The sequence below is a fragment of the Nomascus leucogenys genome, chromosome 8, assembly GCF_006542625.1.
Source record: "Nomascus leucogenys isolate Asia chromosome 8, Asia_NLE_v1, whole genome shotgun sequence".
NCBI classification, from domain to species: domain Eukaryota; kingdom Metazoa; phylum Chordata; class Mammalia; order Primates; family Hylobatidae; genus Nomascus; species Nomascus leucogenys.
In genome coordinates this window covers 47771457-47822255 of record NC_044388.1, presented here as the reverse complement: position 1 = coordinate 47822255, position 50799 = coordinate 47771457, and the positions used below count along the sequence as shown (strand labels likewise).

Below are 50799 nucleotides of genomic sequence, written 5' to 3'. Positions count from 1 at the left end.
AATTGTGTCAGAGACACTGCAGCAAGAGTTGGCACTAATTCATAACTTGAGCTACACTAAACCACATGACAATATTTTGATATTCTTGTATAAATCAGTTTATTTCCTCTATCATTAGTCCGTTAAATGCCAGACCTCATTTCTGTGGTCTGTTGAATGAATCCTACACAGTTCTGTGAGAAAGCAGCAATTGCACAACTATATATATGGTCAGTTAAATTTTAACATTAATGATAATTTAGTTTAAAAAAAAAAATACTGGCCAGGCGCAGTAGCTCACACCTGTAATCCCAGCACTTTGGGAGGCTGAGGCGGGTGGATCACGAGGTCTGAGGCAGGCAGATCACAAGGTCAGGAAATCGAGACCATCCTGGCTAACATGGTGAAACCCCATCTCTACTAAAGATACAAAAAATTAGCCAGGTGTGGTGGCGAGCACCTGTGGTCCCAGCTATTTAGGAGGCTGAGATAGGAGAATGGCATGAACCTGGGAGGCGGAGCTTGCAGTGAGCAGAGGTCGTGCCACTGCATTCCAGCCTGGGTGACAGAGTAAGACTCCATCTCAAAAAAAAAAAAAAAAAAAAAAAAAAAACAGGGAAATCATCACAACTAGATCAGCCCCACAAGAAATGCTTAAAGGAATCCTACATCTGGAAGAGAAAGACAGCCATACTGAGGCAGGAAATTAAAGAAAGAAAAATAAAATTAAAAAGAGTAAAACAAGCTTTCTATATCAGGGTGACTCATCCCAAAGGCAGTAACAGGCAAAGCCTGGACCCAGGCAAAGTCTCAATAACATTATCGAATAAGCAAAGGCTCAAAGGAATGTGCTCTGGAGACTCTCCCTCAACATAGGGAGAAGAAAACAAATTTTCCTTTCCCCTATGAGTAAACTTATGAGTTTATAGATTCCTGTTTTCTGTAGCCAGTAACTTCAAGTACTCTGTTGTATCTAAGCAGCACAGTGAAGGTTGTAAGACATGCCTGAGCAGGCCTGGGCTGCAGCAGTCTAGGAGCCATAGCGAACATTACAAGATAAGCCCATGCAAGGCTCTTTTGAGCAAGCCTAGATAACAGCCATCTGAGCTGCACAGCAAGGGTCACGTGTAATCCTGGGTCATGAACCTGTCAAAGTTTGATTAGCTGCCTTTGTTCTGCCTCTGTATCTTTGCTTCACGCCACTGTAAGCTTGTTTCAAGCTAGCCCACCCCCTTTTAGAAGTGTGTATAAAAGTCAAGTGCTGTCTTTGTCTAGGCCCAGTTTTTGGATGTTAATCAGCTGGGTCTGAGTGCACTCAATAAAAATCCTCTTGTCTCACCCCATGGTCTCTCCAGTCCTCCTTCATTCCCACATTAATACCACCCTGAACACGCCCAATCTCATCTGATCTTCAAATAGACAGGATGGTATCTACCATTATGAAAACACACAAAGGCTTAAAACTCACTAGTAGAGCAGAAACACAAATGAGAAAAAGAAATCAAACATTATGACTATTAAAAAAACCACCAAATTGTAAAGTAAACAATACAAAAGAAGATAGGTGAAACCCCATCTCTACTAAAAATACAAAAATTAGCTGGGCTTGGTGGTGGGCACCTGTAATCCCAGGTACTTGGGAGGTTGAGGCAGGAGAATTGCTTGAACTTGGGAGGCAGAAGTTGCAGTGAGCCGAGATCCTGCCACTGCACTCCAGCCTGGGAGACATAGCAACACTCAAAATAAAAAATAAAAATAAATAAAAAAGATAGGAAAAAAATATATACAAGACAATCAGAAAACAATTAAAAGCACAGGACTAAGTCCTCATCTATCAATAAAAACCCTGAATGTAAATAATTTAAATTCTCCAATTAAAATACATAGACTGGCTGAATGGATTTTAAAAAAACAAGATTCAACTATATGTTACCTATAACAAACTCACTTCACATGTAAAAACACATATAGACTGAAAGCGAACAGATGGAAAAAAATATTCCATGCAAATTGAAACCAAAAATGTGCAGGAGTAGCTATACTTACACATAATAGACTAAGTCAGAAAACATAAAAAGGAACAAAGAAGATCATTACATAATGATAAAGGGATCAATTCAGCAAAAGGATGTAACAATTTTAAATATATATGCACCCAATACCAAAGCACTCACATGTATAAACAAACACTATTAGAGCTAAATAGAGAGGCAGATCCTAATACAAAAAAAAGCAGGGGATTTTAATGCCTCACTTTCAGTACTGGGCAGATCATCTAGACAGAAACATCAGACTTAATCTGCATTACAGACCAAATGGACCTAACAGACATTTACAGACCCTTTCTTCCAACAGCTGCAGAATATACATTCTTCTCATCAGCACATGGAACATTCTCCAGCACAGACCATATGTTAGACCACAAAACAAGTCTCAATAAATTTTTGGAAGTCTAAATCATATCAAATACCTTCTCAGACCACAATGGAAGAAAAGTAGAAATCAATAACGAGAAACTTTGGAAACTACAAATCCATAGAAATCTAACAACTGGCCAGGCGTAGTGGCCCACGCCTGTAATCCCAACACTTTGGGAGGCCGAGGAAGTCAGGAGTTCAGGACCAGCCTGGCCAACATGGTGAAACCCCACCTCCACTAAAAATACAAAAATTAGCCAGGCGTGGTGGTGTGCCTGTAATCCCAGCTACTCAGGAGGCTGAGGTGGGAGAACTGCTTGAACCTGGGAGACAGAGGCTGCAGTGAGCCGAGATCACGTCACTGCACTCCAGCCTCGGCAACAGAGCAAGACCCCAACTCAAAAAAAAAAAAAATCTAACAACCAATGTGGAATACATGCAAACATACATGTGGATGTGGACAACGAACCACATGGCTAAGCCATAAAAAAAAAAAAACAATAAAACACGAAACTGGGGCAAAAAACTCCACCATCAGAGTAGAATGCTGTAACTTCCATTCAGCCCTTCAATCCCACCTTCATTGGCTGGACTGGTTTTCACAGCATCTCTCTTGCCTGAGACATCACGGCATCTCTAAGTGTATCCAAGACCTTCCGGTAGGTCTCCAGAACATCCTGGGCAGTGGGTCTTTCTGAGGGAGTCTGGCTCTTGCATGCTTTGTGAATATCAAACAAATGGAATCGGACCATATCACTCCCTTCAATGTGCCCCAGAAGGAAACTGGAGATGTCTGGGATCTTCCAAATGTCAATCTTCTCGTCATATGAGGGCATGAGATCATCGCAGAATGGCATGTCCTCTCCATAGGGCCACAGTTGCTCTGGAGCCACGAAATCCCCATGCAGCTCCCTGTGGCCGCACTTCACCAGCGTCCCGGAGCTGTGGTTTACCAGGGGTAAGGCGTCCAAGTCATTTGCCAAAATGCTGAAGTTGTTTGTTAGCAGATACTGGGACAGTGTCTTCAGCAGGTCATTGGAGTCACACATGACCCGCGTGCCCACAGGGCTGTGGTGCAGGTAGTTAATGATGCTGACATAGTCCATGGCCAGCTCCAGCCTGTGCTGCCACGTGTTCACATTTTGGTACTTTGAAAGGTTTAGTGTTTCTTCCAGGTTACTCAAGGAACCCAGAGGGTGATATTCAGTAAGAATAGTGTTGTCAACCTCACAATAGCCAAGCAGCGTGACAACATGTGTGCCTTGTAGAGATTTCAGCATCTGCAGTCCATGGAGGAAATCATCTTTCATCTCCAGGCTGGTGAGCCGTGAGAGAGCAACTTTGTGCTCCTTCCACTCAGACAGAAAGACCTGCAACAAAGCCATAGAGAACATCAGGCCTGAACTCTCATCTAATTTAGTGACCAAAGAACAACAAGTATCTTTTAAGTGGCAGGTGTTCTGCAGAAGATACATAAATTAACAAGGTGCAGACCCCATCGCAGAGTTGCTCTCTGTCTAGTTATGAAGACAGACTGATGAGCAAACACAGCATTCAGCAAGGCAAGTGCCACATTAGTGGGTGGAACCTCAGGGCAGGAAGCGATTGCCTCTGGGCAGGACACTGAGAGATGCTGCAGAGGGTGCTGGAAGACTTCGGGAAGCCGGTCTCACAGAATGAGGGGGACCTGCAGATTCGATGTGGGGCAGGGGAGTGCTAGCTCAGGAGGGAAGACTCCATATAACTTCATGGCAGGGAAGAGTGGCAAGTAGACTGCCAGTTCCAATGGACCACCGCACAGTGGGTGGGGAAGAAGAGGAGGCGGGGGAGTGGACTGGAAAAGTGGGTAAGTGTGGAGACCCCAAAAAGCCTACATGAGGGCGTAGAGCCCTGCCCATCACATGTAACAATGTTACTCATTAATTTTAAAAGATGGCATAGTAAATCATAAATAGGAATATTTATATGTAAGGAAAACATTTTTACATGTTCTGTGATTTGGTGTTACTTCAGCTGTAAAGGCAGGAGCTGAAATGCTACATAAACACAAGACCTTCTCATAGAGTCCACAGCTAATAGAAGAGCAAGTGCACATTTCTACCTTGGATTTCTACCTTTCGTTTGCTTGCAGGAAGCACTATAATTAAAGAAAGAACCTCTGATCTTTTGCTTAAATCCCAAGAGAAGGCAGAAGATTACAAAAGAGAAAGCAGGCTCAGGACTCAGGAGATTCCTGCCCCAAGCTCATTCTGCAAGCAGTGTGCCATGTCATCGTTCAAATAAAGGTTATGGTTTCCAAAGCAGTTTTTTGCATTATTTATCAAGAGACTCTAATATCTAAATCTAAGGCAATAATCGGAAATAGGTAAGAAGCTCCAGGAATAAAAATCTGGCATTATTTATAAAAGCATAAACTGAAACTTAGCAAACGATGGGAGCAGTATGATCAACATAGTGAGAACCCATCTCTGCAAAACATTTTTTAGAAACTAGCAGGGTGGGCCAGGCATAGTGGCTCACACCTGTAATCCCAACACTTTGGGAGACCAAGGCGGGTGGATCACCTGAGGTAAAGACTTCAAGACCACCTTGACCAACATGGAAAAACCCTGTCTCTACTAAAAATACAAAATTAGCCAGGCGTGGTGGTGCATGCCTGTAATCCCAGCTACCTGGGAGGCTGAGGCAGGAGAATCACTTGAACCCGGGAGGCAGAGGTTGCCGTAAGCCAAGATCACACCACTGCGCTCCAGCTTGGGCAACAAGAGTGAAACTCTGTCTCAAAAAAAAAAAAAAAAGAAAAGAAATTAAGAAACTAGCAGGGTGTAATGAAGCGTACATGTACCCCCAGCTACTCAGGGGAGGCTGAGGTAGGAGGATCATTCAAGCCAAGGTAATCGAGACTGCAGTGAGCAATAATCACAGCTGGGTGACACAGTGAAAACTTATCTCAAAAAAAAAAAAAAAAAAAAAAAAAAAAAAATAATATATATATATATATATATGTATGTATGTATCATGTGGTCACCAAAATGTATATATTTATAGAGTTATAACAGATAAAAGTAATGGTACGGCTGGGTGCAGTGGCTCACACCTATAATCCCAGCACTTTGGGAGGCCAAGGCAGGCAGATCACCTGAGGTCAGGAGTTGGAGACCAGCCTAGCCAACATGGCAAAACCTAAAACCTAAAACCTCTACTAAAAATACAGAATTAGCCGGGCATGGTGGTGCATGCCTGTAATCCCAGCTACTCAGGAGGCTGAGGCAGAAGAGTAGCTTGAATCCAGAGGTGGAGGTTGTGGAGAGCCAAGATTGTGCCATTGAACTGGAGTTACAAGAGTGGGTAAACAAGAGTGAAACTCCATCTCAAAAAAAAAAAAAAAAAGCAACGTTACAAATGAGAAGTATACAAAACCGTTTGTATAATATTGTTCCAACTGCATAAAACGAGACAAATTTAAATTACAGCACATGGAAATCAAAGGAAATATGCTAATGCCTTAGTTGTCTTTATGTGGTAAGATGATGGGTGATTTTTTTTTTCCTTCATATCTTTTGGTATTTTCCAAGATGAACATACATTACAACTTAAATTTTTTAACTCAAAAATACATAAAATTTCAGAAAAACTGGCATTGGGAATTTAAAAAACAAAAATAAAAAGAAATATATAAAATGGAGGTGGACCCAAGGACCATGAAGATCTTTTCTGGATCTAAGAAGGGAGGTTCATTACGGAAAAACCCAGATAACTTTGACTGGCTCCTAACAGTCAAATGAAAACTCTTTCAAGACTCTCTAATCCTCATATTTGAGAAATTTCACTAAGGATAATAATTTCTATTAAAAAGCCATTTTTTGGCCAGACGCAGTGGCTCACGCCTGTAATCCCAGCACTTTGGGAGGCCGAGGCAAGCGGATCACAACGTCAGGAGATCGAGACCAGCCTGGCCACATGGTGAGACCCCATCTCACTAAAAATACAAAAAAATTAGCTGGGCGTGGTGGCGCGCGCCTGCAGTCCCATCTACTCGGGAGGCTGAGGCAGGAGAATCGCTTGAACCCGGGAGGCAGAGGCTGCAGTGAGCCGAGACTGCACCACTGCACTCCGGCCTGGTTACAGAGTGAGACTTCGTCTCAAAAAAAAAAAAAAAAAAGCCGTTTTTCACTCTGGCTGCTACATGCACTAGAAATTTCCTAAATTTCAAGGACTAGATAAGGCCACATTCTAAAAGTTCACAATTTTTTTAAATTTTCATATTGAACACACACTCTCCATAGATTTGCATCCCACTGAATCTGATAATTGGCTCTAATACAAACAATTGAGGTTTTGTTCAGATCCATGGCTTCCTTACACCTACCTCTGCATGGTCACCACCAGCACTGGCAATGGCTTTGGTTTTCTAGGCCCATTTTTCACCTAAAAACGATGCTGGCTTTTGGGAAGCTGCTGCCACACATTCAACAATAAGAGGGGGGCCGGGCACAGTGGCTCACGCCTGTAATCCCAGCACTTCGGGAGGCCGAGGCAGGCAGATCACGAGGTCAGGAAATCAAGACCATCCTGGCTAACAAGGTGAAATCCCGTCTCTACTAAAAATACAAAAAATTAGCCAGGTGTGGTGGCAGGTGCCTGTACTCCCAGCTACTCGGGAGGCTGAGGCAGGAGAATGGCAGAATGGCATGAACCCTGGAGGTGGAGCTTGCAGTGAGCCGAGATCACACCGTTGCACTCCAGCCTGGGCAACAGAGCGAGACTCCGTTAACAAAAAAAAAAAAAAAAAAAAAAAAACACAGTAAGTTCGGGAGGCTCAGCCACAAGCCCCAGGGCTCCTGAGCCCTCATTTATGTCTAATTCATTTTTGTTTCAGATGAATGAAGATTATTAAATATTATTATGAAATACTATTAGTCTTTGAGGTCACACACAAATATTTGAATCCTCCAATATAAAAAATTTGCTAGTCATGGACTGTTTAAGAATCATTTCTCGTGGAGCCAAGATGGCCGAATAGGAACAGCTCCGGTCTCCAGCTCCCAGCCCCAGCGACACAGAAGACGGGTGATTTCTGCATTTCTGCTTGAGGTACTGGTTTCATCTCACTAGGGAGTGCCTAACAGTGGGTGCAGGACAGTCGGTGAAGCGCACTGTGCGCGAGCCGAAGCAGGGCGAGGCACTGACTCACTCGGGAAGCGCAAGGGGTCAGGGAGTTCCCTTTCCTAGTCAAAGAAAGGGGAAGCAGACGGCACCTGGAATATCGGGTCAGTCCCACCCTAACTGCGCTTTTCCAACGGGCCTGGAAAACGGCACACTAGGAGATTGTGTCCCGCACCTGGCTCGGAGGGTCCTATGCCCACGGAGTCTCGCTAATTGCTAGCACAGCAGTCTGAGATCAAGCTGCGAGGCGGCAGCGAGGCTGGGGGAGGGGCGCCCGCCATTGCCCAGGCTTGCTTAGGTAAACAAAGCAGCCAGGAAGCTCGAACTGGGTGGAGCCCACCACAGCTCAAGGAGGCCTGCCTGCCTCTGTAGGCTCCACCTCTGGGGGCAGGGCACAGACAAACAAAAACTCTGCAAGAACTTCCACAGACTTAAATGTCCCTGTCTGACTGACAGCTTTGAAGAGAGTAGTGGTTCTCCCAGCACGCAGCTGGAGATCTGAGAACGGTCAGACTGCCTCCTAAAGTGGGTCCCTCACCCCTGAGCAGCCTAACTGGGAGGCACCCCCCCAGTAGGGACAGACTGACACCTCATTCAACCCGGTACTTCTCTGAGACAAAACTTTCAGAGGAACTATCAGACAGCTGAATTTGTGGTCTCACGAAAATCCGCTGTTCTGCAGCCACCGCTGCTGACACCCAGCCAAACAGGGTCTGGAGTGCAGCTCTAGTAAACTCCAACAGACCTGCAGCTGAGGGTCCTGTCTGGTAGAAGGAAAACTAACAAACAGAAAGGACATCCACACCAAAAACCCATCTGTACATCACCATCATCAAAGACAAAAAGTAGATAAAACCACAAAGATGGGGAAAAAACAGACCAAAAAAACTGGAAACTCTAAAAAACAGAGCACCTCTCCTCCTCCAAAGGAACGCAGTTCCTCACCAGCAACGGAACAAAGCTGGATGGAGGATGACTTTGATGAGTTGAGAGAAGAAGGCTTCAGACGATCAAACTACTCTGAGCTACGAGAGGAAATTCAAAACAACAGCAAAGAAGTTAAAAACTTTGAAAAAAAATTAGAAGAATGGATAACTAGAATAACCAATGGAGAGAAGGGCTTCAAGGAGCCGATGGAGCTGAAAGCCAAGTTTCGAGAACTACGCGAAGATTGCAGAAGCCTCAGTAGCAGATGCGATCAACTGGAAGAAAGGGTATCGCTGATGGAAGATGAAATGAATGGAATGAAAAGAGAAGGGAAGTTTAGAGAAAAAAGGATAAAAAGAAATGAACAAAGCCTCCAAGAAATTTGGGACTATGTGAAAAGACCAAACCTACGTCTGATTGGTGTACCTGAAAATGATGGGGAGAATGGAACCAAGTTGGAAAACACTCTGCAAGATATTATCCAGGAGAACTTCCCCAATCTAGCAAGGCAGGCCAGCATTCAGATTCAGGAAATACAGAGAACGCCACAAAGATACTCCTCGAGAAGGGCAACTCCAAGACACATTACTGTCAGATTCACCAAAGTTGAAATGAAAGAAAAAATGTTAAGGGCAGCCAGAGAGAAAGGTGGGGTTACCCACAAAGGGAAGCCCATCAGACTAACAGCTGATCTCTCAGCAGAAACTCTACAAGCCAGAAGAGAGTGGGGGCCGATATTCAACATTCTTAAAGAAAAGAATTTTCAACCCAGAATCTCCTATCGCGCCAAACTAAGCTTCATAAGTGAAGGAGAAATAAAACACTTTACAGACAAGCAAACGCTGAGTGATTTTGTCACCACCAGGCCTGCCCTAAAAGAGCTCCTGAAGGAAGCACTAAACATGGAAAGGAACAACCGGTACCAGCCACTGCAAAAACATGCCAAATTGTAAAGACCATCGAGACTAGGAAGAAACTATAGCAACTAACGAGCAAAATAACCAACTAACATCATAATGACAGGATCAGATTCACACATAACAATATTAACGTTAAATGTAAATGGGCTAAATGCTCCGATCAAAAGACACAGACTGGCAAACTGGATAAGGAGTCAGGACCCATCAGTGTGCTGTATTCAGGAAACCCATCTCACGTGCAGAGACACACATAGACTCAAAATAAAGGGATGGAGGAAGATCTATCAAGCAACTGGAAATCAAAAAAAGGCAGGGGTTGCAATCCTAGTCTCTGATAAAATAGACTTTAAACCAACAAAGATCAAAAGAGACAAAGAAGGCCATTACATAATGGTAAAGGGATCAATTCATCAAGAAGAGCTAACTATCCTAAATATATATGCACCCAACACAGGAGCACCCAGATTCATAAAGCAAGTCCTGAGTGACCTACTAAGGGACTTAAACTCCCACACAATAATAATGGGAGATTTTAACACCCCACTGTCAGCATTAGACAGATCAACGAGACAGAAAGTTAACAAGGATATCCAGGAATTGAACTCAGCTCTACATAAAGTGGACCTAATAGACATCTACAGAACTCTCCACCCCAACTCAACAGAATATACATTTTTTTCAGCACCACACCACACCTATTCCAAAATTGACCACATAGTTGGAAGTAAAGCTCTCCTCAGCAAATGTAAAAGAACAGAAATTATAACAAACTGTCTCTCAGACCACAGTGCAATCAAACTAGAACTCAGGATTAAGAAACTCACTCAAAACCGCTCTACTACATGGAAACTGAACAACCTGCTCCTGAATGACTATTGGGTACATAATGAAATGAAGGCAGAAATAAAGATGTTCTTTGAAACCAACGAGAACAAAGACACAACATACCACAATCTCTGGGACACATTCAAAGCAGTGTGTAGAGGGAAATTTATAGCACTAAATGCCCACAAGAGAAAGCAGGAAAGATCCAAAATTGACTCCCTAACATCACAATTAAAAGAACTAGAAAAGCAAGAGCAAACACATTCAAAAGCTAGCAGAAGGCTAGAAATAACTAAAATCAGAGCAGAACTGAAGGAAATAGAGACACAAAAAACCCTTCAAAAAATTAATGACTTCCAGGAGCTGGTTTTTTGAAAAGATCAACAAAATTGATGGACCGCTAGCAAGACTAATAAAGAAGAAAAGAGAGAAGAATCAAATAGATGCAATAAAAAACGAAAAAGGGGATATCACCACCGATCCCACAGAAATACAATCTACCATCAGAGAATACTACAAACACCTCTATGCAAATAAACTAGAAAATCTAGAAGAAATGGATAAATTCCTCGACAAATACACCCTCCCAAGACTAAACCAGGAAGAAGTTGAATCTCTGAATAGACCAATAACAGGTTCTGAAATTGTGGCAATAATCAATAGCTTACCAACCAAAAAGAGTCCAGGACCTGATGGATTCACAGCCGAATTCTACCAGAGGTACAAGGAGGAACTGGTACCATTCCTTCTGAAACTATTCCAATCGATAGAAAAAGAGGGAATCCTCCCTAACACATTTTATGAAGCCAGCATCGTCCTGATACCAAAACCTGGCAGAGACATAACCAAAAAAGAGAATTTCAGACCAATATCCTTGATGAACATTGATGCAAAAATCCTCAATAAAATACTGGCAAACCGAATCCAGCAGCACATCAAAAAGCTTATCCACCATGATCAACTGGGCTTCATCCCTGGGATGCAAGGCTGGTTCAACATACGCAAATCAATAAATGTAATCCAACATATAAACAGAACCAAAGACAAAAACCACATGATTATCTCAATAGATGCAGAAAAGGCCTTTGACAAAATTCAACAACCTTCATGCTAAAAACTCTCAATAAATTAGGTATTGATGGGACATATCTCAAAATAATAAGAGCTATCTACGACAAACCCACAGCCAATATCATACTGAATGGGCAAAAACTGGAAGCATTCCCTCTGAAAACTGGCACAAGACAGGGATGCCCTCTCTCACCGCTCCTGTTCAACATAGTGCTGGAAGTTCTGGCCAGAGCAATCAGGCAGGAGAAGGAAATAAAAGGTATTCAATTAGGAAAAGAGGAAGTCAAATTGTCCCTGTTTGCAGATGACATGATTGTATATCTAGAAAACTCCATTGTCTCAGCCCAAAATCTCCTTAAGCTGATTAGCAACTTCAGCAAGTCTCAGGATACAAAATCAATGTATAAAAATCACAAGCATTCTTGTACACCAATACAGACAAACAGAGAGCCAAATCATGAGTGAACTCCCATTCACAATTGCTTCAAAGAGAATAAAATACCTAGGAATCCAACTTACAAGGGATGTGAAGGACCTCTTCAAGGAGAACTACAAACCACTGCTCAATGAAATAAAAGAGGATACAAACAAATGGAAGAACATTCCATGCTCATGGGTTGGAAGAATCAATATCATGAAAATGGCCATACTGCCCAAGGTAATTTATAGATTCAATGCCATCCCCATCAAGCTACCAATGACTTTCTTCACAGAATTGGAAAAAACTACTTTAAAGTTCATATGGAACCAAAAAAGAGCCCGCATCGCCAAGTCAATCCTAAGCCAAAAGAACAAAGCTGGAGGCATCACGCTACCTGACTTTAAACTATACTACAAGGCTACAGTAACCAAAACAGCATGGTACTGGTACCACAACAGAGACATAGATCAATGGAACAGAACAGAGCCCTCAGAAATGATGCCGCATAGCTACAACTATCTGATCTTTGACAAACCTGACAAAAACAAGAAATGGGGAAAGGATTCCCTATTTAATAAATGGTGCTGGGAAAACTGGCTAGCCATATGTAGAAAGCTGCAACTGGATCCCTTCCTTACACCTTATACAAAAATTAATTCAAGATGGATTAAAGACTTATATGTTAGACCTAAAACCATTAAAATCCTACAAGAAAACCTAGGCAATACCATTCAGGACATAGGCGTGGGCAAGGACTTCATGTCTAAAACACCAAAAGCAATGGCAACAAAAGCCAAAATCGACAAATGGGATCTCATTAAACTAAAGAGCTTCTGCACAGCAAAAGAAACTATCATCAGAATTAACAGGCAACCTACAGAATGGGAGAAAATTTTGCAACCTACTCATCTGACAAAGGGCTAATATCCAGAATCTATAATGAACTCAAACAAATTTACAAGAAAAAAACAAACAACCCCATCAAAAAGTGGGCAGAGGACATGAACAGACACTTCTCAAAAGAAGACATTTATGCAGCCAGAAAACACATAAGAAATGCTCATCATCACTGGCCATCAGAGAAATGCAAATCAAAACCACAGTGAGATACCATCTCACACCAGTTAGAATGGCCATCATTAAAAAATCAGGAAACAACAGGTGCTGGAGAGGATGTGGAGAAATAGGAACACTTTTACACTGTTGGTGGGACTGTAAACTAGTTCAACCATTGTGGAAGTCAGTGTGGCGATTCCTCAGGGATCTGAACTAGAAATACCATTTGACCCAGCCATCCCATTACTGGGTATATACCCAAAGGACTATAAATCATGCTGCTATAAAGACACATGCACACGTATGTTTATTGCGGCACTATTCACAATAGCAAAGAGTTGGAACCAACCCAAATGTCCAACAACGATAGACTGGATTAAGAAAATGTGGCACATATACACCATGGAATACTATGCAGCCATAAAAAATGATGAGTTCGTGTCCTTTGTAGGGACATGGATGAAACTGGAAAACATCATTCTCAGTAAACTATCGCAAGGACAAAAAACCAAACACGCATGTTCTCACTCATAGGTGGGAATTGAACAATGAGAACTCATGGACACAGGAAGGGGAACATCACACTCCGGGGACTGTTGTGGGGTGGGGGGAGGGGGGAGGGACAGCATTAGGAGATACACCTAATGCTAAATGACGAGTTAATGGGTGCAGGAAATCAACATGGCACATGGATACATATGTAACAAACCTGCACATTGTGCACATGTACCCTAAAACCCTAAAGTATAATTAAAAAAAAAAAAAAAAAAAAAAAAAAAAAAAAAAAAATCATTTCTCACAACCTCTAATTTAGTTGCTTTTAATCATTTTCTAAAAGACTTTTATTTGGAAAGAACAGTTAATATACTTTACCTTTTTTATTATAAAATTAATCATGAACACTTTTCTTGGTAAAAACTCAAATACAGAGGATAGGCAGGATGTCTCCCTGCCCCCAGTTTTACTTCCCAACCCAAAGGAAACCTGGTAACTGGCTGTTATCCTCCCAGAAGTTTTTCTATGCCTTTATGTATTAATGTACACTTGTAAAACAGCATTTGGGTTTGCTGTTATAGTAATGGCGTTATAACAAACATACATTGCAGCTTTTTTTTCATTTAACTGAGCCTCAGAAATCCTTTCCATGTATACATGTAGATCTAGGCCATTCTTTTTAAAGCTGAGTAATGTTTCATAGTGTGGGCATAATACCTACGCTTGTGTATTTCCAGTAAGGTTTTACAGATAATACTACCCTTTTTCTTTAAAGTATAATATAATAAAAATAGAAGGAATTTGGAATGGATGCTGTCAAAATAGATTGGATTCTTTCTTAGATTATTATGTAGCTATAATTTTGTAAAGACCTTTAATAAGATCTTATATGATCTATTTCTAAAGACCTGGACATTTTAGTCCCTTTTCTAATGACAAGGCTACAGTGTATAGCCTTATATTTACATGTCTATGCACATGCACAAATATTTTATAAGCTAGGTAAGTAGATAGATTTACCGAATGAGAATATCTATTGCCATCATTACCTTCCAAAGCCTGTGCTAGCATGCACTTTCACCAGCAGCACATGAGAGAATCTTAGGAATACACCCTTAGTCATTAGATTATTACCACTGTTTGTAATTTGTGCCAATCAATGGATGAAAATACCTTACTCTTCTAATTTGTATTTCCCTGATTACTAATGAGGTTAGGCATTTGTCATCTTTTTAGGCATTTCTGTATTTCTGCTGTCAAAAGTCTGTTCACTGTCCTTTATCCAATTTTCTATAGGGTTGTCTGCCTTGTGCTTATTAATTACTGGGAGCTCTTTATATATACTTGACCCTTGAACAACACAGGTTTGAACTGTGCAGTTCCACTTACACACAAATTTTCTTCTGCCTTTACCACCCCTTGGATACCAAGACCAACCTCTCCCTTTCCTCCTCCTCCTCAGCCCACTCACTGTGAAAAAAAAAATCAAGGATAAAGACCTTTGTGATGGATGATGGATCCACTTCCACTTAATGAACAGTAAATGTATTTAATTAACAGTATATGTATTTTTTCTTGTGATTTTTCTTAATAACATTTCTCTATCTTACTTTAAGAATACAGTATATAATACTTATATAAAGTACAGTTAACCAACTATGATATCAGTAGTAGGCTTTTAGTTGTTAAGTTTTTAAGGAAGCAAACAGTATAAGCAGATTTCTTATTATGTAGGGGGTCAGTGCCCCTAATCTCCACATTGTTCAAGGGTCAACGTATTACTTGTGAGATCCTTTATTACAAATGTAAAAGACGAGATCCAGAAAATAATTATGCCAGACACAGTGGCTCACACCTGTAATTCTAGCACTTTGGGAGGCCGAGGCAGGAGGACTACTTGAGCCCAGAGTTTGAGACCAGCCTGGGCAAAATAACAAGATCGCAACTCTTTAAAAAAAAAATTGTTTTAATTAGCCAGGCAGGGTGGCACACGCCTGTGGTCCCAGTTACTCAAGAGGCTGAGGTGGGAGGATCACTTGAGTTTGAGGTTGCAATAAGCTATGATCGCACCACTGCACTCCAGACTGGGCAAAAGAGAGAGACTCTGTCTCTAAAAAAGAAAAAGAAAATAATTAACTTAGTTAATGTGGTCTTACAATAATTTAACTGCTATGTAGTCAAATGTGTCTTCATTATGTCAATAAACATAAATCCCTACCACCATGAAATTTACATACTAGTGCAGGAGGCAAACAATGAATAAATAGGAAATGTATAAAGTATATTGGAAAGAGAAATGCGCTTTAGAGAAAAATTAAGCAGGGATGGTTTGCAATTTTAAACGGGGTTGAAGGACTTCTCACCGGGGTGGCCTTTGAGCAAGACCGTGAAGGAGGTAAGGGAAGGAGCCATTTGTTATTTGTGGAGCTACAGCCCAGACAGAAAACAGCAAGGGCCAAGGGCCCTGGAGTGGAAGCATGCCCACAGGCTTCCAGAACAGCATGGCTCTGACACTGGAGTAGACCGGACAGGGACCATGGAGCAGGCGAGAGCTGGAGGGAGGGTGTTAAGTCTCGCAGGGCCTTGTCGTTGCAGGGGCTCTTTTACTCAGAATGAGACAGAGAGCACCAAAGGATTTTGAGCAGAGGAGTGACACTATTTGACTAATAATTTAGAAGAGGCATTCTGAGTGCTGTGTTGAGAATAGACTGAAGAGGTAGGGAGCAAGTGTAGAAGCAGAAAGACCATTTTTGGAGGCTGGTGAAACAATGTAAGTCCAGGGTGAGGGTGGTTTGCGGGGCTGGGCTGGGTCCTGGTGCAAGCCTGAGGAGTGGTCAAATTCCAGGTCTCTTCTGAAAGTAGAAACAATGTAACTTGCTGATGAACTGAATGTGGATGAGACAGAGGTCAGGATGTTGACCAGATAGGTGGCCTGAACAGCAGGACTGATGGAGTTAGGAAATAATAAAAGGTGAGTAGGCTCTGAGGAAGATCTGGGACGTGGTGAGTTTGAGAAGCCTCTCAGAAACCCCAGGTACATGTCAGGTGGGCAGCTGGATAGAAAAGTTCAGGGAAGCAGTCTCTGCACAGATAAAGCCAGAAGGCTGGATGAGGTCACCCGGGGTGCAAGCACGGAAGACGAGAGGTCCAGGGTTAGAAGGGATGGAAGGGATGAGGAGGCAGAGCTGGCAAGAGGCTGAGAAGTGGACATTATTCCTCCATGCTTTAAACAGACTGTTCATGTAACATCTTTCCAGATGGTAAGCATTAAATACAGCCTCAAACATTAAGACATCACCAGTGATCCTCCCAAAGGTTACACAAAATGAGAGCTACAAAATAATGTAAGAGAAAGAATCGAATCCACTCTTCTGACAGAATCCAACCCATACTGTATGGATTTTTAATGTACTATACAACAGGTCCTTCAATAAGTCATTTCATTATAATGATAAGAAAAAAAAAACTGACTCCTGGCTGTGCTATAATCTTTCTTCTTACTATTCCTGTTGCCCCAAATCTACATTCCAGACTTTGAGCAGCTCCCCTGACACAGGGTACTGTGTCCTTGAGATGACTGGGAGAGTGCATAACCGGTTCTTTTAATGTAATCTTGGGTTTAAAAATCTCAAAGCGATCAATCTCCAACTGTATTCCCAGGGAATAAATTGGGGAGAGAAAAAGCAGCAAGAGAAGGGAACTTCTGCTTTGTACTTCACCTCCTACTGAATATTTGAATTGAATGTACTGCTTTTATAATTTAAAAAAAAAAAAAAGAATAAAGAAAAAGCAAGGAATCAATGTCTTTCACAAACCAATTAGTGTAACCATGGGGCAAAGCTACCTATTGTTCTCGGTAGAGGACACAATGCTCCTGACAATTCCAAAGATGACTGTGCATTTAAAAGATGACTGTGCATGGGCTGGGCTGGGTGGCTCACACCTGTAATCCCAGCACTTTGTGAGGGAGAGGTGGGCGGATCACGAGGTCAGGAGATCAAGACCATCCTGTCCAACATGGTGAAACCCCGTCTCTACTAAAAACACAAAAATTAGCTGGGCATGGTGGTGCAGGTGCCTGTAATCCCAGCTACTCAGGAGGCTGAGGCAGGAGAATCACTTGAACCAGGGAGTCGGAAGTTGCAGTGAGCCGAGATCATGCCACTACACTCCAGCCTGGCGACAGACCAAGGCTCCATCTCAAAAAAAAAAAAAGATAACTGTGCATGGTGAACAGCAAAAGAAGCAGAGAGACCTGTGCAAGGCAAGACATGAGGACTTACTGAAGATGGGCCAGTGGGCAGAGATTATCAAACACATGTGGGATGCATTGCGAAAAAAGAATGGATGGAACTGCTCTTGGCCTAACTGAAGGGGGAATGGAAGGACTCAAGGTGACTCCCAGGTTTCTGGCTTCAGCAACTGGGTGGGAAGCGATGCCATTTGCTGAGCCAGAGAAGGCTGGGAGAACAGGTTTCAGAGGGGAAAATATCACGAGTTCCACGCTGGATATGCGGAGACACTGAAGATACCTCCAAGTAGAGATGCCCAATAAGTAGTGAGACATACAAATCTGTGGCTCGGGTACAGGCTGGGGACAGAAACTTGGGAGTCACCAACATATGAAATGTATTTACAGCAACGGCACTAGATTCCATCACCTAGGAGCATATCTAAAGAAGACTCAAGAAGACAGTCCAGGAAGGAGCCTCGAGGAAGGTTTCTTGCATCAGCACTGTTCACATTCAGTCCAGATTAACGGCTGAGGGGCCAGGGCCATCCTGTGGGTTACAGGATGTGTAGCAGCATCCCTGGCCTTTAACCACTGGATGCTGGTAGCAACCCCTACTCCCCAGTTGTGACCAACCACAGATGTCTCCACACATTGCTAAATGGCCCCCTGAGGAGCAAGATTGCTTCTGGTTGAGACCCAGTGAGATGAGGGACAGAAGTCAGCAAAGGAGAGTAATTAGGAACTGCCAGGCAGGGAGGAAGAAAACAAAAAGCACGTGGTTCCCCCGAGAGCCAGGACTACAGGGAGAGGAGTCAACTGGATCAAGAGCTGCTGAAAAGATCAAAGAAGAGGAGGACCGAGAAACGTCCAACCAGGAGTTGCTTATGGCCTTGATGAGGCCGATTCACTGGAGGGGTGGTGTCGGGAAGCCACACTGAGACAAAATGAAGGTGCAACTGGGGGAGATGAGGTACAGACAGAGTCAGAGCAGCTCTGCTACAAAGGAGGCAGAGGAAGGGCCTTGCTACAGTGGACAAGGCAAGACAAGGAACAGGATTTTCTTTTTTAAAGAGTATTTGTAACAGCAACAGGGATGGGTACTGAGCGGAAAAGACTGATGATGAGAGAGAGAAGAAAGGAGCTGAATGTGTGAAGTTGTGAGAAATCAGGGATTAGTAAGGCGTGGAGCACATACCTATAGTCCCAGCTACTCAGAAGACTGAGGTGGGAGGATCCCTTGAGCCCAGGAGTTCAAGGCTGCAGTGAGCTATGACAGCACCACTGGACTCCAGCCTGGGCAACAGAGTGAGACCTTGCCTATAAAAAAAAAAAAAAAAAAAGAAATGAAAAAGAAGTCAAGGATGATACCTGAGCTGGCAGGTTTGTAGACCTGGTGGTAGGAAGGTGAGGATGTTCCCTTTGGGTGGCTTCTGTTTTCCTAACTAATGAAACAAGATCATGAGCTAAGACAAGGCAGCATGGGGGTATTTGAGGAAATATCTGTCTCAGAGAAGAGGAACAAAAACTCACTAAGGGAACAGAGTGAGACTACTGGGTGTGTGGGGCGCACATCTGAGGTCTGTGCTGTGCGTTCAAAGCATGTAGCTGTGGGATTTCTCTCCTGCTCCTGTGTAGTGGCTCCAGTGCAGATGCAGAGTCAGGTTCAACCAGGCTTGGGGCTGCTTTGGCCAGGCATGATGGAGAAAAAGGCGCAAGGAAGTTGTTCCAGGTTTTTGCAAAAGAGTGATGAGATCAAAAGCCTGTGGAATCTCCGCTGGGTGAATGTGGGAGTGATGACAAAAGGGACTGTCAGAGATGGGATTGAGTCGCTGGAGGTCGCCATGAGATTGAGCAATTGTTGGAGCAAGAGTGCTAGGAGAAGAGATGGAGATCAGAGTGGGGTGTTGTGAACTTTGGATATAGAAATTCCAGCCGGGCGCGGTGGCTCACGCCTGTAATCCCGGCACTTTGGGAGGCTGAGGCTCCAGGTGGATCACGAGATCAGGAGATCCAGAGCATCCTGGCTAACATGGTGAAACCTCATCTCCACTAAAAATACAAAAAAAAAATTAGCCAGGTATGGTGGCGGGCACCTGTAGTCCCAGCTACTCGGGAGGCTGAGGCAGGACAATGGCGTGAACCCAGGAGGCGGAGCTTGCAGTGAGCCGAGATGGCACCACTGCACTCCAGCATGGGGGACAGAGCAAGGCTCTGTCTCAAAAAAAAGAAAATAAGAAAAAAAGAAATTCCTATTGAAAAACCTATGCCTTCCAGCTTGCCAGAGTGAGGAGGGTGCCCCGATCAGAAATGGGTCACTTACAGGTCGGCTGTTCAAATGAGTGACTACATTCAGGATAATGAGTCTCCCCTGTGCCAGAACCTGCACATGGGGACAAGGCTCCTAACCAACCGTCTCCACTCAAGCACTAAAAATATTTTGCCCCAATGGTAAGTTTCAGTCAAAGAAAAAGCAAAAATCAACATAACTGCACTTTAGTCACATTTCACTTTAATAAAACTACATTAATCTATTACAAACATTATTAAATCCCACAGTTGGATGGACATGATTTGTCAAGGGTCCCTAAAATTAAAAATCTATTCTCAAGTAACAGTGATCTGCAACCACCAAACCTATTCAGAAGCATATCCTTCAAGGTGAAAAGCAATCCTGACAAAGAAATTCCAAACACCTTCTGGGTGACTGCAGCAACCTGGATGCAAGGGAGCGGCCCTCAAGGTGATGTCTTTGAAGGAGACAGAAATTAACTGCAAGTCCTCCTCTTGACTCACATCCCTTCCTTCGTGACTTCTTTCACATCCTCATGCTTTCCACAGCATCTAAACGATACCAAGTCCCAAAGTTCTATTCTCCTTCCAGACCTCGTGTAAACACAGACAAGCACATCCAACGAACGGCCCAGGATCCACACGTGCAACTATGTGTGCACCTTGGACACAGAATCTGCACCTCTCCATCTTCCCCATCTCAGGTAGTGACAACTCGGTTTTTCCTGGTGCCAGGCCAAGAACCTGTAGTCATCCTCTCTTTCTCTTACATTCCACATCCAATCTGTTAGGAAATTGTACTGGAAATACCGTTTTTTTCTTTTTTGAGACAGAGTCTCACTCTGTCACCCAGGCTGGAGTGCAGTGGTACAATCTCAGCTCACTGCAACCTCCGCCCCCCACGTTCAAGCAAATCTCCTGCCTCAGCCTCCCAAGTAGCTGGGATTACAGGCGCAGGCCAACACATCCAGCTTTTTTTTTTTTTTTTTTTTCCAGTAGGGACAGGGTTTCACCTTGTTGGCCAGGCTGGTCTCAAAATCCTGGCCTCAAGTAATGCACCCGCCTCAGCCTCCCAAAGTGCGGGGATTACAGGCATGAACCACCGCACCTGGCCTGCAAATACCTTTAAAAGATACCCAGGATCCATTGACCTCTCACTGCCTCCACTGCAACCACCTGGTTCAGCTGTGACCAACCTTCCACTCTTCACCCTACTTTTCAGCCTACAGACAAGCAGCCAAGATAATCCCTTTAAAATGCGAATTCCTCTACTACAATTTTTCCAGTGGTTCTTTAAGGCCTTCAAGGCCCAGCATGATCTGGCTCCCACTTGAACCTTCTCTGACCTCATGTCATGAGCTCTCTTTTTCTTGTCATGATCTCTGGTGACTCTGGCTTCCTTCCTGGCCCACCAGGCACATTCCATCTTGGGGACTCCATCGTCCTCCTCCTTCTTACTGGAACATATCCCCAAGTACACTCTCATCATGATCTCACATGTTCCTGGCCAGAGGCCTTCTCTGTCCACCTAAAGGCACAAGCCTCACTATCCTTGCCCTGCTTTGTCTTATCAGCACATGTCACTAACATATTGTATCCCATATTTGTTTCTTATTTTCCTTTGTGTTTGACTGCCCAACTAAAAAGCACCTTTCATGAAGACAGCAGGGTCTCTGTTTCATAACTGCTGCCTCCACAGCACCTACAAGGAGTGAAGAAAACTTTAAAAGAAACAGTACCTTGTTTTATGGTTTTACTTTCTATAAACTTCTCTCCCTTCTCCTAAAGGGCTTCTTCCTTTAAGATGTCTCCTTTCCAGCCAGGCACGGTGGCTCATGCCTATAATCCCAGCACTTTGGGAGGCTGAGGCGGGTGGATCACGAGGTCAGGAGTTCGAGACTAGCCTGACCAACATGATGAAAGCGAGTCTCCACTAAAAATACAAAAAATTAGCCAGGCATGGTTGTGCGTGCCTGTAATCCCAGCTACTCAGGAGGCTGAGGCAGGAGAATCACTTGAACCCAGAAGGCGGAGGTTGCAGTGAGCCAAGACTGCACCACTGCACTCCAGCCTGGATGACACAGCGAGACTCTGTCTCAAAAAAGAAAAAAAAAGAAAAAAAAGATTGGCTCCTTTCCACATTCATGGAGGAGGCAGCCATGGTGTCCCAGACTCCGAAAATACAAGCCAGCAATTTATCAAGCTGCAGCCCCATGGACCTATTTCCCATCTCCCATGGACATTATTTCCCCACCTTTTGCCAATTTCCAATACATCCTCACAAGGAACTGTCTCTGTTCAACAATCCTTAAGGGGTTCCTAGAGTCACCCTTTGTTATGTCATGAAGCCTCAGTTACCATAGAAACAGTGACCACACAAAATGTAGCACATGCTGGTTGCCAATGAGACAAAGGCTCCTCGAGCTTCTATTTGAGAACTGAACTCACTCCTCTGGTGTCTTATCTTTTTCAAATAAAAACATTTTTAAAAATTAAACTTTTATAAAAGGAGTCATCATGTAACTGACACCACAGAAATACAAAGGATCATTACAGACTATTATGAACAACTATACATCAACAAACTCAAAATCTCAGAGGAAATGGATAAATTCCTGGACACATACACACTACCCAGAAGAAACAGAAGGCCTGAAAAGACCAATAATGAGTAATGAGATTGAATCAGTAATAAAAGTCTCCTAACAAACAAAACTGCAGGACTAGATGGCTTCACAGCTGAATTCTACTGAACTTTTAAGGAAGAACTCATACCAATTATTCTCAAACTATTCCAAAATATTGAAGGAGAGGGAATTCTTCTAAACTCATTCTACAAGGCCAGCATAACTCTGATACCAAAACCAGATAAAGACACAATAAAAAAAGAAACAACAGACCAATATTCCTAATGAATATATATGCAAAAATCCTCAACAAAATACTAGTGAACTGAATCCAACAGCACATCAAAAAGAACATACACCATAATCAAGTAGGATTCACCTCAGGGATGCAAGGATGGCTCAATACACGCAAATCAGTAAATGTAACACATCAAGAGAATGAAGGACAAAAACCATACAAACATCTCAGTAGATGCAGAAAAAAGCGTTTGATAAAATTCAACATCCCTTCATGATAAGAGAACCCAAACAAATTAGGTACAGAAGGAATGTACCATAACCCAATAAAGGTCACATATGACAAACGTGCAGCTAACATCGTACTGAATAGGGAAAAGCTCCAGCTTTTCCTCTAGCAAATGGAACAAGGATGACAACTCTCACCACTCGTATTCAACATAGCATTGGAAGTTCTAGCCAGAGCAATTAGGCAAGAGAAAGAAATAAAGGGCATCCAAATTGGTAAGGAAGAAATCAAACTATTCCTGTTTGCAGATGATATGATCTGATACAGAAAAAAAAAAAATGACGACTCTACCAAAAAACTCTTAGAATTGAAAAAAGTAAATTCAGTAAGTTGCAGGATACAAAAATCAACATACAAGCTTTAAGGTCATAAACGACTTCTTTGACTTTTGAAAATTGTTCTATTTACCTACCTTGAAGCCACCAGATTCTAGATAAGCCCTGGGGACATGTGGAATTAGCCACAGCCCCTAGCTATGAAAAAAAAAAAAAAAAAAAAAAAAAAAAGGTTATAAAGACTTTCTTTTTTTTAATACTTTAAGTTTTAGGGTACATGTGTACAATGTGCAGGTTTGTTACATATGTATACATGTGCCATGTTGGTGTGCTGCACCCATTAACTCCTCATTTAGCATTCGGTATATCTCCTAATGCTATCCCTCCCCCCTCCACCCACCCCACAACAGGCCCCAGAGTGTGATGTTCCCTTTCCTGTGTCCATGAGTTCTCATTGTTCAATTCCCACCTATGAGTGAGAACATGCGCTGTTTGGTTTTTTGTCCTTGCGATAGTTTGCTGAGAATGATGGTTTCCAGCTTCATCCATGTCCCTACAAAGGACATGAACTCATCCTTTTTTATGGCTGCATAGTATTCCATGGTGTATATGTGCTACATTTTCTTAATCCAGTCTATCATTGTTGGACATTTGGGTTGGTTCCAAGTCTTTGCTATTGTGAATAGTGCTGCAATAAACATACGTGTGCATGTGTCTTTATAGCAGCATGATTTATAATCCTTTGGGTATATACCCAGTAATGGGATGGCTGGGTCAAATAGTATTTCTAGTTCTAGATCCCTGAGGAATCGCCACACCGACTGCCACAATGCTTGAGCTAGTTTACAGTCCCACCAACAGTGTAAAAGTGTTCCTATTTCTCCACATCCTCTCCAGCACCTGTTGTTTCCTGACTTTTTAATGATCACCATTCTAACTGGTGTGAGATGGTTATCTCATTGTGCTTTTGATTTGCATTTCTCTGATGGCCAGTGATGATGAGCATTTTTTCATGTATTTTTAGGCTGCATAAATGTCTTCTTTTGAGAAATGTCTGTTCATATCCTTCGCCCACTTTTTGATGGGGTTGCTTTCTTCTTGTAAATTTGTTTGAGTTCACTGTACATTCTGGATATTAGCCCTTTGTCAGATGGGTAGGTTGTAAAAATTTTCTCCCATTCTGTAGGTTGCCTGTTCACTCTGATGGTAGTTTCTTTTGCTGTGCAGAAGCTCTTTAGTTTAATTGGATCCCATTTGTCAGTTTTGGCTTTTGATGTCATTGCTTTTGGTGTTTTAGACATGAAGTCCTTGCCCATGCCTATGTCCTGAATGGTATTGCCTAGGTTTTCTTCTAGGGTTTTTATGGTTTTAGATCTAGCATGTAAGTCTTTAATCCATCTTGAATTAATTTTTGTATAAGGTGTAAGGAAGGGATCCTGTTTCAGCTTTCTACATATGGCTAGCCAGTTTTCCCAGCACCATTTATTAAATAGGGAATCTTTTCCCCATTGCTTGTTTTTGTCAGGTTTGTCAAAGATCAGAATATGGCATTATTTCTGAAGGCTCTGTTCTGTTCCATTGGTCCATATCTCTCTTTTGGTACCAGTACCATGCTGTTTGGTTACTGTAGCCTTGTAGTATAGTTTGAAGTCAGGTAGCATGATGTCTCCAGCTTTGTTCTTCTGGCTTAGGATGGACTTGGCAATGCGGGCTCTTTTTTGGCTCCATATGAACTTTAAGGTAGTTTTTTCCAATTCTCTGAAGAAAGTCATTGGTAGCTTGATGGGGATGGCATTGAATCTATAAATTCCCTTGGGCAGTATGGCCATTTTCACGATATTGATCCTTCCTACCCGTGAACATGGAATATTCTTCCATTTGTTTGTGTCCTCTTTTATTTCATTGAGCAGTGGTTTCTAGTTCTCCTTGAAGAGGTCCTTCACATCCCTTGTAAGTTGGATTCCTAGGTATTTTATTCTCTTTGAAGCAATTGTGAATGGGAGTTCACTCATGATTTGGCTCTCTGTTTGTTATTGGTGTATAAGAATGCTTGTGATTTTTGCACACTGATTTTATATCCTGAGACTTTGCTTAAGTTGCTTATCAGCTTAAGGAGATTTTGGGCTGGGACGATGGGGTTTTCTAGATATACAATCATGTCATCTGCAAACAGGGACAATTTGACTTCCTCTTTTCCCAATTGAATGCCCTTTATTTCCTTCTCCTGCCTGATTGCCCTGGCCAGAACTTCCAACACTATGTTGAATAGGAGTGGTGAGAGGGCATCCCTGTCTTCTGCCAGTTTTCAAAGGGAATGCTTCCAGTTTTTGTCCATTCAGTATGATACTGGCTGTGGGTTTGTCATAGATAGCTCTTATTATTTTGAGATACGTCCCATCAATACCTAATTTATTGAGAGTTTTTAGCATGAAGGGTTGTTGAATTTTGTCAAAGGCCTTTTCTGCATCTATTGAGATAATCATGTGGTTTTTGTCTCTGGTTCTGTTTATATGCTGGATTACATTTATTGATTTGCGTATGTTGAACCAGCCTTGCATCCCAGGGATGAAGCCCACTTGATCATGGTGGATATGCTTTTTGAAATGTTGCTGGATTCAGTCTGCCGGTATTTTATTGAGGATTTTTGCATCAATGTTCATCAAGGATATTGATCTAAAATTGTCTTTTTTTGTTGTGTCTGTGCCAGGCTTTGGTATCAGGATGATGCTGGCCTCATAAAATGAGTTAGGGAGGATTCCCTCTTTTTCTATTGACTGGAGTAGTTTCAGAAGGAATGGTACCAGCTCCTCCTTGTACCTCTGGTAGAATTCGGCTGAAAATCTATCTGGCCCTGGACTTTTTTTGTTGGTAAGCTGTTATTGCCTCAATTTCAGAGCCTGTTATTGGTCTATTCAGAGATTCAACTTCTTCCTGGTTTAGTCTTGGGAGAGTGTATGTGTTGAGGAATTTATCCATTTCTTCTAGATTTTCTAGTTTATTTGTGTAGAGGTGTTTATAGTATTCTCTGATGGTAGTTTGTATTTCTGTGGGATCAGTGGTGATATCCCCTTTGTCATTTTTTATTGCGTCTATTTGATTCTTCTCTCTTTTCTTCTTTATTAGTCTTGCTAGCGGTCTATCAAATTTATTGATCATTTCAAAAAACCAGCTCCTGGATTCATTGATTTTTTGAAGGGTTTTTTGTGTCTCTATTTCCTTCAATTCTGCTCTGATCTTAGTTATTTCTTGCCTTCTGCTAGCTTTTGAATGTGTTTGCTCTTGCTTTTCTAGTTCTTTTCATTGTGATATTAGGGTGTCAATTTTAGATCTTTCCTGCCTTCTCTTGTGGGCATTTAGTGCTACAAATTTCCCTCTACACACTGCTTTGAATGTGTCCCAGAGATTCTGGTATGTTGTGTCTTTGTTCTCGTTGGTTTCCAAGAACATCTTTATTTCTGCCTTCATTTCGTTACGTACCCAGTAGTCACTCAGGAGCGGGTTGTTCAGTTTCCATGTAGTTGAGCGGTTTTGAGTGAGTTTCTTAATCCCGAGTTCTAGTTTGATTGCACTGTGGTCTGACAGACAGTTTGTTATCATTTCTGTTCTTTTACACTTGCTGAGGAGTACTTTACTTCCAACTATGTGGTCAATTTTGGAATAGGTGTGGTGTGATGCTGACAAGAATGTATATTCTGTTGATTTGGGGTGGAGAGTTCTGTAGATGTCTATTAGGTCTGCTTGGTCCAGAGCTGAGTTCAATTCCTGGATATCCTTGTTAACTTTCTGTCTCGTTGATCTGACTAATGTTGACAGTGGGGTGTTAAAGTCTCCCATTATTATTGTGTGGGAGTCTAAGTCTCTTTGTAGGTCTCTAAGGACTTGCTCTATGAATCTGGGTGCTCCTGTACTGGGTGCATATATATTTAGGATAGTTAGCTCTTCTTGTTGAATTGATCCCTTTACCATTATGTAATGGCCTTGTCTCTTTTGATCTTTGTTGGTTTAAAGTCTGTTTTATCCGAGACTAGGATTGCAACCCCTGCCTTTTTTTGTTTTCCATTTGTTTGGTAGATCTTCCTCCATCCCTTTATTTTGAGCCTATGTGTGTCTCTGCACGTGAGATGGGTGTCCTGAATACAGCACGCTGATGGGTCTTGACTCTTTATCCAATTTGCCAGTCTGTGCCTTTTAATTGGAGCATTTAGCCCATGTACATTTAAGGTTAGTATTGTCATGTGTGAATTTGATCCTGTCACTATGATGTTAGCTGGTTATTTTGCTCATTAGTTGATGCAGTTTCTTCCTAGCCTTGATGGTCTTCACAGTTTGGCATGCTTTGCAGTAGCTGGTACCGGTTGTTCCTTTCCATGTTTAGTGCTTCCTTCAGGAACTCTTGTAGGGCACACCTGGTGGTGACAAAATCTCTCAGCATTTGCTTGTCTGTAAAGGATTTTATTTCTCCCTCACTTATGAAGCTCAGTTTGGCTGGATATGAAATTCTGGGTTGAAAATTCTTTTCCTTAAGAATGTTGAATATTGGCCCCCACTCTCTTCTGGCTTGTAGAGTTTCTGCCGAGAGATCAGCTGTTAGTCTGATGGGCTTCCCTTTGTGGGTAACCCGACCTTTCTCTCTGGCTGCCCTTAACATTGTTTCCTTCATTTCAACTTTGGTGAATCTGACAATTATGTGTCTTGGAGTTGCTCTTCTCGAGGAGTATCTTTGTGGCATTCTCTGTATTTCCTGAATTTGAATGTTCGCCTGCCTTGCTAGATTGGGAACGTTCTCCTGGTTAATATCCCGCAGAGTGTTTTCCAACTTGGTTCCATTCTCCCCATCACTTTCAGGTACACCAGTTAGACGTAGATTTGGTCTTTTCACATAGTCCCATATTTCTTGGAGGCTTTGTTCGTTTCTTTTTATTCTTTTTTCTCTAAACTTCTCTTCACGCTTCATTTCATTCATTTCGTCTTCCATCGCTGATACCCTTTCTTCCAGTTGATCGCATCGGTTACTGAGGCTTGTGCATTCGTCGTGTAGTTCTCGTGCCATGGTTTTCAGCTCCATCAGGTCCTTTAAGGACTTCTCTGCATTGGTTATTCTAGTTATCCATTTGTCTAATTTTTTTTCAAAGTTTTTAACTTCTTTGCCATGGTTTGAACTTCCTCCTTTAGCTCAGAGTAGTTTGATCTTCTGAAGCCTTCCTCTTTCAACTAGTCAAAGTCATTCTCCGTCCAGCTTTGTTCCACTGCTGGTGAGGAGCTGCGTTCCTTTGGAGGAGGAGAGGCACTCTGATTTTTAGAGTTTCCATTTTTTCTGCTCTGTTTTTTCCCCATCTTTGTGGTTTTATCTACCTTTGGTCTTTGATGATGGTGACGTACAGATGGGTTTTTGGTGTGGATGTCCTGTTTGTTAGTTTTCCTTCTAACAGTCAGGACCCTCAGCTGCAGGTCTCTTGGAGTTTACTGGAGGTCCACTCCAGATCCTGTTTGCCTGGGTATCAGCAGCGGTGGCTGCAGAACAGTGGATATTGGTGAACCGCAAATGCTGCTGCCTGATCGTTCCTCTGGAAGTTTTGTCTCAGAGGAGTACCCGGCCATGTGAGGTGTCAGTCTGCCCCTACTGGGGGATGCCTCTCAGGCTACTCGGGGGTCAGGGACCCACTTGAGGAGGTTGTCTGCCCGTTCTCAGATCTCAAGCTGCGTGCTGGGAGAACCACAACTCTCTTCAAAGCTGTCAAACAGGGACATTTAAGTCTGCAGAGGTTATTGCTGTCTTTTGTTTGTCTGTGCCCTGCCCCCAGAGGTGGAGCCTACAGAGACAGGCAGGCCTCCTTGAGCTGTGGTGGCCTCCACCCAGTTCGAGCTTCCCGGCTTTGTTTAGCTACTCAAGCCTGAGCAATGGCGGGCGCCCCTCCCCCAGCCTCGCTGGCACCTTGCAGTTTAATCTCAGACTGCTGTGCTAGCAATGAGCGAGGCTCCATGGGTGTAGGACCCTCCAAGCCAAGTGCGGGATATAATCTCCTGGTGTGCTGTTTGTTAAGCTCGTCGGAAAAGCACAGTATTAGGGTGGGAGTGACCCGATTTTCCAGGTGCCGTCTGTCACCCTTTCTTTGACTAGGAAAGGGAATTCCCTGACCCCTTGCACTTCCCGGGTGAGGCGATGCCTCGCCCTACTTCAGCTCATGCACGGTGCGCTGCACCCACTGTCCTGCACCCACTGTCCGGCACTCCCCAGTGAGATGAACCCGGTACCTCAGTTGGGAATGCAGAAATCACCCATCTTCTGCGTCGTTCACGCTGGGAGCTACAGACTGGAGCTGTTCCTATTTGGCCATCTTGGCTTCACCCCGAGGACTTTTTTTTTTTTTTAGACAGATGCTCACTCTCATACCCCACGCTGGAGTGCAATGGTGCAATGTTGGCTCACTGCAACCTCCACCTCCCGGCTTCAAGCAACTCTCCTGCCTCAGCCTCCCGAGTAGCTGGGAATATATGCATCCAGCAGCATGCCCAGCTAACGTTAGTATTTCTAATAGCAACGGGGTTTTACCATGTTGGCTGGCCTCTTAATTCCTGACCTCGGGTGATCCGTCTGCCTCGGGCTGTGAGCCACCACGCCCAGTCAAGAAATTTTATATAAGAAAAGATACTGTATGGTAAATCTGGTCCTAAAGTAAAATGACTGTTTAAAAAGAGGGATGTTTAGGAAAAGTCAGAAAGTCCAAGCATGTTGCAGATGGTCTCTGTAAGTCGTGAATGTATTCATGAAAAAGCAATTTATGCAAGTAACGTTTACAATTCAAAGGTTGTTAGGCCTCTTAAATGCTTCATAAAATGCCACCATGACTCTTACTGTACAACTTGTCTGCTTTATAGCTAGGTAAGGCCTGAGACATGTGGAGTTAGCCACACTCCCTAGCTACACTGGAAACAGTAAGACCTTCTGGTGTCCTAGGCTCCACTCCTGGTACATAACTGAAATTGCTTACTCACCAGGCTTTTCACCAAAAGTAAAAGTTGCTAAGTTAACAGTGTATCATGAGGCCGGGCGCGGTGGCTCATGCTTGTAATCCCAGCACTTTGGGAGGCCGAGGCAGGCGGATCACGAGGTCAGGAGATCGAGGCCATCCTGGCTAACACAGTGAAACCCCGTCTCTACTAAAAAATACAAAAAATTAGCCAGGTGTGGTGGCGGGCGCCTGTAGTCCCAGCTACTCGGAGAGGCTGAGGCAGGAGAATGGCATGAACCCGGGAGGCAGAGCTTGCAGTGAGCCGAGATTGCGCCACTGCACTCCAGCCTGGGCGACAGAGCGAGACTCCGTCTCAAAAAAAAAAAAAAAAAAAAAACAACAACAGTGTATCATGTATTTGTGACTACTGAAGAAACAGTTCTATACGCAAGGCATGTAAGGGAAGTAAAATGTACTTTTGGTAAAAGATTATGAGAAGGCATGGGAATGTGGATTTCTTGCCTAAGTTTAGAGGGTTAAAGGACTGTTTTAAATGATAAATGAGATAGGAAAAGTCTAAAGGTTTGAACAAGTTGTGAAAGGGTTATAAAAACTTAATTGTAAGAGATTCTGTGTGTGAACTTATTGGCTAAAGTTTAAGTCACATTATTCAGCTTTTCCATAAATTGGACATTGGAATAAAAGCACAAGAGTTTTCTTAAAACAGTTTTGTTCTAAGAAAAAAAATTGTAAAGGGTTATAAAAGATTCATAAAAATCTTACCTTATGGCAGGCCAGGTGCAGTGGCTCACACCTGTAATACCAACACTTTGGGAGGCTGAGGCAGGCAGATCAAGAGGTCAAGAGTTCGAGATCAGCCTAGCCAACATAGTGAAACCCTGTCTCTACTAAAAATACAAAAATTAGCCGGGTGTGGTGGCACATGCCTATAGTCCCAGCTACTCGGGAGACTGAGGCAGGAGAATCGCTTGAACCCAGGAGACGGAGGTTGCAGTGAGCCAAGACCGTGCCATTGAACTCCAGCCTGGGCAACAGAGAGTGACTGCATCTCAGGAAAAAAAAAAAAAATTTTTTACCTTATGGTCAAACTAATTAAAACTGGACAGATTTATAAAATGTAATTAAAACTGGCTTTAACATTAAAAATACACTAATGGAAACATAAAATTTGGTTTTCTCTTTTAAAAAGGATTTTTATGTAATATTAAAAGATAATGAAAGGTTTTTATTTACCTTTTAAGTAAACTACAAAAGAAAAAAGGGGGAGGGGAGAGAGAGGAGGCAATCAGCCTCATGCTATCTTCATTGGGTCTTGTTTGGAAAGCTGAGTCTCCTCTCTATCAGAATAATGGTTTTTCCTTTTTAAAATGTTTGAGTTATTTTGGCTAAATGAAGGACTTATGGAAACCTAAGACTCTATCTTATAATATCCAATGTTTTAAACGTTTGGTATTTAACAAACCTTTCAAAATCAAGCTCTATGTTAAAATAAAATTTTTAAAAAATTAAGTCCCCTAAAGTACAAAAGACATATTCAGCTTATTTAATGTATTAAAATCATGCAGGAAACACTGTCAAATAGAAAATGGTGTTTAACTTTCTTTGGGTTAGATTCATATAAATTTGTGATATAAAGTTATGTGCTGTAAAACTGTATAAAATTCCTATAATTCTGACATGCCTCAGTATATGTCATCAGTAATAACTGTTGTGTTGAATTATTGTGTGCCACAGAGTTAGCAAATTTACTTGTCAACTATGTCTTTGTGGCTTCCCTAAAATGTTTTTCTCATCCACAGACAATTGCTGTTTTAATTTGGTCCTCTTTAGAAGATGGTTTTATAATCAGCTATAAAACTTTGATATGTGCTCTTGAATGCAAGTTTCTGATAACTTTGGAGATTATGACGTTAGAATAAAGGAAAAAAACTTTTAGAACTCTCATGGAAAGCTGAAATGTTCATAAATATCGAACAGAAGTTAAATGCATGGACTAAACTAATAAAAGTCTGAAGTAACCTTTTTGTTTAAAATGCTGCTGATTCTTTGCTTTTCCAGAGTCAAGGAAACTTCTTTTAAGCTATTTACAGCTTGTAGCAACTGAGTGAAGTACACTCCTGTGAATAAAATTTGGCACATATTTGTTTCTACCTGATTTCTCCAGAATTTAAAAACTATTTGTGAGCATTCTTAATTTATGGCAATATAGTTATTTGCATAAATACAATAAGAATCTGTTTTCTTTTGTAACAGGACACTATATTTTACCAAGGGTTTGACTAGAATGGCATGCTTTCCTTTACGGAATCAAACTTGACTTATAAAGCCAGTAAAAGCCCTTGGGAAAACTGGGCTCATACTTTGTCTACACAGTCCCTGTACAGGGTTCCTGACCCATGGTAAGTATAGAATGTCACTTTCTGACAGGCCCAGGAGCCCCAAGTTATCTAGGGACATCAAGAGGAGAGGAACTTACCCAACTCATAAGTATTTGAAGGTACAAACCTATGGCTGGACTCAGCCTTAAAAAGTCTTATTTGAGATTCCTTATGAAACAGAGTTCCAGCAAAGGCAATTTAAAAACCCTATGTAAAAAATAATTATTCTAGCCAGGCGCGGAGGCTCATGCCTGTAATCCTAGCACTTTGAGAGGCCAAGGCAGGCGGACTGCCTGAGCTCAGGAGTTCAAGACCAGCCTGGGCAACACAGTGAAACCCCGTCTTTACTAAAATACAAAAGAAATCAGCCAGGCATGGCAACGTGCGCCTGTAGCCCCAGCTACTCGAGAGGCTGAGGCAGGAGAATTGCTTGAACCCAGGAGGCAGAGGTTGCAGTGAGCCACAATCACACCACTACAATCCAGCCTGGGTGACAGAGCAAGACTCCATCTCTACCAAAAAAAAAAAAAAAGTATTCTTGCCAGGTGATTACAAGTTCATGCCTGTAATCCCAGCACTTTGGGAGACCAAGGCGGGCAGATCACGAGGTCAGGAGTTCGAGACCAGCCTGACCAACATGGTGAAACCCTGTCTCCACTAAAAATACAAAAATTAGCCTGGTGTGCTGGCACACACCTGTAATCCCAGCTACTCAGGAGGCTGAGGCAGGAAAACTGCTTGAACCCGGGAGGCGGAGGTTGCAGTGAGCTGAGATCACGCCACTGCACTCCAGCCTGGGCGACAGAGCAAGGCTCCATCTCAAAAAAAAAAAAAAAAAAAAAAAAAGTATTATTGATGCGCTTTACGCAAATAATCAGGCCCAGTATAATAAAATTAAAGTTTATTTTGCGCGCAAATCAGTCCTATCATGATTTGTTTTAATAAAAATAAGGACTAGAGAAAAATTATGTTCCAAAAACTATGGTACACATGTTGTTAGTTTTTTTTTCTTCAATTTAGACTAAATCCTAATATTTTTGTAGACTGTAAGTTCCCAGACTAATGCTTTCAAACCTTTACTTTTAAAACTGGAAATTGCACTCCTTATCCTAAAACTCATTATTTACCTTATAGTAGACTGTCTGTTTAAATGCAGTACTAAAACCAAACTGCCTTTGTCACGAAAGCCTTGGAACCACAGCCCGGCCTGCATGAATATACTCAGACAGCTGCAAAGCAGTTCTACTCCTCACTTTAGGGTCAACTCCGACCCCAACTATGCCCCCTGTCAGCATGAAGAAGCTAGAGTGATCAATGGCCTTTTCCCATCTTCACAGCCCACACCTTAAGAATAAGATGCTATGAAACCCCAAAGGGAGGGATTGAAACCGCCTTCACAAAATTATAACTGAGTGCTGGGCCCAGTGGCTCATGCCTGTAATCCCAGCATTTTGGGAGGCCAAGGAAGGGGGATCACCTGAGGTCAAGAGTTCAAGACCAGCCTGGCCAACATGGTGAAACCCCATCTTTACTAAAAATACAGGCGTGGTGGTGGGCGCCTGTAATCCCAGCTTCTAAGGAGGCTGAGGCACAAGAATCTCTTGAACCTGGGAGGTGGAGGTTGCGGTGAGCCAAGATCGTGCCACTGCACTCCAGCCTGGGCAATAGAGCAAGACTCGGTCAAAAAAAAAAAAAAAAAAAAAAGCAAAAATAAACCAATGGGATTATAACAAACCAAAAACCTTCTTCCCAGCAAAGGAAACAAACAGAGTTAAGAGACAAACTACAGAATGGGAGAAAATATTTGCAAGCTATTCATCTGACAAGGGATCAGTATCCAAGGAACTCAAACATCTCAACAGAAAAAAATAACAATATGATCAAAAAATGGGCAAATGATCTAAACTGACATTCTCGAAAGAAGACATACAAGTGGCCAATAAATGTGGAAAAAATGCTCAATGTTACTAATCATCAGGAAAATGCAAACCAAAATCACAATGAGATACCATCTCACCCCAGGTAGGATGGCCATTATCAAAAAGACAAAAAATAACAAATGCTGGTGAGGATGCAGAGAAATGGGAACTCACACACTGTTAGTGAGAATGTAAATTAGTACAGCCATTATGGAAAACAGTATGGAGGTTCCTCAAAAAATTACAAACAGAACTACCATATGATCCAGCAATTCCACTACTGGGTATATACCCAAAGGAAAGGAAATCAATATATCAAAGAGATATGTGCGGCCAGGCTAAGTGGCTCACGCCTGTAATCCCAGCACTTTGGGAGGCCGAGGTGGCCGGATCACGAGGTCAGGAGTTCAAGACCAGCCTGGCCAACATGGGGAAACCCCATTTCTACTAAAAATATAAAATTAGCCGGGCATGGTGGCACATGCCTGTAACTCCAGCTACTCAGGAGGCTGAGGCAGGAGAATTGCTTGAACCCAGAAGTAGAGGTTGTAGTGAGTCGAGACTGCGTCATTGCACTCCAGCCTAGGCAACAAGAGGGAAACTCCGTCTCAAAAAACAACAACAAAAAAAGAGATATGTGCATCCCGACGTTTATAGCAGCAGTATTCACAATAGCCAAGATATGGAATCAACCTAAGTGTCCTTCAGCAGATGAATGGATAAAGAAAATGTGGTATATATACAAAATAGAATACTATTCAGCCATAAAAAAGAAGGAAATCTGTCATTTATGGCAACATGAATGGAACTGGAGGACATTATGTTAAGTGAAATAAACTAGGAACAGAAAGTTAAACACTACAAGTTCTCATTCATATGCAGAAGTTTAAAAAAGCTTACTCAAAGTAAAAAGCATAACAGGTTTCTAGAGGCTGGGAAGGGTAGAGCAAAGGCAAGGATAGGGAGAGATTTGTTAAAGGATGCAAAATTACAGCTAAATAGGAGAAGCAAGTTCTAGTGTTTCATAGCACCATAGGATGACTATAGTTAACAATATATTATACACTTTCAAATAGCCAGAAGAGAAGATATTGAATGTTCCCAACCAAAAGAAGTGATACATGTTTGAGATGGCAGATATGCCCTGATCAGGTAACTACACATTTTAAGTAGGTATGGAAACATCACTATGTACCCCATAAATATGGATAATTAATATGTGCCAATTAAAAATAAATTGTTAAAAATCAGTATAATACCATCATAGAGTTTGAAAAACAGGAAAAGAAATTGTCCATAATCCACCTTTCACCCTAGCACAATTTCTATCATTTTCATATTTTTCTTTTTTTCCTTGGGAGACAGGATCTTGCTCTGTCACTCAGGCTGGAATGCAGTGACAAGATCATGGTTCACTGTAGCCTCAAACTCCTCTGGCTCAAGAGATTCTCTCACCTCAGCTTCCCAAGTAGCGCGTGCCATTATGCCAGGCTAATTTTTGTATTTCTGTAGAAACTGGGTTTTGCCATGTTGCCCAGGTTGGTCTGGAACTCCTGCGCTCAAGTGATCCGCCCACCTCTGCCTCCCAAAGTGCTGGGATTACATATATAAGCCACTGCACCTGGCCATTTTTGTATTTATCTACATATATACATAATTTCACAGTTGAAAAGTCAATTATACAACTTTGTATCTTGTTTTCTTCACTTATCATCATAAGTGAAGGTTTTCTTCGTGTTGCCTCTTGGGGTTCCTAATTACACAACAGCTGCAGAATATTCCGTCAAGTGTATGGACCATCATTTCATGAACTATTCTAAAAGTTTTGTTTCCAGTTTTCTATCACTATGGCACTCCTTTATGTATTTGACTTTTTTCCTGCCTTGGATTACTTATTAAGATAAAGTCCGACTGGGAGGCCGAGGCAGGTAGATTACTTAAGGTCAGGAGTTCAAGACCAGCCTGGCCAACATGGTGAAACCCCATCTCTACTAAAAATAAAAAAATTAGCCAGGCGTGGTGGCATATGCCCATAGTCCCAGCTACTCGGGAGGCTGAGTCACGAGAATCGCTTGAACCCAGGAGGTGGAGGTTGCAGTGCACCAAGATGGCGCCACTGCACTCCAGCCTGGGTGACAGAGTGAGACTCTCAAAAAAAAAAAAAAAAGATGAAAGTGCCAGATGTAAGATTATTGAGCTCAACAATAAAAACGTAGAGCCAACAGGGCTCCTAACACTGGATGCCACACTGCTTCCCCAAGGGCTGAAACCTATGCCTACTGCAGCACTATTCACGATTGCCAAGATACAGAATCAACCAAAGCAAATGTGGTGCACATACGCAATGGAGTACACTTTAGCAGTAACAAAGGATGAAATTCCGTAATTCATGCCAGCATGGATGGAGCTGGAGGACACTGTGTTAAGCAAAGTAACATGATGACGGCAATCAGAAATGAACCCGGACTCACTCTCTTCACAGCTCCTTCCCCAACAAGCTTCAGCTGTCTCACTTCTGTTCTCAGCTCCTCGCAGGACAGCCAAGGTGAGCAGTTTTTCATCTGTCCTATCCTGAAGTGACCATAGGGACAGTGTCTGGGGTCCACAATGGATTGTCGAGGAGCGATGAAAAAGCGGTCGAGGCAGAGGTAGAGCAGAGTATTCATCAGGGCCATGATCAGCAGCAGCCCAACAGCTGGCGGCACCTCTCGGGGGACAAGGCCTCTCCTGCTGTTCTGGGGCTGCTTTTCCATGTTGACGGCCTCTGCAATTTCCTAAAATACACAATGAAACAGAAGTTATGACAGTCAGCTTTCATTTCCTTTCATTTCCAAAAATGTGTTTTGATGCCTCTTCTACTCAAGGGTCCTGTAAGCTGCAGCATTACTGTGGGGATTAAAGCAGGTATCGAACACCAGGCTTATCCCAAATGCCCAATGTTAGCTGTTTCCATAATCATTACTTTTTATTACAAACTAAAATGCGGGTTCCTCTAGATTAGGTTAGGTGGGAGGTGTTTGTGTCTGACTCTGTCCGACTCACAGTAGCATGCGTTGAATAGATGCTCATGAATATTCAGTAAAATGAAAGCAAAATGTATTAGTCAACTGGTGGGACAGGGACAGAGGGTGGACAAAGGACAGCAGAAGGAGGCTGCTTAGGGTAGCAGGTGGAGGCTGGGAAGCTGAGGGCCTCTCTCGAACCCAGCTAAGCAGCTGTCCTGTTCCCTGGGAGGTACTCAGAATCCCCTAAACAGTTTTAAGAAATAAAAGCTACTCTTCAGCAGTTATGAAAGGTAGATTTGGGGTGAAAGAGACTGAGGCTGGGAGACCAGTTAAGAAGCCCTGGTTATGACCACGGACAGGAGCTGACAAGTACATGAGCTAGAATAACAACGATGAGATTGGAGAGATGACCACTCAGATGTCATACCAGCGATAAGTAACCACTGATAATGTGTGGGCTCTACCGCTGGAGCCGTGCAAGGCCATGGTGGAGGGGCCTGGCTGCGGAGAGGCCTGAAGTAGGACCCTGGATGGCAGAGGTGATTTACGGAAGCAGAATGGAGCAGAATGGAAGTATATGGAGACTTTAACAGTGGATGTGGCCATGCCAGTGGGAGCCAGCTAAACAGCCCTGGAATGCTGGGGCACTGGAACAGAACTGGGTCAGAAACAGCTGTGACATGCAAGTTTACCTCTCAAGCGCATCTCCTTCTCCAGCTCAGGTCTCCATCCAGGTACCTGGTCAGTCCATACTCTAGTTGGTGCCCAGGGACTGGTCTGGAAACACCCTGCCACAAAGTACCAAACAGGAAGTGTGTAAACAGAAACTGCAGCTATGTACCCAGACAAATCGCCAGTCCGAACGGTCCAACTTTCCCAGGGCCCTCCTCCTGCCTCAAGTCTAGGTTTCCTCAGGTTCTCAAGCCCCAGGACAGAGCAGCACCGTGGGGAAGCCCATCAGAGTCTCTCTGTCCCAGTCTGCTCTCTTCACCTCCATCACTGACTTCCGGCTGCTCGTTCCCGCAACACATCCTGAGCAGCTTCTATGTGCCCAGCCCTGCAGTGGGTGCTGGAGACACACACACAGTGAATTACACCAGCATGGTTTCTATCCTGCTGGAGCTTAGGGGAAAGTCTAGTGGGGAAGACAGACAATAAACAAGTAAACAAATAGGTCTATCATCATCCTGTGATGGGGCTTCAAAGATAGAGAGTAACTGTGTAGGAACTCCCTGGAGGAAGCATCCCAGGAGACCTCTCTGAGGAGGTGACCTTCACACTGTGACCAGAGGCCTGAGAGGAGCCAGCCATGAAAAATCCAGGACAGGAAGCTTGTTCCTACCTCCTCCTTGAGAAAACAAAATCCACTCCCATTTACAGAGCTGGGACAAGATGTCAATGAAACCACAAAGTTAACAGGAAACGGCATTTCTCTTAAGAACACACTGCAGCCATAAAGTGTCAAAAATCCCCTATGGATGAAGACTCCTTTTTTACTATTTAGAAATTCTGTTCTCTACAATCACAGACTACCAGAAATTTTGCAGTTTGAAGTCTTATCAGTTGGAATAAAACACCCCACTCCTTTCTGGAAGATCAAAGTCACTCTGACACAGAGAAGCAACCTCAGTTCCCAAACAGGGCAGACCTTCAGATAAGGAGTTTCTGGAGATAATCATACCATGTGTTAACCTGGTAGTCTCCAAGGAAAGAGGACCACTTTGCAGTCCAGACTAGATCTTGGCCCCTTTACACTCAGTTCTACATGGCTTTGAGCCCATCAAAACACTACTTCATTTAAATTTGCCTAAACTTCACTCATCTCCAAAATTCTATGCTTTTCTTCCTCTTTTTTTTCTTTTTTTTTTTGACATAGGGTCTGACTGTCACTCGGGCTGGAGTGCAGTGGTGTAATCATAGCTCAAATGCAGCCTCAAACTCAAGCAATCCTGCCACCTCTGCCTCCTTAGTAGCTGGGACTACAGGTGCACGTCACCACATCCAGCTAATTTTTGTATTTTTTTTGTAGAGACTGGGTCTCACGATGTTGCCCAGGCTGGCCTTGAACTCCTGGCCTCAAGCAATCCTCCTGCGTCAGTCTCCCAAATTGCTGGGATTACAGGCATGAGCCACTGCACCTGGCCTTTTAAATTTATTTTTATCCCCTCCACAGCCCTATACACCCCCTGCATCAGTATTCCCTGGAACCTCAACACATTCCAGTACTCCACAGACGCAAGCACACAAGCTCACACTGTTCTGGCGCTCTTGAGCGTACTCCAGACCTCACACTGCTGACTCTCCCAGCAATGGCACACACTTCAGTGACTCTATGGCTCTAAACTCACAGCAGCAGCCTCTAGAATGCCTTAAATCATCCGGCTGCCCCTTCCTAGGGTGTCCTCGTGCTCAGGGACACACATGCACCTCACACTACCTTGACCCTTAGCGCACCAGGCCTCTGACAGTACCAAAACCCTTCCCGCACCACCACCCCCTGCCCCACAGAGATCCACAATTCTCATCCCTGCTAGCACAGGCTCAGGTCTCCCACCGTCCTCCCTCCATCAGATCCCTCCAGGAGGTCCCTCCAGCTCTGCTCCATTAGCATGCACTGGGCTCCAACTACCCAGATCTTTATTAGCACATGCACACACCCACCACGGCACGACCCCCACAAGCGCACACACAGCACTCGAGTCCTTCAACCACCTCCCCTCCATAAGCACCCCATTCTCTCCTACCCTGCAGGCCCCCACAGACACACACACGGCACTAACACCATACACACCCTCATCACCACACAGAGGCCTCAGAGGCCTATTAGCATACATCCTGGTGCCTCTACCACCCTACCCCCATTAGCACACACTGGGCCTCTCTCCAGCCATAACCCCTATTAGCTTGCTTTGGAACTTCCTCAACACCCTACCCCTGTGACACACCCACGGGTCCCTCACCCACTGTGCTGCCCACTTCCCTAAGCACACACTGGGCCTTGAGCCTCACCTGCCATAAGGCTCATCACCACATGCTCTGAGCCCTGCTCAGCCCAGGCCTCCATTGGCAAAGCTCCAGTGTCTCCTGGCTCCACCACCCATTCCCATATCCTCTGTTCCTCTGACCCCCTGCTCCCTATTAGCACTCATGGCACTTCCATCCCCAGCTCCCTGCACCGGGCCAGGTCAGAGAGGCCCCGAAGGACTCTGCCCCGTGCCATCTCACATGATTCTCTGTCCCTCTGATGGAGATATGCAAGTCCCGCCAGTGTGCAGCCTCGCTTATCGCAGTGAGTCAATAAAAGTGACAGGTGTGTCCCAAGTGGTGTTAGGCTGGCTGGAAGCTCACACTCTCCTTCTCCCAACATGTACCACCTGTTCCCCCACCATCACTCTCAGCTGATCATCTAACGAGATCATCCTATTTTACTAGAAAAACAGAAGCAATCAGCATTTCCACCAGTTCCCAAGCCCCACCCCAGGTTCCTGCACTCTCCTATTACTACGAACTGTGTGTTACCATGAAACTGGCCCCAAGCCCAGCTCAGGCAAACCCCACGCCCAGCTCTGTCCTCTCATTCTCTCCAGCTCACTGCCACTGCACCCAAACTGACCTTATCACAGTCAGCACAGGTGGCCTCCACATCACTAAACACAACAGTCAAGGCACAGCCCCAGTCTTCCTCGATCTATCAATAGCATCTACCGTGATTGATAACTCCTTCCTTAAACGCCTTATATAATTGGTTTCCAGGAAACTACACTCTGGCAGCTCCTCATCTCTGAGTCCACTTAGTGGGGTCCCCCAGAGCTCAGAGCTCAGGCCTCTGCCACACTCCCTGGGAGAGCTCACCCAGACTCAGGACTTTTCATCGCTGCCTGCTGACAACTTCCAAAGGTAAAACTCCATTCCCAGCCTCTCCTCAGAACTCAAGGCTTGTTTCCTTGACATCTCCATGTGGATGTCTGATGAACAACTCAAAAGATTCAAAAAACAACTCAATTTAAAAATGGGCAAAGGGTCAGGCATTGGTGGCTCACACTTGTAATCCCGGCACTTTGGGAGGCTGAGGCGGGAGGATCGCTTGAGCCTAGGAGTTCCAGACCAGCCAGGGCAACATAGTAAGACCTCCTGTCTACAAAAACTAAATTTAAAAATTAGCCAGGCATGTTGGCATGCGCCTATAGGCCCAGCTACTCAGGAGGCTGAGGTGGGAGGATCATTTGAGTCCAGGAGACCAAGGCTGCAGTGAGCTGTGATCGTGCCACAGCACTCCAGCCTGGGTGACAGTGAGACCCTGTCTCAAAAAAATAAATAAATAAAATTTTTAAAATGGGCAAAGGAGTTGAATAGACATTTCTCCAAAGAAGATACACAGATGGCCAACAGGCACATGAAAGATGCTCAGCTTCACCAGTCACCAAGGCAAATGCAGACCAGAAGTGTGACAAGATGGCATTTTACACCCATGAGGATGACTATAATACAAAAATCAGTAACAACGTAAGTGTAGGGGAATGTGGAAAAACTGGAATCCTCAAACATCACTGGTGAGAAAGTAAAATGCAGCCACTGTGGAAAGCGGTCTGGCCGCTCCTCAAAAGTTTAAGCACAGTCATCACACGACCCAACAACTCCACTGCCCAGTATGTACCTATGAAAACACACACATTCACACACACACTTACACACGAATGTTCACGGAAGCATTATCCACAACTGCCAAACAGTGGAAACAAGCCAAGTGTCCATTGGCAGATGAATGGATAGACAAAATGTGGTACATCCATAAATGGAATATTATTCAGCAATAAAAAATAAAGCACTAATTCACGCTGCAACATGGGTGAACCTCGGAAACATCATGCTCAGTGAAATAAGCCTGACAAAAAGGCCACATGCTGTAAGATTCCATTTATGTGAAATGTCCAGAAACAGCAAATTCAGACACAGAACATAGATTTGTGGCTCTCAGAGGCTGGGGGGGCGGGGGGTGGAATAGCTGCTGATGGGGATGGGGTCTCTTTTTGGCTAAAATGTTCTTGAATTAGACAGTGATGATGGTTGTACAACCTTGTAAATATGCTAAATATCACTCAATTGTACAATTTAAAATGTCAAATGTTATGGTTTGTGAATTATATCTTCCTTGAAGTCTCCCCCTAACATTTAAAAAGAAAAAAGCATTCCCAGCTCTCAGGCTACGCAAAAACAAGCAGAAGCTGTGGTTGGCCAAGCCCTGCCTTAGGTGATGGCATTCCTCCAGGTCTGCCGAAGGCCCAGGTAACCTCACCCACACCTGGGACACGGCAGCCATCTGAACCCTGATGCTTTCTAAGTCTGCACTGCAGCCCAGGTCTCTCCTACGCTTCGCTCACTGGCCTATCAAGGTATAGGATGTCCACTGCAGAACTCCCCAGTCCCCGCATGCCCCTCCTCCAGGGTTCCCTCTGTGATGGGCTCATGACCCAACCACCCACTCGAGTTACAGACCAGGTACGTGTGACTTGATTCCTTCCTCCCCTAACCTCTAAACCAACCAATTACCACATGCAGTCAATGCTCCCACCAAAACCTCCCTCACAACTGCTTGCATCTCTCCTTCCTTGCTGCCCTTCCCCTCCACCCCGCTGCGTGAGCCAGCAGCACCTCTCACCTGGGTTTCCACAATAGATTCCCAAGCAGACGCCCAGTTTTTCCTCTCTTGCAGTCCATTCTCAGGATTACACAGCAAACAGGATCCTTTTTAAGTGTTTCACACACAGAGAAAAAAAATAAATCATAAGCATTCATCCAGCTTTGTCAAGTCACATTGCATTGTTTTTTCAGATCTTTTTTTACAGAAATTAAATATTACAAATAGAGTTGAAGCCCCTCTGGACTCCTCCCCATCCAATTCTACTCCCCCCTCAAGAAGTGATCACTATCTTCAAGTTGGTGGATATCAGAGATTCTCAAACTGTGGTCCCCAGACCTGTGGCATCATCGCCCAGGAACCTGGGAGAAATGCAAATTCTTGGGTCCACACTCCAAACCTACTGAATCAGAAATGAAAATCTGTGTTTTAATAAATCCTCTAGGTGATTTGGATGCATGCTAAAGTCTGAAAACCACTGGTGTATATAATTCCTATTCATGCTATCTATCTATCTAATCGATCTTATCTATTTACCTACCTACTTACCTATCTACTTAAGACATGGAGTCTCACTATGTTGCCCAGGCTAGACTCAAGTGATCCTCCTGCCTCCACCTCCCAAGCAGCTGGGACTGACTACAGGGATGGGCTACCAAACTCCCCTTCTCATACAGGCTTTTTATTTTCACCACAAGTATGTGCCCATAAATCATACATATGTTTTCAAGCTTTATACGAACAGTGATGGGCTGGTATTATCCTCCTGCAACTAGTTTTTTTAAAAGCTCAACATTCTGTTTCTGAGATTTATCCATGCATCTGCACAAAACTCCAGTTCACTATTTTCAACTGGTTTGACTTTTCCACAATTAGTGAGACAAGCTGTGTATACATCTCCCCAGGCATACACGGAAGTTTCTCTGATAACATGCAGGGACAGCTTTCTTTTTTTTTTTTCTTTTTTTTTGAGACAGAGTCTCACTCTGTCACCAGGCTGGAGTGCTACGGCGCAATCTCAGCTCACTGCAACCTCTGACTTCCTTGGTAAAGGGATTCTCCTGCCTCAGCCTTCTCAGTAGCTGGGATTACAGGCACGTGCCACCATGCCCAGCTAATTTTTGTATTTTACTAGAGACGGAGTTTCACTGTGTTGTCGAGATGGTCTCGATCTCCTGACCTCGTGATCCGCCTGCCTCAGCTTCCCAAAGTGCTGGGATTACAGGCATGAGCCACCATGTCCGGCCCATGCAGGGAGAGCTTTCTAAAGCACGGATCTGATCCCACCTTGCTTAACATTCAACAGCCCCCCACTCGGCCCACAGGATCAAGTCCAAACTCTTATGTAGCCTCCTGAAATCTAGCCCCTATCTGCTTCCCTAAACCTTCCCTGCACCCCACTCTCTGGCCCCTGAGCTTGCCTCAGTCCTCAAAGGCTCCCTTTCTGGGATACCCAGGCCCCGGCTTCCTCTAGATTCTGAGCACCAAGAGGCTTGCCTGCCTGTCCTGTTCACCACTGCACCCCAGTGCCTGACACACAGCGGGTACTCGGCAAAGACGAACCAACTGCCTAGTCACTCTGCGCCTCTCCCTCTTCGTGGCCTCAGCCGCACAGGCTGCTTTCCCTCTCCTGTGTTCGCTCCACCGAATCCGCTCTTCCTCTCCTCACGGCTCCTGTCCTCTGAGGCCCCTCATCTGCCATCTCCTTCTCCAATCCAAGTTTCCCAGCTCAAACCCTGTGATAAACCCTTTCAACCCTCCAACCCTCCTTACCCCTAACCTCCCACCAATCCTTCCTTGCCACTAGTGGATTCAGGTTTTATGGGGCCTGAAGCTTATACAAGTTGGGGCGAGGAGTGGTAATTCTTTAAGAGAAGAATACACAGTTATGAATGTAAAAGTGCTGAGCCTCTTGCCAGAGTTTTGGGAGGTACTTGTTTAAGTGAAGAGGCTAGAGGCTTCATCAGCAACCCAGATCTGCTTGTCATTCACCATTCCCATGTAACTTGCCCTGTCCACTTCTTCATTTCCACTCAAAGGCTGCCAACATCAGCTACAAAACTCTGTGGGACTCTAGAAATGCATATTTTCTAATCTCTGTTGGACCCTCAGCATTACTCAGAAAACCTTTAATGCATTTCTTGCTGAATCCAAATTTCATATGCCCCACTAACTTTTATATATCCGTAAGTCCTCACATTCACTTCTGAATCCTCTCTCAGCAAAAAGAAACCAAATCAAACCAAACCAAAACAAATAAAAAAAAAATACCCCAAAATTCATTTGACTTTTATACACTGTCAACTTCACACCAATTCTGTGAAGTGGATATAATTGTTGTTATTCCCATTTCACAGATAAGACAACTGAGTCAGAGATGAAGTAATATATCTAAGGTCACTAAACTATACACAGAAGAGCCAAGTTTTCTGGCCTCAAGCCCATTCTTCCCCTAAATACCGCAATGCTCAGGAGTTGAATGAAGTAAATCAAACCCAGTGTGGTCAGCTAGGGGCTGGGCTGGGGGACTCTGGGACTGCCGGTTTCTTAAAGAAGGCTTCAGCCCACCTCAACCCCGATTTGCTTTTTTGTTTCAGAGGCATATTCTGGAGTAGGCCGCCCAGAGCATAGCATGAGGCTGTGTGGCTGAAGGAACTTTCGTGTCAGAAATAAGCAAAACCCACTGAAATTTACTGGTCTTGAAAACGGCCTGCACATTAAGGAATAAAGATGGTGGGGCAGGTTGGGCAGGAGAAATTCAGGCACGATTGAAATGCAAAGCATTTCTGACACTGATAGGAAGGCTTATTGATAGAGAAAGGCTTGGGACCCACTGCCCTACATTTACAGCTTAAAGAGAAAAGAAAAGCAAAGGGACAAAACTAGTTTTTACCGACTTACAAGATATTTTCTACAACTAGGGAAGACAAAAAGTAGTGTCATCTAATACAATTTAGAGTAGAATTCCATTGTGCCAATAAAGCACAAGGTACATTAAGAGGATTATTTTAAATATTGAGAATGCTTATTTAGCCTTAAGGTTCTATAGTAAAGGCAAAGGGTGGCAAAGACAAGATTATGCGACAAAACAGCGAAATTTTGCTTTCTAAAAAAAGAGAAGAATATGATTACATTTAACACCTCCTGGCAACAATGATCTCGGGCAGAATAAACACCCAAACGCAAAGAGCTGAGACAGAGTCCTTGGTCCTTTCTGGTTTTGTTTTTTGCTTTGTTTTGTTTTGGTTTGGTTTTTGTTTTTTTAAACAGAGACAGCCTCTGTCGGACCCAGTAGCTCACGCCTGTAATCCCAGCACTTTGGGAGGCCGAGGCGGGCGGATCACCTGAGGTCAGGCGTTCGAGACCAGCCTGACCGACATGGGGAAACCCCGTTTCCAATAAAAATACAAAAATTAGCCGGGCGTGGTGGCGGACGCCTGTAATCCCAGGAACCAAGACCGCGACACTACACTCCAGACTGGGCGACAGAGCGAGACTCCGTCTCAAATAATAATAATAATAAAGTAATAATAATAGAAACAGCCTCTCACTCTGTCCCCCAGGCTTAAGTGCAGCGGCGCGATTTCGGCTCACTGAAACCTCCGCCCCCGTCGGGTTCAAGCGATTCTCCCGCCTCAGCCTCCGGAGTAGATGAGACTACAGGCGGCGCCACCGCGCCCAGCTAAGTTTTTTTTACAGAGACAGAAGTTCCGCCATGTTGCCCAGGCTGCTCTCGCCTGAGCTCACGCGATCCTCCCTTCCGCCTCGGCCTCCCAAAGCGCTGGGATTACAGGCTGGAGCCACCTCGCCCGGCCCTTCTCTGGTTCTTTAACGTCCAGCTACCGCGCAGGGGTGGACGCGGCGGTGGGGGCTGGGCGCGGTGGACACGGCCGCTCAGGCCCAGCGCCGCCTCCTAGGGAGCCTCCGGACAGGCCGCGGGCAGGCGGCCGGGGCTGCAGGGGGTGCGGGCCGGGCCACGTACAGGCCCCCCGGGAAACCCAGCTGCACGCCCCCTCGACCCTTCGCCCTCTGACCCCCTTACCCCTCGCCGCAGCACCTACCTGCAGCCCAAGCCTCTGCGCCCCCTGCCACCCCAGGCCGGCACGCACTGGGCCTACTGCGCTTGCGCGTTCGGAAGCGCGTCCTGGGCGGGCGAGCGTGACGCTGCTGCGCCCTGGCGTCCTCCTTCGGCCGTGCACTGAAGCCGGAGCGAACGCCGCGGCGGTAGCAACGCGCACCTACCCAGTCTCCCTGTCTGGCTTCTGCTTCCCGAACTTGCGAGAACGATTTTGCGTTGACCGACTATTGCTTCAGCCTGGAGCCAGGCCTATGCAGAGCACCTGTCAGATCTAGACGCACTGCGAGGCCTTCCAAAGCGTAGTCCTCAGACCCGCGGCATCTGCAGGGACCTTGCTGGAAAGGCTGATTCCTAACTCCGGCCCAGACCCGCCACTCGGGGACCGAGATGCCTGAAGTTGGACAATCGCTCTGTAAAAGAAACTGTGGGGCTTAGCCCAGACACAGTAAAGCTGAGCTGCACACATCAAGCGCAGCAGACAAGACCTTCGCAAGCCTCCGCGGAGGGGCAGGACTGGGCAAAGGCGGGGAAGTCCGTCGGGGGCCGGCCAGGAGCCCTGCCGGGAGCCCAACACGCACTCGGGCATTTGCTCCAGGGGAACCGAGACGGAGGCTTGCAGCGTCGAAGTCAGGCTGGGTCATGGAACGTCTGGGTTGTGTACATCGGAAGCGTTAGCTGCTTCTACACCGACACACTGCGAAAGTCCAGAATCAAGACACTTAACATTGTGTGGGTTAAAAAAACTTGAGCCTGTACTAGCTATCCAAACAGTATTAAAATTAACAGAAACGTTTACCTATCACATGGACAAACAGCGGTAATACCTCCTGTCGTTACAGTAGAGTCTGAAAGTTTCCTCACACATACAAGTGAGTGTAAATTGGAATTCCTCCTACGGGCCCTAGCAAATTCATTTCTAGGAATTTATTCTTCAGAAATAATATGTCTGCGGCCGGGCGCCGTGGCTCATGCATGTAATCCCAGGACTTTGGGAGGCCGAGGTGGGCGGATCACGAGGTCAGGAGACCGAGACCATCCTGGATAACACGGTGAAACCCCGTCTCTACTAAAAATACAAAAAATTAGCCGGGCGTGGTGGCGGGCGTGAGAATGGCGTGCACCCGGGAGGCGGAGCTTGCAGTGAACCGAGATCGCGCCACTGCACTCCAGCCTGGGCGACAGAGCGAGACTCCGTCTCAAGAGAAAAAAAAAAAGAAATAATATGTCTGCAAGATGTATGCACGAGATCTTGCTGAAGCATTGCTGATAAAAGATATTTATACCAGAGAAAAAAAGAAACCTGAATGCATAACAATAGGGGTTTCTGAAAGAAATTTTATTACATCCACATAGCCATGAAAAATGCTGTCTAACGGGTGCACAGTTTCAGTGTGAGAAGATGGTAAAGTCCTGGAGATGGATGGGGGTGATGGTTGCACAACAGTGTGAATATACACCAATAAATTGGGTGGAGGCCGAGAGCTCGGGGCCCTGAGCAAGGCTCCGACGCTCTGGTCCCCTGGACCCGCCTTTTAAACTCTTACTCTCTAATTCCTTTGTCTCCGCTGGACTCGGGGTACCCGCCGGGTGGTGTGGGGCTGGTTTCCCCAACAACTTCACTCTAGCCTGGGCAAAAGAGCGAAACTCCGTCTCAAACAAAGATAGAAACCAACTAGCAGCTCTCCTTCCTGAGTTCTTTGCCACGTGGCCACCATTTTGTGCCTACAGGCTTTTTGGGGATGCTGGGAAAAGGTGAAATTTTAACACTGATGAAAAATTAAAGGAATTAAATTCAAACAAAAAATTAAAAATAAAAAGAACAGCAGAACTTGACGCGCCATCAAACTGGTTGTGTCACCCTTCTTCAAGCTGAACGTAGCCCAAAGCCTGGAACTGAGTGTCGGGGGCACACACAGAGACTCGGGGTAAACCCTCTGATTCTGGCTCGTGGAGCAGAAAAGGAAACTCCTAACCCTCAGAGGGAGTGAAGAAAGTTCCCTATTCTTTCTATTTTCTTCTTTTCTTTGCACTCCAGCCCCCAGTCAAGCCCAAGGCCAGAGCAAAAAGCTTCAGCAGCCAAAAGTCTGAGGCAAAGAGATAGTCCTTTCCATTCAGTGGCACTGCAGCTCCAAGAGGACAGACACAAACTTGGTGCTTTGTTTTTAATTGTTTCCCACTGCTGTGGGACAATTGTGGAAGTGGGCAGCTCCCCAAAGCGAAACTGAAAGTGGGAAGTTTCAGGCCAGCGCACTGAAACCTGAGGGAACCTAAAAACACTGAGAAGATAGTGGAAGGTGAGAGCATCTGGCAAGCAACCTCAGAGAGTTGTTTTCGAACTCTTGGGCTCATCGCTGACCTGCGTTATCATAGACTTAACAAGCACACCAAACACTCAGAGAACTGTGCTCATGAACAGATTTTTGTTCAGGTACCAAACTACTGAAGGATGCAGCCACGAGACAGATCCAAATAGCCCCACAGAGGGTATGAACACAGAACTCACTTTGGAACATGGACCCCAGAAGAAGATTGGAACCTGCAGGCTGTCCCTAACTAGTTCATGTGCTTGCTTAAATTAAAATGTTGGCCAGGCGCGGTAGCTCACACCTTTAATCCCAGCACTTAGGGAGGGCAGGTCACCTGAGGTTAGCAGTTTGGGACCAGCCTGGTAAACATGGTGGAACCCCGTCTCTACTTAAAAAAAAAAAAAAAAAATAGCCTGGCATGGTGGTGGATGCCTGTAATCCCAACTACCCTGGCAGTTGAGGCACAAGAATCACTTGAACCCAGGAGGCAGAGGTTTCAGTGAGCCAAGATCACACCACTGCACTCCAGCCTAAGTGACAGAGCAAGACTCCTTCTCGAAAAAAAAAAAAAAAAAAATTAAAATGCCAACATTCTCCATAGGATTTAAACAAGAATTAGAGCCTCATAATATTCAAAATGCTCAGGATACAAAATTGCTAGGCATATGAACCATCACAAAAATCTCAACTTGCATGGGAAAAGACAATCAAGAGTCACCAACTATAAAATGACTGTTAGAATTATCTGAAAAAGACATTAGTTATTATGAAAATGCTCAACAAATTATAAACATTCTTGAAACACAAGTTAAAATAGAAAGTATGGGGCTGGGCACAGTGGTTTGCGCCTGTAATCCCAAGACTTTGAGAGGCTGAGGCAGGTGAATCACTTGAGATCAGGAGTTCGAGACCAGCCTGGCTAACATGGTGAAACCCTGTCTCTATTAAAAATACAAAAATTAGCCGGACATGGTGGCAGGTGCACTCAGGAGGCTGAGGCAGGAGAATCGCTTGTACCTGGGAGGTGGAGGTTGCAGTGAGCCAAGATCGTGCCATTGCACTCCAGCCTGGATGACCGAGTGAGACTCTGTCTCAAACAAATAAAAAATAATAATTTTTAAAAAGAAAGTATGAGTAAAAAACTTGGAGAAAGTAAGAGGAACCAAATAAACATTTAAAATAGAAAAGTACAATCATCAAATTTTAAAACTCACTGGATAGATTCAATGGCAGAATGGAAATGACAGAGGAGTCAGTGAACATGAAGACAGATTAACAG

At 44.2% G+C, this 50799-nt stretch overlaps 1 protein-coding gene across 2 annotated transcripts; it reads right to left on the bottom strand.

Moving 5' to 3' along the window:
- Positions 1-2930: 2930 nt before the first annotated feature.
- POMK (protein O-mannose kinase) lies at positions 2931-47246 on the bottom strand. 2 transcript variants are annotated; one of them, XM_030816452.1, is made up of 5 exons: positions 47198-47246; positions 43158-43243; positions 38194-38289; positions 36968-37270; positions 2931-3766 (listed from the first exon to the last, which is right to left on the bottom strand). In XM_030816452.1, exons 4-5 carry the CDS (start codon positions 37247-37249, stop codon positions 2996-2998), a joined length of 1053 nt encoding a protein of 350 aa, XP_030672312.1. In that variant the 5' UTR covers positions 37250-37270; positions 38194-38289; positions 43158-43243; positions 47198-47246; the 3' UTR covers positions 2931-2995. The 2 variants fall into 2 exon arrangements, with proteins under 2 accessions (XP_030672312.1, XP_012363832.1); XM_012508378.2 differs by lacking the exon at positions 38194-38289 and having other exon boundaries at positions 47198-47240.
- Between the last annotated feature and the right edge of the window lie 3553 nt (positions 47247-50799).

Coding starts and splice junctions, on each gene's coding strand:
- POMK (XM_030816452.1), bottom strand. CDS start 37,249: ATGGAAAAGCAGCCCCAGAACAGCAGGAGAGGCCTTGTCCCCCGAGAG. Junction 3,767..36,967: donor GGGAAGGAGCTGTGAAGAGA/GTGAGTCCGGGT, acceptor GCTTTGTTGCAG/GTCTTTCTGTCTGAGTGGAA.